Below are 62,598 nucleotides of genomic sequence, written 5' to 3'. Positions count from 1 at the left end.
TCTATATCTAAAAAACAGTCATATTAAATGCTCTCAATGGGACTCAGGCGCTTCCTCCCGACTTTCCTGACATGTTCTGCGCGTAGACAGAGCCAGCCCACAGCACTCAACTACCGTAGCGCCTTGACTTAGCATTGTGGGCCCGCACACTCAATGAAACTAACACATCATTTACAACAAATTCATGGACTTTAGCTAATTTTGTGGAAGGCATTACATTTTAGTTAGTTTTTTGTTTTTATTTGTTATTCCATTAAAGCAAACGTTTTCCACTTCTAGTTTTCGTTATTTCATTTGTTTTCTTTAATAATAATAACCTTGCTCTGCACACTGGATTAAACATGCTCAACATGATCAACATTTTACTGCGTGTGTTTCACTATCTTATTGAATCAATACTCCCTCCTTATGGTTTACGACATTATGTTTATGCACTCTGTCTCTAAATGTTTGAAGAATTTTCAAGTTTGGGGTCAAATTTTCGAGAATTTGACCATAAGTGAAAGTTGTGGCGTTATCACCCCCTTTGGGGCGTACCTTTCCCAGTTTAGATGATATTCCTCCTCATTCTCTATTCTTTGCAAGTACCCTTTTTCGGTGGCGAGAAAACGTGGTGTGGTCAAGTGGGGCGTAAAACAAAAGCTCAGGACAGAACAGTCACCAGTCATGTACTTCATTCAAAATCAGCATATATTGAATTTCATATAACATCCCGAGGTAATGGTACAATAATTAAAACTCTCAAAGCTAACACAATATTTTACTTATATTACATTTTCTTGGCAGTACCACCCCTGTCGGTTCTATCTTACTTTTAAATTACTGACTATTTCAAGAAAGCACCCGAAAGGCGGGGACCAGTGTTTATTATTACATATCTCTCTTTTGAGTTTGGCGAGTCTATCATTCCCCTGTTATTCATAGACCTCCGTGGAGGATTTTATTTTATTTTCTTTTATTTTTTTTACAACCGTTAATTGAATTTTTACAGTGTCCTGCTATGGTTAACAATGACATGTTCAGTCATGAATGAAAACGGACCTTTTCTTCACTTTAGCATTTAACATCCCCAACAATATAATGTGATACATTAATCAAAACACAGCTACTAAAACACAATTTTCCTAATGTAAACCTCAGTAACTCAAAATTAGCAACCAAAGGGTTAAGTCTGTGTTTCATAACTTCTGTGAAGCTACAGCCTCCCCCTTTAGTCTCTGTCAACCTTCTGTTCTCGCAGAAAACAAAACAAAGCAGGACAAAACATCCACCCTTCTTTTACAGAGTGGGTGAATTGTTTGTGGGCATCTACTAATCCTAAAGTCAGTACCGTTTTTGTCTCAATTTCAAGTCAATTAAAACTTTTAGTCGTCAGTCCATCACAGTCCAGTCACATGCATACATCCACACACATTCATACCAGATATTGCTGCTAATGGAGCTCCACGCGCAAACTACTCGAAGCTCCCTCACCAGCAAGATGACGTCATCATTTTAAAGGAAACAGTTCCTTATTTATTGCTTTTTCTTGGACTGGATTGACTCGCTGCAGTCCTTTTAGGCTCAGGACTTCTCATCCGACCAGTGTCCCATATAAGTGAATTTCTCCCCCGCCCATTATAATCATGGAGAAAAATACTTTCGACTGTTTTCAGTAAGAATATTTCATCGCACTTTAAAGTTCAATTTCTCAGGCCTGGATTAAGGAGCCGATTTGCTAAATCGGAACTCACAAAATACCAAGTATCGCCACCGGTGGATCCACACCTGTCAGTGTTCTTATCTCAGTGCACTGTAACAAAACGCAAAAAACAACCATGACCAACAGAGGGGCAGCCGTGCCACTGTCCCAGAAAGAGATGAGGGCCCACTCAGCAGCCGCGGAGCAGAAGCCAGGGGGGTTGCAGTGACGCGCCCGTGAGCTCCGCCGGCAGCCAGCTGTGCCTGAGTGACCGAGCCCCAGGACGAGAGGCCAGGGGCACCCCACCTCCGAAGTGGCCCGAGCGAGCCCCAGGCTCCAGGCCCCGATAAGCGGCCACCAAGGAGTGAGCCGGTGTGTACCTGGACGCCCATCCCCAGACACAAAGAACCACCAACGCACCGATGTCTGAGGGAGTCCGCCACTGGCTGGGGAAGTGGTGGTGGGGGGAGATAGGCCTCCAAACCTTGGAGGGCCTGAGCAGTCCTTGTTCCTTGACCACTGGAGACTTTTGAAGTATTTTGCTTATTGTGTTTTTGTTTTTGGAAAGACTTCAGTTAACATTCTGTTTCCTAGGGTTTGGGTCTATATCCTGCCTGCGAGATAGCTGGTGCATGACACAAACATATACAGAATTATCTCAAAATTATTCTTTTACAACAGCTGAATCTAACCACACAGTCAGGAGTTAAAAAGGATTTAAAAACCCTATTCAAGTTGACAAAAGACCAAGGTTATTGGAACAAGCTAAACAAAACATTTCATTTACATGAGGCAAAGGTGAAGTTTTCCTGCCTCCACATCAGACAAACAAATCTGTTTTCAGAAACAAAACAATGTAATTTTTCACATTGTGACATCCTACTTGGAGAAGAAATGAAGAGGTCAAGAGAATCGACTGAAAGAGGAAAATTCATTATGTTATGTGAGAGAGATAGAAAGCTGTATCGTTTTTCCCCAACTGGCTGTTTGTTTTCCTTTAAACATTATTTATTAATTCAAATCATATGTTGAAAATTTGCCTTTTAATACCTTGAACTGGCCTGTAGCATTGTGGGCCACAGGAGTGTCCCAGAAATGCACAGAATTGTATTATTTTTTCACTATATGCTGTAATGTTGCAGTTGTTTCCCCAGTATTACTATATTAGTTATTACAAACTACTAAATAAATGGAAGAGGCAGAATTATAGGTAATGCGCACCAGCCAGTCTCTCCTGGCATTGTCCCCTCAAACTTCCACTCCACCTCTCCCCCTGCAGCTAAACCACAACCACACCATGCAACTATATGGCCTTTATTCTTTTTTGCATTCTTGCTTTGCTTATCCCTTGGGCGTTCCTCGTCAAAAAAGTTACCCTTTTGGGTAACTTTGGATTTTTGATTTTCAATATATCAGTCATTTTAAAGACTAGTTGCATGAAACTGACTTATGATGTGCATTTTAGGATTATTTTTAAAATTCATTGATCCCCTCTATGGTGTGGTGTATAGTAAAGAAGATTCACACAAGTGTTACCGTCTGCGCTCCTCGTACCCTTTTGGGTCCCATTGACGCCCTTTATAATCACATATTTTCGATATACTGTAATCCTGACATGTGATAATTTTTTTCTCGTGAATACCTAATGGATCTAAGCCTCAGCCTTCAAAATAAAGGAAAAATAGGTTTTGGATCCAATGAGCACAATATTAGGTACAGCACCACCATAGACATTTTCAGTGTTTTTGAATGCAGGACATGGTTATCTTATTATGCAAAATACATGACAATAAAACAGCTGACCACCATAAAATAGTCTCGATGTAGTGGAACTGATATAAGAGAGTGGTGTGAATGTGATTGAGAATATATTTATATTTTATATATATATTTATAATATATATTATGGGTTCCCCCCCCCCCACAAAAATATAAAAAATAAACAGGGGTCTTTATGACAATAAAGCCATAAAAACCTAAAAAATATTTAAAAACTTATGAAAAACTTTATATCAGTGGATAGGTCTGAAGTTGTTTAAAAGATCTGATGTGGAAAAAAAAATGAAAAATTAATTCATATATGATATTGCTATATCACCTTTTGGATGGGGACCCTTTTGGGTCCCGAGGGATACCAATGGATGTATAATGCAAAAACTCTTATTGCTCCAAAAATAATAATGCAGCCAAATCAATTCTGTTATGAATTCTTTACCCATCCAAGGCTCTAATAACCTCATGCCAAGTAGTTCCATTTGCAACTCATTTTTTGAAAATATTGCGTATTATGGTTTTTTACCCCCCAAAGAAAATAAACAGAGGTCTTTATGACAATAAAGCCATAAAAACCTAAAAAATATTAAGAAAATTATGAAAAACTTTATATCAGTGGATAGGTCTGAAGTTGTTTAAAAGATCTGATGTGAAAAAAAATGAAAAAACAATTCATAAAATTCATTGCTATATCACCTTTTGGATGGGGACCATTTTGGGTCCCGAGGGATACCAATGGATGTATAATGCAAAAACTCTTATTGCTCCAAAAATAATAATGCATCCAAATCAATTCTGTTCTGAATTCTTTACCTATCCAAGGCTCTAATAACCTCATGCCAAGTAGTTCCATTTGCAACTCATTTTTTGAAAATATTGCATATTATGGTTTTTTACCCCTCAAAAAACAGGGGTTTTTTTGACAATAAAGCCATAAAAACCTAAAAAATATTAAAAAACTTATGAAAAACTTTATATCAGTGGATAGGTCTGAAGTTGTTTAAAAGATCTGATGTGAAAAAAAATGAAAAAAAAAATCATAAAATTCATTGCTATATCACCTTTTGGATGGGGACCATTTTGGGTCCCGAGGAACATAAAAGGGTGTAAATTTGAAAAACTCTTATTGCTCCAAAAATAAAAATGCATCCAAATCAATTCTGTTCTGAATTCTTTACCTATCCAAGGCTCTAATAACCTCATGCCAAGTAGTTCCATTTGCAACTCATTTTTTGAAAATATTGCATATTATGGTTTTTTACCCCCCAAAAAACAGGGGTTTTATGACAATAAAGCCATAAAAACCTAAAAAAATATTTAAAAACTTATGAAAAACTTTATATCAGTGGATAGGTCTGAAGTTGTTTAAAAGATCTGATGTGAAAAAAAATGAAAAAAAAATTCATAAAATTCATTGCTATATCACCTTTTGAATGGGGACCATTTTGGGTCCCGAGGAACGTAAAAGGGTGTAAATTTGAAAAACTCTTATTGCTCCAAAAATAAAAATGCATCAAAATCAATTCTGTTCTGAATTCTTTACCTATCCAAGGCTCTAATAACCTCATGCCAAGTAGTTCCATTTGCAACTCATTTTTTGAAAATATTGCATATTATGGTTTTTTACCCCCCAAAAAACAGGGGGTTTTATGACAATAAAGCCATAAAAACCTAAAAAATATTAAAAAACTTATGAAAAACTTTATATCAGTGGATAGGTCTGAAGTTGTTTAAAAGATCTGATGTGAAAAAAAATGAAAAAAAAATTCATAAAATTCATTGCTATATCACCTTTTGGATGGGGACCATTTTGGGTCCCGAGGAACATAAAAGGGTGTAAATTTGAAAAACTCTTATTGCTCCAAAAATAAAAATGCATCAAAATCAATTCTGTTCTGAATTCTTTACCTATCCAAGGCTCTAATAACCTCATGCCAAGTAGTTCCATTTGCAACTCATTTTTTGAAAATATTGCATATTATGGTTTTTTACCCCCCAAAAAACAGGGGTTTTTATGACAATAAAGCCATAAAAACCTAAAAAATATTAAAAAACTTATGAAAAACTTTATATCAGTGGATAGGTCTGAAGTTGTTTAAAAGATCTGATGTGAAAAAAAAAGAAAAAAAAATTCATAAAATCCATTGCTATATCACCTTTTGGATGGGGACCATTTTGGGTCCCGAGGAACCTAAAAGGGTGTAAATTTTGAAGGGTGCCCAAGGGACTGTCATTATTAAGTGTATATGTTTATACCCTGAGTATTTTAAGCATTAAAAACAAGTTTTACGATTCCTGTCAAAGTTTCTTTTATTGCGCTGGTGTTGCCCCCCAACGTCAACTTTTTTGTTTTCGTTGTGACAATAGTTTAACATCATGGTACAGAGAAAAAGACCTCATTGGCTCCCACCTGATGTGGCACTAAGGCAAAACTGACTTTCGCCACTAAGTGGCAGTAACAGCTAAGGCAGATGGCAAAGTGATCTCTTAGAAAAGTAACACAGGGCAGTCACAGTAATGGAAGTCCACAGTAACACAGACCTGCTATGTTTCTCTGTTTTTAAGTGAGAGTGGTATACAACCACTATACACAGTATTTTAAAGTTGATGCTTTTTAAAGTAGCATGTTTGGAGTTTAATTCCTCCAAGATTTTTTTGATAATTAAATCACTATGGAGGAGTTTTTGTTCAGTCTTCATTGCGGAAACTGTTCATTCAGCCCCATTGGACAGTTTTTCAGTATGAACTCCCTTTTTAAGATCATGCCAAAGCATCTTAATATGATATAAGTACAAACTTTGAGTAAGCTACTCCAAAACCTTTATTTTATTTATTTATTAATTTTTTAGCCATTTAGTGGTGGAATGACTGTTTATTTCTTGGATCATAACATACATATCTGTAAGACCTTTGAGCATAATTTCACCCCATTACATCCCTCACCACAATCTTCCCTCTAACTCGTAAACACATGTACCTTCACTCTACAGATTGCCTGCAAACAGTAAGGCATTCTCAAATCTTATGGAAAAACATCTGGAAATGATCTCAAAATATTTTTGTTTACTTTGAATTAACATCGATATTATTTCTCTCTATATTGTTTACTTAGTGGAATAAATAGTAGTTCTAAACGAAAGAAAAAAATGACTTTTTACCATTCTGACAAAACAGAAATGAAACTACACATCTACAACGACACATCAAGAAAGAAAGCACAAATAAATTCGAAAAATAATCAACCTACACTAACCACAGTAACAATAATAATAATAATAATAATGGATTGGATTTATATAGCGCTTTTCAAGACACCCAAAGCGCTTTACAATGCCACTATTCATTCACTCTCACATTCACACATACACAGTAGATAGAGGGTAATGAATTTTATAATGTAAACTCAGGAGCAAATAAAATGTAGTCTCTCCTCACAGTCGTGTGCCTTCCAAGCACCCTTGCTTCCAACTGTCACCTGTAAGGCACCACACGTCATCTTGGCATGTGGACATGATGGTTTTCCCTCTTCATCCCAGGCCTCATAGTCCATCTCCTGCCCATCCATCCACAGCCAGTCACCAGCCAGGAAACGCAATCCAATCCACACGTGTTCAGTGGTGTTTTGTTTGCTCAGCTCTTTCTGGATCAGCAGCCTCTCAGTCTCAGACGCCACACTGGCCAGGTCATTGTGGTGCTCTCTGCAGTACTCCAGAGCTTCCTCCCAAGTCTTTTTCTCAGTCACCACTGCTGGACTGTAGCAGAAGAAGGTTATTATACGCCATGGGCCTCCATCGTACCACTTGCTTTTCCACAGAAAGCCATAGTCTTCTCTATGATCATAGTCATTAGGTTCATTTATTGCCCAGAAACACATAGTTGGTGCTCCACCTCCTGACCACAGCCATTCTCTTCTGTCTGAAGAATTTCTTACCAGTCCTATCCAGATAATTTCATTGACACTGCTGGCGAGCTGCTTAAGTTCATTATTATCCCTCTCATTACTGACAGGAGCCAGGTCTGTGTAATGCTGCTGACAGTAAATCTGAGCTCGACGCCAATCCATTTTCTGGTCAATGTAAACGTACTTGGAAAAAGTGCCAGATAAACTGAGCAGGAGCAGAATGAAGGTAAAGATCTGATCCATTGTTAAGTATCTTTAGCGAGTCCCTCAGAGCAATGAGGATCCAAAAGGTTTTGGAAAATATATGCTTGAGCTCTGAGTTTTGCCTGTCAAAAAGTATTTGCAAATTAGGGCAGCCATGTTATTCTCGGAAAATGGTTCAACAGCAGCAGGAACACACACCTATTGGTCACTTGTATTTGTTCAATTAGCTGATGAATCATCAAACCAATTTATGCTATTTAATTAATTAAGTGTGTTAAAAGCCGAATGAAATTTTAATTTCATGCATGGAGCTTGGAAATTTAGGAACTTTCAAAATATTTTTTTAAACTTCTAAAAGCCAATAACAGTTTTGACACTACTATATGACAGAAGGCTGCAACCACAAATATGCATAACATGGACTTGAGGTTTGTCTCAAAGGAGTTTAAGGAACTCATCACTGTGAACAAAAACTACACTCAGAATGTGATTAATATCTCATCTATAAAAGCAGTTGAAAACAAAATTTTAGTCCAGTTAATTTCAAAATTAATATTATCAATCAAGTTTTCAATTTCTGAGCTGACCAATAACCGTGCTGTTTCAACTGCTTATCAACAGGTCAATCTAAAGTCCAGGTTTCAATTCCATGTTCTAATCCAGATAGTAAAACTGAGTTTTTCTTTTTCACTGACTGTATTTAGTTTCTGTGCCAGCTTACTGCTAGTATTCATTCTGAATGTTTCGCAACCTGTTAATTCTAAGACTGAGTTTTCTGGCTCAGAGCTAGCTGTTGAAAATACAGAAGTGGTTGCTGAGCTGGCCTTTGTATTTTGAACTGGAGAAGATGGCTCCTAGGGGCCATGTCCTAGGTCAGTGCATGGCCCCCCCAGATACTGTTTGCGTTCTCTGGCAGGCTACTTTAGTCCCTCTCTGCCTAAGCCCATGAGTCCAGAGACTGTGGTGTCAGTGTCGCCAGAGCTCGGGCCAGTGGGTTTTGTTGCCTATGGGTCTCCACCTTTCTACAGGCCATCTGCCAAGCCTCTGGATGGGTTCTGCCTTTCCTCCAAAGTCATCTTTGTTGTCAGCCTCTTGAGGGTCTCCATCTTCGGCAGCCATCAGTAGGTCTTTGTCACCGCTGTCTGTCTCCAACTAGGCCTCCTGAGGTATCCTGCGACCTCCAGTGACATCTTGCTTCTGCCATTCTACCTGTGGGTCTTTGGCGCCATTGCCAACCTCCCAGACGGCCTCTTGCGGTTCTCTGTCTCCATCTGTGATATTCATGTTGGTCTAGGGAGTTGTTCCACCTCCGCCACTATCCTCCCAGTTGCCCTTTTCTTCTGTTGGTCTTCAGGTCAGTTCCCAGAACTGTTCCAATGCTTGTTCCTTGGCAGGGTAGACCACCAGAGACTTTTGAAGTCTACTGCTTACTGTGTCTTTGTTTTTGTATTTTGGAAAGACTGCTTTCCAGATGGCCACTACATGACACACACACACACACACACACACACACACACACACACACACACATATATAAATATATCAAAAAAGTACATAATAAAACATTCACATCTTTCTTATTAAGTATTACATGAGCTTATCAAAACATGAAGTTGAAAGCTTATGTATAAGCACTCTAATTTATATTAGTTATTGTTGAGCTGTTTACTGCTGTGCTGTTAGTTACTGTAAGTAAACTGCCAAATTATTCAACTTCTTTTACAACAGCTGAATCTAACCACACAGTCAGGAGTCCTACATTTAAAAACCCTAATCAAGTTGACAAAAGACCAAGGTTATTGGAACAAGCTAAACAAAACATTTAATTTGCATAAGGAAAAAGTGAAGTTTTATTGGCTCCATATCGGACAAACAAATCAGTGTTCATAAACAAGGCAAGGACATTTTTTATAGTGTCACATCCTACTTGGGGAAAAAAAATGAAGAGGTCAAGAGAACCGACTGAAAGAGAACTGAAAACAGTCATCATAATATATAAGAGCGATAGAACAATTTTTCTTTTTTTAATTCAGCATCTTGCAAATTTACCTTTTAATACCTTGAGTTGGCCTTTTTTTAAATTTGATTTTATTGATTAGCATTCAAATATCTCAGTGAAGACAGAACAAAGATCTACCACAAAGCAAGAAAGCATGAGACAAGGCTAATCAAAAGGTATTGGCTAAGCATTTGCTTATTACGCCAACCCTTTTAACAAAAGATCTTTTTGCATGCAGCTCCTGTACACAGGGCTCGAAGCAAATAATAAAACAAAGCAAAAACAAAACAAACAAACAAACAAGAAAAAAAACTTTCCACCTTAGATAAGTAACTACATCAAAGCAAAATAATCAAGAGTTTGTTTGTTTTTTGGTTTTTTTTGCTCTTTTCATTCTTGATATATATATATTTTTCTAATACTCTATTTTTAAACATATTTTTAAACAAGGAAAATGAACTACACCTTTTTAAATCACTGTCATAACTATTCCACAGGGTAACTCCTCTAACAGAAACACATCTCTGCTTTATAATTGTCCTTATCTTGTTTTTTTTAAAGAAATCTGTTCCCCTTAAGTCATATTGACTCTCTCTGACTTTGAACAGAACTGAACTTTGAGTACTGGGGCAAAGCAAGTTATTTTGTGCTTTATACATTATCTGTGCCATTTTATATTCAACTAAATCATAAAATTTCAGGGTATTCAGATTAATAAACAAAATGTTAGTTGGTTTTATATAGTTTGATTAGTTTATAATTCTTATAGCTCTTTTTTGTAACTTGAAAATAGGAAGAGTGTTTGTTTTACACTGTAAAAAAAATCCGTAAAAATACAGTACAATCTACTGTATAAACATGAAGGAATTTTCCGTATTAGTCATTTACAGGTATTTTTCTGTATTTCTCAACTACTGCAATGCATTGTGGGAAAAAGAACCCGAAAAGGAGGGAAAAGTGAGCGCAAGAGCAGCCATTAGGCTTCTTTCAGGCTTCATCTGGATTTTGGACTCTGAAGTTGGAGAAACTGCCTTCAAATTTCTGTGGTAAGTATTAAAACTCATGTTTCCTTTTATTAAAATAATGTTTTTCAAAAGACTCCGCATTTTTATTTAGAAAGAATTGTTAATGTATTTGTTAACTGGTTTCGGCTGTCTCCAGACAAGTCAGGAATATTTTGCTGACTCATTTTTTTAAAATAATTGTTATTTAGGTTTAACATGACTTAAGCTTTATTTTAGTTAATGTTAAAATAATTTTTACTGTGATACCACCAGTTTTGCCCTTCAGTGGCTGAACCAGTTTTCATAAATATTATAGTTAGCTCTCTGTGTCTCTCTGGGTATTACACAGCTGTGACTGCTAACTAGCTAATTAGCGAAAGTCAGCGATGTGGATAACTGGGAAAAGTGAGAACTTCATGGTCCTAGAAATTATTCTAGGACTCTCATAAGTACTGTATCAATACCTGTGTTTTACAGTTGGCTCTACTGTACACTTTAAAGGGTTTCAGGCAAAGTTACACTAACCCTAGTTTAACCCTCAGACCTTCCCGGCTGACGCTAGCAAATGCTAATGTAGCATTAGCTTTTGCTGATGATACTTTAGCAGCCCTCTGATTTGGGCTGCTAAAGTAAATACTTTTAGCTAGCTGACCAGCATAGATTATTTCGGTGGTTAACAGACTGTAGTGGTAATATTATTGAAAGTATAGTTTCACCTCAGCACATTTACAATTATGTCTATTTTGTAGCACATAGAAATGTTTAGTTAATATTTACAGACAGACACATTTTCCCTGTAACTGTTTTTACTCCAACATTTGTTGAAAATGTAATTTATGAAATGTTGAGCAGCATTTCTAGTATGTGGAATATTTTTGTCACCCCACTGTGCGAATGTGATTAAATACTAATAATTATTACAAAAAAAATTCAATAATAAATCAATAATAACTATTTCTTGATTGAACTATAATGTAAGCGCAGGGCTGGTGTGCAGGGGCTTTATATGCCTTGTCTATATCAAGCTTTTAGCTAAATATAAGCAGAGATATTTGTATCTTTCTTAAAAATCCAGATCCTTACAGATTATTTGAGAAATGGATCAACAGCTATCACTACTTGAAGCACTCTAAGTCCTGCAGTGGAAAAATATCCCTTATTTCACCTTTGATCACACACTTGAGCAATGAAAGACTTCACCAAGTGAAAAAAAAGATGAAGATACAAGCTGGTGATGATCCAGAGCAGCTGGTCTCAGGAAATGAAGAAAAACCCTGATCACCTTCTCTACAAACACAAGGTGAGTTTAATGTTGCAGTTGATTTCGTTTTTCAAGGTATGTATGTTACTTTAATTATAAACTGCTTTTGTTGCAACAGAATGGTGTTATGTGTATGCAACTCTACGTGAATTATAATCCTTTGTAGGGCTGTGTGATATGACCAAAATCTCACATCCCAATGTAAGACATATCTCTCCTGATAACGATATATATCACAAAATAGTGCATTTTCTGTAAATTCTGTGATTCTCGGGCAACTCGACTTATGTGAAGTGTTTTCAGTTGGGCGTTGTGTACCTGGAGTCGAGTGTTTTGACCGATGCATGAAACTATACATTTTTAGACATGAGTTTAAACGGCCGCCATTTTCTTTCTGAGTATTTATTTCACGGCGTGCTGCGGGGAAAACCCTGTTCTAACGTTTGAGTCTAAGGATTATTTTGAGCACCTGACGGCTCTTTTTTGCTTTTCATTCGTAAACTCTCTTGAAACTCTTTCATGTGATTCTTGTGTAGGTGGTTAAAGAGGTTTGTCGTGTTTGAGTGGTGGTGGGGACCAGTTTTTGGTATAATTTGCACAGTACAGCTTTCTGGGGCATGTCAGACTTTTCATAACCAAACCATGTCCATGCTACAGAGGTAGCCCGTCGTTTAACAATAAGGTCCTCGATTTCTTTTGACTGGTCCTTCTGATGGAGCTAGCTGGTTCTGCCTCATCCTCGCTGGTCATGCTGGTATTCTCTGTGCCTTCATCTGCGTGGTGACTGTAAGCGCCATTTATAGTCACTTCATGTTTTTATTTGAGGTCATTTGTTTGATGCATATTCTGAAATTTGATGTTTGGGAATAATGTACATCATTTGAGCTTTATTGTGAAAGGTTTATGTGGAAAATAAACAAGTGGACGGCGGAGCCACGCAATGGTTTTACCGTCATTGTTGGTAACGAAAGTACGCGTAAAAACAGTCACTTGTCCGTCCATAGTGTGGTTATTTTAAGTATAAGAGAAAGAGAGAACTTTAAGAAATTAATATAGCCACTACAGTGACCATCAAAATCATGAAAAATGTATTGCCGTAAACAGTTTATTTTGCAACACCACAAAACAAACAATAGTGTATAATATGAAACGATAGACATTTTTATATCGTCATCTGATATATATCGTCATATCGCACAGCCCTAATCCTTTTTTTTGCTTATGTTGTTTATGTTCTAGGTAAAAAATATATATATAAAAATACAAACTTTTTAAAAATGTCTTGTTGTTTCTCTTTTTTTCCTCAGAATAAATTGCGACTAGTCTCAATGGCTGACATGGAGGCGCAACACAGCGACACGTTAACCCCGACTGCTGCAGTTCCTGTATGAACTGAGCAACTCTGAAAATCCAAGGAAAAGCTGAGTGTATTTTATTTAAAGCTCAGATGGACCTTGATGGACTAACATGCAGGCTGCATTCAGGACTTTGTCACACTGGTATATGAAGAGTGGTAACAAGACTTTGTAGTAATTTGTCTTACTATTGTCTTATTTGTTGTGATTTAGGGTGTGAGCGCACAAGCAGAGGTTTTTGTTTGTAACCGTAACCTTGTTTTCAGAGCCTTGTCTAACATTTAATGGTCATGAAATATGTCAGACTTTTTCCTCTACTTAAACAGCTAAGAGCATTTGAACACCGTGGAGAAAAAAGGTGTGCATTAAGGATTTTGAACTATGATGTTTAAGTGTTGTCACTGCTGAGGATTCGTGGGCACAGATCCTTATTCACTACGCTGCTGTTTACAGTTTAACTTTTCATCAGAACAAGCACTTCTAATTGTACTTTGCTCCTCACTGACAAAACAAGTCCAGTAAATACACTTTTATCTTTAAGTTTGGGACAGTAATCTGTCTTAATTTATTTTGTGTTTTAGTTATCATATGGGGAAAAGTCCTGTGGTTATCCATCCGTCCTGTTCGAATAAACCCTAAGTTCAGGAACATCTTCTTTAGATCTGTTCAGTTTTATTCATGTGGCACCACTTAAAATAGTCAACAAATTTTGACTCAAGTATGTTATATTGTAAGGTAAAGACCCCAAAGAGTTAATCTCAGACAAATGTTCACACAAATGTGAATTACATTCACTTCATTAATGAAATGAATGTAATTCAGTAATCAAAGGTATTTGGCTATAACTGACTACATGTGTATACTGTATCATAAGTGGACAGACATGGATGTAAACCACACCTTAACCATTTGGCTGAGGCAAAACTACCACAAGGCAGTGATTCTAACTAAAAGGTACTCTGGATATTATTAAATGTGAACATATCGTTAAATATGACATTTTTTGTTTGTCAGGTGTCCTGTTTGAAGAAAACACTTGGTAACCACTTGAATGAATGCACATTTAGATGAGGGCAACCTGATTTCAAGGAAATAAAAATGCTCAAATTTGAAAGCTTGTGAGTTATTTTGTTCATGTATCAGCTGTTTAGTAGTTTTATGACAAGATGGATGCTGTCATTATATTTTAGTATAGTTTTAGAGTTGAGGAGAATAAAAGAATATTTAACATTAATTGTACCAATGTTGTTGTATACGAAGCACAAATTAATTTAAGTTTTAATTTATGAATTTTTGAGTACATTGCGTACTAGGTTGTAATTGCATAGAAATGTACGTTTAAGGATATAAAGAACTATATTTAATGAGTTACAGTGAAAAGAAGTGCTTGGAAATAGTAATATAAACAGAAATTTCAATTTTTCTATTAACGGAAAATATCAGTTAATGATACAGAAAATATACTGTGAATAAACGGAATTTTCCGTTTTATAGCTGAAGGAAATGTCTGTAAATAGTACAGAGAGTATACTGTAAATCTACAGAATTTTCCGTTTTATCATTTACAGAAAAGTCCGTCAAACTTCCGTAAAAAAACAGAAAATGTACTGGCAGAAAATTACCAGGACATTTTCCGTTTTTCTACGGAATTTTTTTTTACAGTGTATATGCATTACCCCATATCTCCAGACAGTAAGTCATATATGGAAGCAACAGAGTACAATAAAGTGTGTATAATGATTTTTTGTTCAGGACATGCTTTGTTTTATAGAGAATAGCAATGGTTTTTGACATTTTTGTTTTCACATGGTTTATATGAGACTTCCAACTCAGCTTATCATCAATTATCACTCCAAGAAATTTATTTTCGTGCACTCTTTCAATTTCAATTCCATTAACCCTTATTTTAGATACATTTTTCATTTGTCTAGTGCCAAAAATAATCAATTTTGTTTTCTTTATATTTAATGATAACTTATTTACATCAAACCAGTTTTTTAATATATTTAACTCCTTTTCCGCTGTAGTCAGAAGTTGTTCTAGGTTTTTACCTGAGCAATACAGAGTGGTATCATCAGCAAACAATACACATTTTAACAGTTTGGAAATGCTACATATGTCATTTATATATCATATAAATAATTTAGGGCCCAGCACAGAGCCCTGAGGAACACCACAAGTTACCTTCAACTGCTTAGATTTTACATTATTGAATTCGACATATTGATATCTGTCATCCAGGTAACTTTTCATCCACTTGTATGCTAACCCTCTTATACCATATCTCTCTAGTTTATTCATTAATATAGAATGATCAATTATATAAAACACCTTTTTTAAGTCTATAAAAACACCAACAGTATATTCCTTATTATCTATAGCATTAGATATCCCTTCTACAAGTTCCATCACTGCCATCGAAGTGGACCTTTTCACTCTAAAGCCATATTGGTTATCACTTAGGAGATTATGCTTCTCAATATATTTATCAAGTCTATTATCAAATAACTTTTCTAAAATTTTTGAGAACTGTGGGAGTAGTGATATTGGCCTATAATTGGTAAACTGACATCTCTCTCCGTTTTTATGGATTGGAATAACTTTTGCTATTTTCATTTGTGAGGGAAACACACCAGTTTGAAAGGACAGATTACAAATGTGTGCGAAAGGTTGCACTATATATTCTATAATACTTTTAACTAATATCATGTCAATACCAAAACAGTCAGTGGACTTTTTATTTTTATATGTCTTCACAATGTTAATTATTTCTCTATGAGTTACAGCACCAATAAACATGGAGGACACATTCTGTTTATTTAGGTCGTTATTATTTCTTGACTCTGGAATTTCTTTTGCTAAGTTAAAGCCAACATTTACAAAGAAATCATTAAATTCATTTGCAATGTCTTTAGTTTTATCAAGCACAATATCTTTATCTTTTTTAAAATAATCTGGATAATTCTTATTTTTTGAGCCCTTTTTGATTATACTATTTAATATCCTCCATGTTTCTTGTGTGTTACTTCTACTTTACTCCAATAATTTGTGGTAATATTCTTTCTTACTTGTTCTTATAATATTTACTAATCTATTTTTATATAACTTGTACTTTATTTCAGTATCTTTTGTCCTCTGTTTTATGAATCTCTTATATAGATTATTTTTCTTAGTTTTCACATGCATCTTCTATCCCCTTTGTGATCCATGGCTTATTTGATCTGTGATGCTTTCTAGTGATTTTCATTAAAGGACAATGTTTTTCATATAGTGAAATTACAGTTGATAAGAATGCATCATATACACTATTTGAATCTTCATTTGCAAAAGCCTCATTCCAATTGTGTTCCTTTAAGTCCACCTGGAGGGCAGCAATGGCTCTTGTTGTTCTATGTCGTATCATATTAAATATTTGATTCTTTTGTTTAGTTTTAATCCCAAAATAATTTTGAAAAATTGCAAAAACAGGAAGATGATCGCTTATATCAGTTATAAGAAGTCCACCTACTATTTCATGGTCAATTTTATTTGTGAATATATTATCTATCAATGTAGCTGTATCAATTGTTATTCTACTTGGTTTTATAATTACAGGGAAAAGGGAGTTACTATACATTGTATTTATGAAATCTGTTGTATAGCAAATCTATATTAAAATCACCACAAATTATTTGCACTTTTTTATCATTTAGGTTGCTAAACATAGCAGCAAGTTTTTCATTGAATGTCTCAAGGCATGAACCTGGTGTCCTATAGATGCAACTTATAATTATATTGTTAGCTTTTTCAACATGGATTTCAACAGTAACACATTCCAATACGTTATCTATGGTGCTTGACATACATTCAATCAGACTACATTTCAAAACTTTATCTACATATAAAGCAACACCGCCTCCTGAGGCATGACGGGCACTGTGATCTCAAACTTCCACTCCACCTCTCCCCCAGCAGCTAAACCACAACCACACCCTGCCACCACATGGCCTTTATTCTTTTTTGCATTCTTTCTTTGCTTATATTGTCATTATTATGTAGTTTTGTGTGGAACTGATATCAGCAAAGATCATAGAAATGTCTCTCTGTATTGTGACTGAAGCCTTGTCAGCAGAGGAATCTTGTAAACATCAAATATTCTCAGCTCATTTCATTCTGTGTTTCTTAACAATATTTGATACTCTCCAGTCACAATCAGGGGCGGAGCGTGGGGGTGGCTTACTGGGCTTAAGCCCGGGTTGTTTTGTCAGAAGCCCGGGGTCTTTGGAGTGTAATTTTTTCATAGTTAGATGCCTGGCTGACAACTGTATAAAACAAAAAGTACACACAATATTCGAAGCACATAGTGCACACTGTGGGAATTTAGGACTGTGCGTGAATCCCCCCTGATATTGGTATGATCCGAGCTCAGGCACTAAGCGACTGAGCGAGGGGGTGGGGCAGCTGCCGCCTGTGAGTGCGCTGTTGGAGAAACGGAGCCAGCCATACTAAGGAGAGCTTAAGTTTGACCAGGTACCAAAGCAAATCATTCATACCGTACAAATAATGTAAATATGACGGTGAATCACGAAAGATTGATATCAAACTGATCACTTGACCAATATTACCTTACTTGCTCTTCAAGTGAATCAACAAATGGCGAAATGAAAAGCCGAACAAATGCTATTTTTTTAGAGAGTCTTAGCTTACGTGTGTTTATTTCATATTTTCAGTTCTTACCCTCCCCGACTAAATCGGTTTCAGTTATGTACTGAAATATAAGAATGGACATTAGAGGCTTCTTTCAAAGAAAAAACTCAGGTAAATGTTATTTTATATATTATGCTTTGTATGTTGTTCAGTATATTTCTATGCAAAACAAGAGGGATTTCAGTACACAGCAGGATATTCACATTTGTAACCAGATATTTACATACACTTTAGGGAGAAAACATAAAACATTTTTACTGTACAACATCAATTTAGAGTAAACTTTTGTTTTAGATAAATATTGAAATATCTTTTGAATTAGTTAAATGTCAGAATAAAGAGAGACAGAGCTGTCTATTTTTTATCACTTTGATCAAATTTAGGAGTACATGTACACTAAGTTTATTGTTAATTAATAAGAAAACTCCAGACAATTCCATCCTGAGCTGAAGAAGCTTCTGATAGGTTAGTAGAGTCCATGTGAGTAAACTGGTGGCACAGCTGTGGATGCATATAAGGCAAAACACAGAGCCTGTTTCTGTGACATGGGAAAATCAAGAGACATCAACCAAAACACCAGAAAAAGAACTGTGGAGCTCCATAAGTGTGGCTCAGTTTTGAATACAATTTGGTGCCATTTGCAATTAAGAAATACAGATAGTTTCTCTCTTTACTCTTAAAGTTAACAAATATGTTTTTTATATTTATCAATCAAAAAAAAATAAACATTTAGTCTGATTTGATGTTACAATTAAAAAAGTGTTTGTGTTTTGATCTGAAGAGTGTGTAAATATCTGGTTTCAACTGTATATTTGATGATTGTCAGCACAAAGATGGAGAGAGAGGAACAGAGAGGGAGATGGAGAATGAGGACAGAACAGAGGGTCTGGTTGAATTGGGGTTTAGTCCTCGTGTCTTGATACAGCCCCGATTTTGTTCTGCCTTGCTGCTTAATTAAAAACCTAGTTTAAGGTGTCCTGCACATGTGATATATATTTTTCCCTATATGAAGTCATTCTTTTTTGAACAAAACTCAAAGCAGAGCCTATTAATCTTTCAGTCATTTCTAACCCCCCCCCCCCAAAAAAAAAAAAAAAAATCCCACATGCATACTACCCTTTAGGGCTAAGCCTCGGGTGTTTCAAATGTCTGGCTCCGCCTCTGGTCACAATTAACATTATTTTGACATCCCTGAAAAAACCTAAGTGTTATTATCAAGTACCACAGCTTTCATGCTTCTCAGTCATCTTCTCAGTTTTTTCAGTCATTCCAGTGCACCACATCCATTTATTATTTCATGACTGAGCAGCAGTGGCTTTAACGATTTTATTCTGTGCTGCCCTCTAGTGGGGTTTTTTGTGGTTAAAAACTGCTGCTCAACCAAAAATACATTATCTTTACAAATGTGGCACCATTTAAGAGGAAACAAACAGGGTTTCCAACAGTATAACATTTACTGCCAAGAGGCATTGTTACAGCAACAAAAATTAATCGACAAACACACAAATTTCCTTACTTTTGGTGCTAAGTTTAATGGTAGTTAAATAATTGAAAGTATTAACTTGTTTTCTCTGACTCACATAAAAGAGTCAGAATTTAAATCTTAGACATCCTAAACATTGTTTTTCCTTGTCATATAAACATAATTATCTCAAAGTTGTACATAGAAAAAAATAATACTATGAACATTCTGCCCACGTAATTATTAACTATTATACCATCTTGTCAAGTAGAATAATGTGAAAGCTTAATGTAAGTACCTTAAATAAAGTTAGTTTAAATTAGTTGCTAGTAGCTAAATGTCTTTATCTGAGAGACTATTTTCCACTCTCTCCCTCGGTGGATGTTTCCTACTGGTGTAAAACCACTAGAAAACAACTTCTCTTAGTGAGAGACTATCTCTCCACACCGTTACATATTCCATATGTAAGGCAAGGCAAGGCAAATTTATTTGTATAGCACAATTCAACAACAAGGTGATTCAAAGTGCTTTACAGAGACATTAGAAACAAAAACAAATAAAAAGCATGATTTAAAATTGATTAAAACAAGCAAACAAACAAACTAACTAAACACACACATTTCACACCTGTTCGCGCAATCTGAACCCTTATCGTAAGGGGAGCTACCAGTCCTTCTGTGGACGAGCTACTTTCTATTTTAAATTCCCTGAATTTAAAATACTCTCTAGACCCAGTCTAGACCCAGCTGGGGAGCTACCCAGAGCTCTAAACCCACTTAACAAACAAACAAACAAACAAAACAGTATATAAAATCAAAACAGATAAAATCAGAACAGTAGATAAAATCAGTAGTTAATGTAAGTTTTGAAATTTAAGCTTAACAAACAAACAAAACAGTATATAAAATCAAAACAGATAAAATCAGAAATAGATAAGATCAGTAGTTAGTGTAAGTTTTGAAATTTAAGCTTAAAAGTGTGGATTTGTATGGAGTTAAATCAGGGCCATAATGTTTGTGTAGTTAAAAGAAAAATTTGAAATCGAAAATATGTAAACTGAAAGAAAAAGTCACATTTTTAGAGTGAACTTTGAAAAAGAAAGAGTTGGATTTAAAATAAAATCAAACGTTTTGAATATTTGTATTAACTGAAAACCCAATGGTTCTTTTATCTATAATTTCTCTGAGTAAACTTTATTTAAAAAATTTTCAGTAATCTTCTTTTCATTATTATTATTTTTAAAAAATCTATTCAGTCTCAGATTACATTTTTTCAGATTCAGATCTTTTAAATTAATGTACAAAAAAAATTCTTCAGGTTCGGATTTTTCCTCTCAGCTTCAATTTTTTTTTTTCACTTTCAGATCTCTATTTTTCAGTTACAGACTTTTGGCCCTGTTTTGGCCTGGTGGGCGTGGCTACACAGAGAGGGGCGGGGAATCATGAGTGACAGCAGACCGCTGCAGGCTCAAGATGGTCCATTTTTTCATGTTGCCTTCAGGAAACCTGGGAATGAACATAATTTATCAAACACCTCCTGCACTGTATTATTTGATAATGTTTAGAAAACATGTCATGCATAACTGCTAAAACTCAGTTACTAAAGCTCTTTCAAGCAGTAATGTGTACAAATTAAACCGTAACTGATCAATTATGAGACGTTTTCCCAGCCACTACGTGAGAAGTGGTCATTTCCCATGCTCTCAAAGTAGCGCACATTGTATCTGGTGGGGGCTGCTGTTAACTTGTCCCTCAGTGAACGATGGCGTCGTCTTCCAACAACACTGCTGGCGCGAACAATCAGGTGAGTGTTTAAGTTTGGAACAATTACATTGCAGTCTGTGAATACTACGAATTTAAGAAGTGGCTATTGTTACGGTTAATTTTTCGGCTATTCTGTTTTTTTTTATTTTATAACGTTTTTTGCTGAAATGCTAGCTCAACAGAAACGCCTTGCTATCATTTTCAGCTGAAACTTACGTCCTAGTTGATCTGTAAGCTTGGAGAACAACAAAGTTAGTGAAGTAACGTAAAATTCTTTGTGTTTAATTTAGGAGCAGCTAAAAAGAGAGATGCTTCAGCGACTACTGCATAAAGTTTCCCAGGTCATGCACAGACAACCCCTCGATGTGGACTATTTGCAGTTTGTTATCGACCATGAGATGGTCCTTTTAAGATCTTTGTCCGATCAGGTTGAGATCCCTCAAAGTATTATAAATGCTCTGATAGACTGTCAACTGTGCTCAGTATGGAGGACGTCAATGAACAAACCCCCTCTCAGATGTCAGTGTCAGAAGGAAAGCTGGGACGTCCAAATTACAATGTATCGCCTGTACAGCTCCAGATACTGACAGAAATGTACTTATCAATCACCCAAATTGCAAAACTTCTTGGAATATCTGTGAGGACAGTGAAACGTCGTTTGCATGAATATGGCATTTCCATAAAGCAGTGCTACAGTACAACAAGTGATGAAGAGCTGGACAATTTAGTAAGATCTATAAAGACAAGAACACCTCATGTTGGATACAGGATGATGAAAGGGATGCTTCAAGCCATGGGCCACCATGTACAGTGGAAGAGAGTGTACTCGTCGATGCACCGTGTGGACTCTGCTGGTATTTTCTCAAGAATGACAAGGCTGGGATTTGTGGTCCGAAGGACATATTCAGTGCAAGGTCCTCTTTACTTGATGCATATAGACACATACCATAAACTAATAAGGTAGGATGAAGTCTGACAATACTGCTAAATACTGAATTATGTTTTATACCTGTTAATGCCCTAGTTGTTTTTTTTTTGTTTTTTTTTGTTCTTTTTACAGATTTGGCCTGGTGATATTCGGAGGGATAGATGGGTACTCAAGAAAGGTGATTTTTCACTTTCAAAATTGAGCTGAATGAGATGTTAATTGAAAAGTGAAATACTTGTGTTTTGGTCTACCATAAAACTTACCATATACTGTAATATAGAGATCCTTCTGTAGAACAAAATGTTCCTAATCTGTTTATGTTTGTCAGTATTTTGTGACTATAAATGCTTGGTAAACTAATTCTTCAAGTTGCTAAAAGGATTTTATTTTATTTTTTTAACCCTTTGCATTTGGGTGAATAGTTGATTACAAGTACTGCTACATCTCATGGCAGCTTGCTACCTTGGGAATTATGTAGCCTGCTTTTTTTCCCTTGTACTTATAAATATAAAATAAATGTACCAAGCTACAATACCTGATAAACATGTTTCTATCTTTAATTATAGTAACTTGACTTGACCAAGTTTCCACTTAATGATATTTACATCTCTAGATTATGTACCTGGGTGCTGCTGCCAACAACAGAGCATCAACTGCACTTGCTTTCTTCTTGGGGGCTGTACAAAAGTATGGCTTTCCATTGAGGTAAAATCTACACAAAATTAATTTTCACAATGATTGTACAAATGTGTAAATATGATACCCCCCCCCCTTGATTAGCAGTGTAATTATTTTGACATGCAATATGTAAACTGTAGCCTATATGATCAGTTGTTTATAAATCCCCATACACTTATTTAAATGGTTCAAACATTTAGAATTCTTGAAAGGTGTGCTTATACAGAGCTGCACACTGTTGAATGGCCAAAACAATAAACTTCTAATAACCAGTCTAAAGTAAAATTATATTAAAAACACAAAGGCTGCAATAAATTTTAAGAGTGACATGTTTTTTTTTTTTTTAGATTTAAAACAAATTGTACTGTCGATGTTTAATTTTGTTTCAGAGTTCGAGGGGATCAAGGGGTGGAAAATGTTGGAATAGCAAGATGCATGTTCACCATCCGGGGCTGTGGAAGAGGAAGCTTTCTGTCAGGCAAGAGTGTTCACAACCAAAGGTATGTGTAGTATTTGTATAAATGTCCCATGGAAATAAGAAAAATGTTCTTATATATTTTTCAATTCAGTGAATTTCTGGGTAAAATTCTGAAAACGTTGCCATATTTTGATGTTGAACAGAATAGAGCGCTTGTGGCGAGATGTGTGGATGGCTGTTTCAAGCGTGCACTATGAAACCCTTCACAACCTCGAGGATGAAGGCCTTCTGGATCCAACTGATGGTGTCCACATGTTTTGTGCCCAACATACATTTCTTCCACGTCTGCAGAGGGATCTGGATGTCTTTAGACAGGGTTGGGATAACCACCCTCTAAGGACAGAGAGGAATCTGTCCCCACAACAACTGTGGACACTGGGACTCCACCAGAATCCAGTTGATACTCCAGACACAGTGGAGGTACTAAAACAAATCTAAATTATACAATCCCTCTTTAATCAAGTTTCAAAAAGTGCACTTGGAGATGTTGAAAAAAAACACGGTGTGCTGTCACTGCAGACTATCAGCTTTAAGTTGAGGGTATTTGCATCCAAATCGGTTAAAAGTTGTAGGAGTTACAACAGTCTGCATGTGTACCCCCCCACTTGTTAAGTTACCAAAAGTAATGAGACAGAACATTAATCATAACTGAAACTGGATCGCAGAGACTTCAGCAGATGTTGGGCTTCATACCTGCTGATGCTCTGTCAGGCCTCTACTGCAACTGTCTTCACTTCCAGCTATTATTGAGGCATTTGCCCTTCAATTTTGTCTTCAGCAATGAAACACTGCTCCGTCAGATTCAGGTCAAGTGATTGACGTGGCCACTGCATAACATTCCACTTCTTTTAACTATTTGTTTTTTTTTCTGCAGAATGCTTTAAGTGATTGTCCATCTGGACCATCAAGTGCTGCCTCATGAGTTTTGAAGCATTTGGCTGAATATGAGCAGATATATTGCCCAAAACACTTCAAAATGTATCCTGCTGTTTTTGTCAGGAGTTGCTTCACTAAATACAAGAATATCACATCCCTGGCCATGAAACATCAGAGAAGCCAATTGTTCCATTACTTTTGGTCCCTTAAGTGGAAGGCACATATGAAAACAGTTCAAATACCTCTGCAGTTATAGCCAATCGTGTTAGTTTCATTTCAAATCCATTGCGTGGCATATAGAGCCAAAAGTAGAATTCCCATGTTCCAATATTTATGGAGCTGACTGTTTGTCTTGAATTTCCCAACACTGTTTTTGAATTGTCATTTGAAATATCTTTTTTTTTTTTTTTTTTTTAAATCATCACAGGAAATCGAGGATGCGTACTTGGATGTCAACTCTATTGGTGAGCTGGATTGGAGCAATCCTGGAGTAATTCTTCCATCTGTTGAATGTCCTCTATCTGAGGAGGACATGGCAAGACTAAGAGACACTGTCAATGTAACAAGGCCCTCTCAGTCACATGGCCGAGACATTTATTTGGATGTACTTAACTTTGTACTAACTCACCGTTCCTAGGCGGCAACATTTTTATTTTGAATTTTCAACCCAGAGAAGGTTCATGAATAGCTCAGACTTTTATTTGATGTGATATACATGTAAAATGAACCTGCCAGGAAATTTTTATGTGAACACTCAAACATCACATTACAAACTTTTTTTTTTTTTTTTTTTGTCTCTGGCACATTTTTCAACAGTAAACCTGTATGTTTTTGTGTGCTTCATGCCACTCATTAAAGAACTCTGGCTGTCAATCTCCAACTTTGAAATGTGCTTCCTGAACATTAAATGGAAGGAGCAGCATTTTGAGTTACACCTCAAAACTATTGATAGACAATGCCATGCTTTACACATTGTTAAATTCCTGGCCAAGATGAAAAGCCTCCAGCAGAACCATTCTGAATTGACTATAGGACTTCATATGTTTCACAGGCAGGACAATGGTCTTAGCACAGGATGACACAACAGGATAGCAGATGCTGTGATTTCCAAAGTCCGCTTCACAATTGTGATTAAATTTTACCACCACAGCAAAGTCCTTCTTTTCTGAGGGGAGGAGAAAAACATGGCCTTGACCAGTGATCCATTGCAGAAACCTGGCAGGTGTGGTAGATCTTGGGCCATCTTCGTCAGCTACATGTTCTTGACCTTCTGTTAGGATAAGAGTGAATTTTAAGACGTTTTGAAGAACCCTGGCCTTTTGGACAAAAAAATATCTAAATATTTGAATTTGATACAAGTGTAACTTTTGTCACAAAAACTTTAGAATATAATTTTGGAATGTGACAACTATAAACTAGACAAAAATAACCATTTACCTTCTGACTCATAAAGCAAGTCCTGAATGAAGTTAACCAGGTCCAGCTCAACCTGATGCTTGGAGGTTCCCTTCTCACTCAGCTGAGGGTGAATGGACGCCATGACAAACTCTGCACTAACCTATGATGATATTAGAAAGCAAAGCAACCCAACGGCTTGATTACTTCAGGGCTGCAGTATTCGGGCCCTAGAACTTTTCCACAGTTTGTCACATTATAGCCACAAACATGAATATATTTTATTGGAATTCAACATAAAAGACCAATAAAAAGTGGTAAACAATTGAGAATTGTAACAGAATTCATCCATGATTCCAAACATTTTTTTTTACAAATAAATAACTGAAAAGTGTGGTGTGTGTAATTATTCAGCCCCCTCAGTCAATACTTTTTAGAAACACCTTTTGCTGCAATTACAGCTCCCAGTCTTTTAGGGTATTTTTCTACCAGCTTTGCACATCTACAGACTGACATTCTTGTTCATTCTTCTTTGCCAAACAGCTCCAGCTCAGTCAGATTAGATAGACAGCGTTGGTGAACAGCAGTTTTCAGATCTTGCCACAGATTCTGGATTAGATTTAGATCTGGACATTGACTGGGCCGTTCTAACACATGGAAATGTTTTGTTTTTCTATTGTTGCCCTGGCTTTACTGTATGTTTAGCAATCATCAGGAAATGTCTATGGGCAACTGACTACACTGAGACCAAAGGGGGCTGAATAATTACACACACCACACTTTTCAGTTATTTATTTGTAATAAATATTTGGCATCATGTATGATTTTTGTTCCACTTCTCTAATGTACACCACTTTGTGTAGGTGTTTCATTTAGAGTTCAAATAAAATAGATTCATATTTGTGTCTGTAATGTAACAAAATGTGTAAATGTATGTAATACATACATGTAAAACTGAAAATACGTTTGTACTCACTTTCACATCTCCCCCAAGGACGAAGAGAGGCTGGCAGATTTCTGGGTATTGCTTAATCAGCAGGTGGAGGCCATACAGCTGCAAACCCTCCTTGAGTTGTTCCAACATTGGCTGCAATCTAAGCACAGCATGGAGTGTAATGGCTCTGTGGGTACAAAAAAGAGATTAAACAACATCTTCAGATGCTATTTTTCTTACATTCATATAGAAAAACGAAAACATGTCACAGCATACCGGACAATCGGTTCCTTGTTTTGAACCGAGATGGCTCCAGTGAATCCACAGTTTAAAATCTCATCAGTAAGGCCCTGAAGTGACTGCTCAGTTGAAGATTCCACCTAAAAGTAATTTAACAGATGAAATTATATAGCTGCAATGTGTACTAAGGCAATATTTTTACTAGTTATACAGCACCTGGTCAACCAGTAACCGCAACTGTGAATCTGCCACTGTATTTTTATCCAGCTGTGTTGGGTTGATCTGCCCATTGCAGAGGTAACTGTAAGCCACTGGCTGAAAAATGTAGGGGCAGGACCTCCTTGTGCCAAACTGACGGCCAGAATCTCACCAACAGTCCTACTTATACAAACAGCATGAGTGTATTGCTTATAGTATAAAACATGACAGTTTTCCCTTTCTTTAAAATAAACATGCCTGAAGAGTCCACTGTCAAAGTCAGTAAGGGAATAGCGTGGACTTTTTTGGTGTGGTGGTCCTTCAAAGAAACGAGTCTCGATTCCGGCGACCATTTCTATTGAGAGAAGAAAGTTATGAATTATCCGATGTAAAACATTCATTTAGAGCTGGGTGAAATAAGATTTTTTTCATATCACAGTATTTTTTTCATTTGAGGCAATACTGATATATATATATATATATCATAATGTGTCTCACTGATTTTGAAGGCTTAACACGACAGATGTACTGAAGGAACATCATACATCTGTTCCAGATATGTAAAAATTCCATTCAAAATGAAAATATTGATTCAAAAAAGATGCCCTGCGATGGACTGGCGACCCATCCAGGTTGTACCCCGCCTCTCGCCCTGTGACTGCTGGAGATAGGCACCAGCACTCCCCGCGACCCCACAAGGGATAAGCGGCCAAGAAAATGGATGGATGGATGGATGGATGATTCAAAAAAGAAATCATAGTATACAGAAAGGTGTACTTGAGACAATAATATTGACACCTTTTATCAACACCAAACCAGTAAGCTCATAACACAACATAGTCACATCACAGCCATGCTATGGTTAAAAAAAAAGACTATTTTCCCTGTGTTACCGGTGTTTTGGTTTTCGACCTTGGTTTTCTCATTTTTGGTTTCGGCCAAGAACTTTCATATCAGTCCATCCCAAATTATAAACATGATTGATGTATAGTTTAGTAAAGGAGAAATATAGTCATATTTACAACACAACTGGAGCAGAGTTCACTTAGAAGATAAAATATATATTACAGAAGTATAAAATTTAGGGATTGGTCATTTCTTCAACATAAATAATACGAATGGAAAAGTAATTGATCTCTTTAAGTTCACCTGTGAGAAATTCTTTTCGAAGGGCACCAGTGTCGATTCCTGCTTCCCCAAAGAAGGACACCTTCAACATGGCAGTGGGTGAATTTTTTTTTGACGTTGCCACTGCAAAAGGCCTCTCTCCAGAATGTTTGTTCTTGAAATAAGGATGCTGAACTGCTTCTCCACATCAACTCTTTGACAAATCGCATCCAACACATCGTCGACACTAAAAAAAATCCATAAATGAAAGAATAAACACTCTTTATTCAGTTCAGAGTATTAATAGTCATCTGTGTGTGTGATGTTTTTTTACCTTTTCATATGGTCCTCTTCTACTATGTTCTCCTCAATTTCATCCACGTCTATTACATTTTTGCTTCTAATAAAAATAAAGAAAAAGTTGGTGTGTCAATGGGAAATTCTCAAGATGTTATATCCTATATGTAATTTTAAAAGCCCTGCTTTTTCAACTACCTTTCTCCACATGTGCTTGCATGGATTTCAAGGAAATAAGGTGCAAATTTCAAGTTACAGATAGGACACTGAAGTTTCTAAAACAGAAATGAGAGTTAAAATATTGAATAGAGTTCCATTGTAGTTATGTTAATGGTCTATACTCATTTCTATTAAGATATTACTTCTTCATCCAATTCCTCTGTGTCGGTGCGCTCTTCAGAAGGCTGCACGGACACTATTTGGACCTCGGTTTGACATGCCTATCATAATTAATAGACATATAACATTGCTGATTAAGATAAAAAAAAGTGGTATCGGCCTCGATACCAGATTTTCTAAAGTACTCGTTAAAACTCCCCCGATACCATGGTTTGAGAAATGTCTATGTTTGAGCGTCGTGTGAGGGGTTAATCACGTTTTTTTTCTCTAAATAATTAGTTATTCTATAATATGTTACATACAACATGCTTTAGTTTTCATTTTAAATAAATGTTCTTAATTCCATAATAGTCCCTTGTTTTTCTGTAAAATCATATGACTATGTGACTGTAACTTGTAAATTTAAATCATGTTTTTATTAAGTACTCGGTATCGGCATCAGCGTGTACTGAAATGCAAGTACTCGTACCCGTACTCGTTTTCCAAAAAAGTGGTATCGGTGCATCCCTAGTTAAAGATAAATAAGTATGCATCAGCATGATAGTGTATAATGCTAGCACAAACAAAAATCTGGGAGACACTCAAGAATGTTTGCTTCCACTTAATTAATTCTTGTTTTTAATGGCCTTTCATTTTCTATGTGATGACCAGTGAATCACCAGTGCTGTTTTCACATGCTCTAAAGTAATAATTGCAAATAACATGTTGACACATCATCAAAAAAATTAATTATATTAACAATAAATGTAAGTATATAGGGCTTGGCATTACGCTTTGAATTCTGGTATGTGGGAGCCATGTTAATTGTGTAAGAAATGTAAATAAACCATAGAAACAAACAGTACATCAGAGAAACAGCCAATTTAGAAGAGGGAAGGTAAAAACAACATATTAAAATTCCCAAAAGTATGCTGCATATGAATACGTGAATGAGGGAAGCCTGGAATTTGTATGTGGACAAAAATCTGCATTATGTACAGGTTGGATCTATATGAAACAGCCAATAATGAGCACATAGACAGAAGAAAAACTTCTTGCCACCGCAGTTTGCTCTCTCTCTCTCTGTTACGTAATAAATTGTAAACTCCTTTAGTAGTGCCTTTATTACTTAATTATTTTTATTATTATTATTATTATCATTTATTGTTATTTATTTAAACATGACACATAGTTTAGGGAAGATTTTGCAGTTGTGTCATTTCAACTGGAATCATTCAGCTGCACATTACTTGGTGGAAAAAAGGCCTTCTGAAAAAGATCTCTTACTTCTTGCTTTAGAACATGATACTATTATTGCTTTTTATCTATAACTCATGCATATGTATATTGTAGGAAAACCGTGAAAATTTGACACGTTTTTCCCTCGTGATAATTTGTAGCATCGCAAAGGCGTACATTATTGAGTAATAACAAATCAAATGATTGATTTGATTAGATTTAAGCATCAAGACCGAGAATGACCAGCACACTGTTTGAAGAAACAAGGATTCCTCCTGAGGAGCAGGCTAAAGTGGCTGGGGAGAGGGTAGTCTGGGTCTATTTACTGAAGCTGCTGGCCCCGCCAGCGGAGCCCGGAACCAGATAATGGATGGATGAGAGTCTTGCAACATTGCCGTAGCACAGGTGATGAAGACTGCATCCCAAGCCCGATTAGTTATGGAGTCTTTTAAAATGTTTTCCATATTTTTGGGGAAGGATCAAATTGTTAATATTACTTTACCTTTCGAAGTAAGTTTCAGCCGAAAATAATAGCGAGGCGTTTCTGTTGAGCTAGCATTTCAGCAAAAAACGTTATAAAATAAAATAAAAAAAAACAGAATAGCCGAAAAATTAACCGTAACAATAGCCACTTCTTAAATTCGTAGTATTCACAGACTGCAGTGTAATTGTTCCAAACTTAAACACTCACCTGATTGTTCGCGCCAGCAGTGTTGTTGGAAGACGACGCCATCGTTCACTGAGGGACAAGTTAACAGCAGCCCCCACCAGATACAATGTGCGCTACTTTGAGAGCATGGAAAATGACCACTTCTCACGTAGTGGCTGGGAAAACGTCTCATAATTGATTAGTTACGGTTTAATTTGTACACATTACTGCTTGAAAGAGCTTTAGTAACTGAGTTTTAGCAGTTATGCATGACATGTTTTCTAAACATTATCAAATAATACAGTGCAGGAGGTGTTTGATAAATTATGTTCATTCCCAGGTTTCCTGAAGGCAACATGAAAAAATGGACCATCTTGAGCCTGCAGCGGTCTGCTGTCACTCATGATTCCCCGCCCCTCTCTGTGTAGCCACGCCCACCAGGCCAAAACAGGGCCAAAAGTCTGTAACTGAAAAATAGAGATCTGAAAGTGAAAAAAAAAAAAAAAATTGAAGCTGAGAGAAAAATCCGAACCTGAAGAATTTTTTTTGTACATTAATTTAAAAGATCTGAATCTGAAAAAATGTAATCTGAGACTGAATAGATTTTTTAAAAATAATAATAATGAAAAGAAGATTACTGAAAATTTTTAAATAAAGTTTACTCAGAGAAATTATAGATAAAAGAACCATTGGGTTTTCAGTTAATACAAATATTCAAAACGTTTGATTTTGTTTTAAATCCAACTCTTTCTTTTTCAAAGTTCACTCTAAAAATGTGACTTTTTCTTTCAGTTTACATATTTTCGATTTCAAATTTTTCTTTTAACTACACAAACATTATGGCCCTGATTTAACTCCATAGGAAATCCCATCACTAAAACGAATCACTCACTCACTCAACCCCTCCCTCCTGGCTCACAGCTTCTTCTTCTTGTTCTTCTTGGTTGGCAACCAAAGTTAAGGAGCATTACCGCCTCTGGCTCACAGCTCAGTGGACATTTAGATGAGAAAATATAGGCTGTGTCCCAATTCAGGGTCTGCATGCTTGAAGTACGCACACTACGCGTACGGTGCGTACTATAAGTACGAGAAGTGGGGAAGTGAGAGGTTTGTGAAATGGGAAGTTTTAGCCTTCATTGCGCTGTTCAGGTTGCCTAGCAACCATGATACTAACCACGAGAAACGTTAGATACAGCATTGTGTGACATAAATGAGGGAGAAAAAATGTTTCGTTGGTCATTCATTTTTGTCATGACATCACTTTAGTTGAATATCTGAGGCTGAGACCATGGGACTGTAAAACATGATTGTTGGGCTTCATTTCTGTACTGAACAGTCATTTCAAGATTAGTTAGTAAATAACAATTAGCTAACGTTGTTCATGAAACTAAAATCATCTCACTGTGGTAATGTAAATATAATATGGCCAATATTATATGTATTGTCAGATTATTATGATATATATATATATATATATACATATATATATATTAGGGGTGCAACAATACACAAAATTCACGGTTCGGTTCGATACTTTGGTGTCACGGTTCGATATTTTTTCGATACAAAAAAAATGTTCATGCCTTTTTAATTTGTCATTTATTAAATTTTCACGGCACATTCTGCACCAAATCTCTGTGCGTTCATCATTTGTTTGAAGCCAGCTCACCTCCTGCAACTACTTTTCCGAGAATACATGCTTCTTTTGTGTTTCGGACACCTTCTAACATTTCTTTGGAGGTGGAGGAACATCACAGTAATTGCTTAAAGGAGCTTGCTTCTTCGACATCTTTAAGAGTTCTAAACAAATTTCTGTCCTCCTCCTGAAAATCTTATGTACGCAAACACGCGTTGCAACTTCTTATCTTGTGCGCCTTTTTTATTTTGACAGCGAATGCACACCTGCGGACCACTTATGTGCAGCCCTGGTTATTTAGCTCGTCATATTGCAGCCACAAATTCTTTTGTCCATGAAACCATAAAGCTGCACTTTCTTTTTGCCTTATAGTCTGATTTGTCATAAGTTTTCCATTTTGTGGTAAGCTTTTCTTTGGCTGTCACTTCTTCACCCTGACCTGTCTTATTTGGCTCAGCAGAACTAAAATATATATCCTGCTGCTTTTACACACGCACTCACATAACGCTCAGCGATTCCCTGCCCGATCAACCTCTCACATGTTTAAGCTTGCTGTGGGAGATTTCACTCGTCATGTTTGCATAGTAAGCTACCGATTGATAAGACGATGTCAGAGGAATTGGTGCGCAAATTATTGTCACTCACCAATCAGTGCTGTCACTCTCTATACACAGTTCGCGCGATTGCAAAGTGAAAGCAAAAAACAAGCGCAAATTCAAAACGCGATTTCAATATGTCACATATTGACAGTGGCTCACCGATGCCAATGACATAATTACCCAGCTACATTTCCGAAAGAATGCAAACGCATTGACATATATTTTTCCTTCCTACGATAGCCCGACAGGCAGGGCAGAGATAGATTTTGGTAGCCCGACTGGAAAAATCGCTAGCCCCGGGACGTCGGGCTAGCGATTTTGCGAGCCCTGTATCTGATTGAGAAAAAGAGAGTTTATTACAGAGAAATGGCTCTTTCCAAAATAAAAGCTATACTATACGCTTCTTCTGGGCTATATTCTCAGCAGCATATTAAACATATCAGGTCCCCATAAGGAGAATCATGTGCTAACGGCTGTCTAAATGACTCGGGTAAAGTTTGTAGCATGCGTGCTTGTTGTTTTTGTCTGCTTCCACTTGTCTTTGCACTAGGATGATGTCGGCGTAAATGTGCAGTCATATTCGTTGTGTTCCCACTAGTGTTGTCAGCGTTAATCTCGTTGAAATGACGTTAACGCCACAACACGGCAAATCTCCGTTAACGAGCTACCACAGATCGCCCCGTGCGTGGGGCTGGACGGCCAACACGTTAACGAGCTAACTGCGCTAACACACTAGTTCCCACCAATGTAATTGAGCATTGCGTGGCACATCAACATACTGTTTTACTTTAGTCCATGACAGGCTTACATTCAGGGTCATACGTCACATGAAAACCAAAATAGTTCCAAACGCCAGATCTGAATGAGGGTGGGGGAGGTTCAATTTGCCATGTTGCAAGGAGAGCTTAACTTCTGTCTCGCTAGCTTGCCCTGCGCTCAGTGAATCTGCGTTCGACTACTCCGCCTAGGCTGCACTGTCGAGCGCAGATCCACTGAGCGCGCAACACAGACAGCATGGTCAGAAGGAAAGTTGATAAAATAAATTAAAAATTTTGTATTGTTCGATACATATGCGTACCAAACCGAAAGCACTGTATCAAACGATTCAATATCGATACGAGTATTGTTGCACCCCTAATAAAAAAAAAAAAAAATATATATATATATATATATATATATATATATATATATATATATATATATATATACACACATAACAGCAGTGAGCTTGACCTCTGGGTCAAAGATTCAAGTTGCAGTTATTTATATTTCCTATCACCTTAAATCTTCATTCAAAGACAGGTACCTTTGACAGTGTATACACAGATGTATTATACATTGGAGACAAATATTGTTCGTTTGACATGTTGACATAGGCTACGTTCACACTGCAGGTCTTAATGCTCAATTTTTTGATCAAATCCGATGACCCGATTTTTTTGTCTGCTCGTTCACACTACAAATAAAATGCGACAGCAAACGCGCTCTAGTGTGAACGCTCAAAGCGGCCCACATGCGCAAAAGAAAATGTCATACACAACGCGCTCTGTTTAGACCCAGAGCAAACAATATTGTTTGACTGATGGCCCTTAATATAAAGACTTCAGACTTTACGTTTCCCAATTTTTGCTTTAAGTTATTTTGTTATTTACATAATAATGTAAATAACCTAATAATTGTCCTTATTGCTGTTTTAGAGAGGAGCGGTGCTTCAATCAGAATCAGAATCAGAATCAGAATACTTTATTGATCCCTGGGGGAAATTATTTTTTGTTACAGTGCTCCATTATAAACCAACATTAAGACAAGACAGACAATACGTTAACTAAGAATAGTACAATATATACATATATATACATACATACATAAGTCACTCATAAATAAATAGCTGGAAAAGAAACATGTGTAGTTGTAGCAGTAACCAGTGTGTCAAGTGGATGCGTTGTACAGGGAGATGGCCACAGGCAGGAAAGATTTCCTGTGTCGTTCAGTGGTGCTTTTCGGTAATCTCAGTCTCTCACTGAACGTGCTCCTGTGACTGACCAGCATGTCATGGAGTGGGTGGGAGGTGTTATCCAACATTGTCTTTATCTTGGACAGCATCCGCCTCTCCGACACCACCTTGAGGGAGTCCAGCTCCATCCCCACAACATTGCTGGCCTTACGGATTAGTTTATTGAGTCTGTTGGCATCTGCGACCCTCAGCCTGCTCCCCCAGCATGCAACAGCATAGAGGGTCGCACTGGCCACAACAGACTCATAGAAAATTCTGAGCATTTTCTGGCATATGTTGAAGGACCTCAGTCGCCTCAAAAAATAGAGACGACTCTGGCCCTTCCTGTAAAGTGCTGTGGTGTTTTTAGCCCAGTCCAGTTTATTGTCAATGTGTACTCCAAGGTATTTATAGTCCTCCACAATGTCAACACTGACCCCCTGGATTGAAACAGGGGTCAAGTGTTTCCTGGTCTTCCTGAAGTCCACGATCAGTTCCTTGGTCTTTGCCACGTTGAGCTGCAGATGATTCTGCTCACACCACATGACAAAGGAGTCGACCACAGCCCGGTACTCTGTCTCATCATCCCTGCTGATGTATCCAACCACCGCAGAGTCATCAGAAAACTTCTGAAGATGGCAGGTCTCTGTGCAGTGGCTGAAGTCTGTGGTGTAGAGGGTGAAGGATTCAAAGGATAGTTGCAGATTTCTGTCAGAATCTGCAGATTATACAGTACAAATAAAATGTTCACGTTTCTCCAAAGCTTTCTTCCCAGCAGTTTCACCGGATGGCCAGGAAGCGTTCGCGATGTCTTATCGGGCGCTTCTCCGGCGCTGATAATTGGTGTCTGTCTTGTGTCAGTGACGCAAAAGACGGATTTAATGCGACTTGACCATTCACACAGCAGTCGCTTTCTGAAACATCGGATATGTATCGGATTCAGTACCACATACGAAAGTGACCCAGATTTGAAAATATCGGATTTGTGCCGTTCACACTGTCATACCATGATCGGATATGGGTCGCATGGGGTCAAAAAATCGGATTTGATGCGCTTTCGCCTGCAGTGTGAACGTAGCCATTATTACATTTGGCTTAATGCTTACATATATGTGTAAAAAGAAAATGCAAGAGCTTTGAAAACTGTGTCTGATAAAATGAAGAGTAGACTGATATATTAAATATTCCTTTATTGGGTGAGAAAATTAGACCATGTCATAACTGCTTTAAGTCATACAGAATAGATATCAGAGCCTTAAACAGGCTGACTTCTGCTAAATGGGTCAAACTGGGCAGAAAGTATACAAACACATAACATCCTTATAGAATATGATGTAACACTATAGATCAACTTACCTCAGAATATATAAAGCATATAAACAATTCCAGCAATATGATGCAACAAACACAGCAGTGCTACTAATCCAAAATACTCAAAGCTTCATAGAACTGAAACAAACATTTATTTTTAGGTCCATTCTGCTGCTGATACATACTTTGGGTTTCTGAATATTAAACTTGTTTCTGCCTTTCATAGTGTTTAACTTGAAAGCCCTGAGTACTTTCTCCCACACTGAAAACATTATTTGAACATTACCTAATAAGACTGATTCAGGACAGACAATTAGTTATTTTAAACATTTCTAGCAGTCCTTCACAAACAGGGAACAGCCGAGTGGGGGAAAAACGGTTAGACATGAACAGGTTGGTGGTGTACCTGGGGCTTCTGTTTAAGACTATGCTTCCTCCGCTGGCAAAAGCGTCTGTGTCCTTCTGCTGAGCAGCCTCTGAGCTGGGCTGGTCTCCAGGCCTTATGATGGTGTGTTGCGATGGTCCAGAATCTCAAGATCCAGGTCCTGCCCCGCCATTTTTACTCTGAGGGTAACCTGGTGAAGATGTTTTGTGCTGGAAATTCCACAGTCGACTAAATCTCACAAACTCACTGGACATATACTGTGGTCCATTTTCTGAAACAATAATGTCCGGGATGCCCTGTCTGGCAAAGTGAGCCTTTAACTTTCTAATCACTGTGGTGGACTTAGTGTCCGGGAGATAGTCGAATTCCCAGAAGTTTGAATAGTAGTCCACTGTGATAAGGTAGTCCTTGTTGTGGAATATAAACAGGTCTGTGCCCACCTTAGCCCATGGTCTAGTCGGGATCTCATGTGGGACCAAAGTCTCTTTCTGCTGTCTGTAGTCAACTGACCTGCAGATGTCACACTTAGTCACATAAGTCTTAATTTGTTCGTTCATGTCTGGCCAATACACACACTCTCTGGCTCTCTTTAGACAACCTTCTACGCCTAGGTGTGTCGAGTGTAGTCTACCTATGATCTCCTACCTCTTGGTATTCAGGACAACAACACGCTCACCTCTAAACACAAGTCCATCCTGACTACTTAGTTCATCCTGGAATGAGAAGTATGATTTGATGTCACTGTCAATGTCTCTTTTGTCAGTCAGCCAACCTCTGTGCATTGTATCAATGAGGATCCTTAGTGCTTTGCCCTCTTGTATAGCAGTCCTTATCCTGTTTAGTATGTCAGGTGAGATGGGTGCATGAGTGACCATGTTAATGCTCTCTATTTCCTCCTCTATGGAGCCCTGCGGTGAGCACTCTGGAAGATATGCCCTACTCAACGTGTCTGCTAATAACATGTCTTTCCCTGACACATACACCACATCTAAGTCGTATTTCTGAATGTGCATAAGCATCCTTTGCAACCGTTTGGGTGCACTCAACAACAGTTTTCTTACAATGGTCTCTAAGGGTTTGTGATCACTCTATACTACCACTTTACGACCATATGTGTACTGATGAAACTTCTCCATACTGAAAACTACAGCCAAAAGCTCTTTTTCGATCTGGGCATAACCTTGCTCTGTACGTGTAAGTGCTCTACTCGCAAAAGCCACAGGCTTATCCTTCTGCATGAGCGCTGCACCTAACCCTTTGTCAGAAGCGTCACATCGTACTGTCAGCTCTTCCTTTGGGCAGTAATACTTCAGGACTGGAGCCTGTGCTATAGTCTGTTTCAGTCTCTGGAATGCGTCCTCATGTCGAGTCGTCCATTTCCACTCACTGTCTTTGTGTGTCAGTTGTCTCAGTATGTCACAGTGGTCGGACAGATGTGGACAAAACCTGCTAAGTAGTTCACTATACCTAACAGTCTCTGTACTGCCTTCACGTAGGTCTGGGCATTTACTCTATAGCCCTAACCTTCTCTGGGTCTATTTTCAGACCATTGCATGTCAGCTATTGCCCAATGTACATAGTCTAGTGATGGTAAATTCGATTCTTTTTACTAAATCGAGTTTCAACGAGTCACTCACCAAAGTGAATCGAGTTTTTTGAGTCATTTGAGTCACTGAGTCAGTTGACCAGAGAGTGCAAAAAATGTACATTTTCACTCAAACTTAATTTGTTTCTCTTTTCATGTAAATCCTACTGCTAAGATGAGTGATTGAAAAAGAAAAACAACTATTTTTATAGAGCAAAAAAGAGCAAAAAAAAAAAAAAAAAGATTTCTAAAGGGAACATCTATTTTATTTATTTATTTTTTATTTTATTTTATTATTATTTTCCTCAAATGTGTCAAATATATGGCTGTATCCCAATTCGGGGTCTGCAGCCTTAAAGGCCGCATTTTAAGGCCGATTACGTCACAGCGACGCGACGAAGGCTGCTCGAAATGCGGCCCTCAAATGCGTCCTTCATTTCCTTGAATTTTAAGTATGTGGCGGTGTAGAATTCATGGCCCAACATATCCCAGACTTCATAGCGCGGCGGTGGGTGTGGATAATTTTGCAGAAAAAAACGGTGGAAGCGGAGCGGCTGAAGAGTAAACTTTTAAAAGTAAGTATGAATATTATGTAAGCCTTTACTTTAAAATATACACCGTTCAATATTTGACCTTAATCTTACAGAGAATGTGATGATTTTATGGATAATTAAAGTCAGTCATATATCCACAAACAGAACAAGCTGAAAGTCAGTGATGCCGCTCGGCTTGCAGTCCTGAATATCACAGCACAAGCAGGATTCGCTGCACTGTTAATGTTAGCTATGTTATATTGCTGCCTCTGTTCGGTGGTGTCGAGCCAAACAGACTTTAACGTGAACGAGCTGACGGTTCACTTGTTAAGCTGAAAGAAAGATGCTTTAATCACAGGAGTCGCACATGTGTCCACTGCACCATCTGGGAACTCTTCTTGTTTAGCACTCGTAATAACAAACACTAAATCCTCGTTCTGAGACTGTCACCTGTCTGTCTGTCCTGCACTGTCTCTGTTTTTCTTTCTCTCTGATTGTGTAACAAAAGTATGAACATGTATTTATAAGTTACACTTGTGTTTGAATCCTGCAGCTTATCACACATTTGATTTCCATGTGTGACAACTGCTAACCAGATTCTTACTCTGGATGGCATTACCTTGGCCTCCACTGTGAGGAACCTTGGAGTCATTTTTGAACATTTTTGTCTCAGAGTGATGCTGAAAAACTAGTTCATGCATTTATTACTTAGGCTACTTGGACTACTGGACTACTGTAATTCATTATTATCAGGATGTCCTAAAAACTCCCTGAAAAGCCTTCAGTTAATCCAAAATGCTGCAGCAAGAGTACTGACAGGGACTAGAAAGAGAGAGCATATTTCTCCTGTTTTGGCTTCCCTTCATTGGCTTCCTGTTAAATCCAGAATTGAATTCAAAATCCTGCTCCTCACATACAAGGTCTTAAATGATCAGACCCCATCTTATCTTAATGACCTTGTAGTACCATATCACCCTATTAGAGCACTTCGCTCTCGCACTGCAGGCCTACTTGTTGTTCCTAGAGTATTTAAAAGTAGAATGGGAGGGAGAGCCTTCAGTTTTCAGGCCCCTCTTCTGTGGAACCAGCTTCCAGTTTGGATTCGGGAGACAGACACTATCTCTACTTTTAAGATTAGGCTTAAAACTTTCCTTTTTGCTAAAGCATATAGTTAGGGCTGGACCAGGTGACCCTGAATCCTCCCTTAGTTATGCTGCAATAGACATAGGCTGCCGGGGGATTCCCATGATGCATTGAGTTTTTCCTTTCTAGTCACCTTTCTCACTCACTATGTGTTAATCGACCTCTCTGCATTGAATCATATCTGTTATTAACCTCTGTCTCTCTTCCACAGCATGTCTTTATCCTGTCTTCCTTCTCTCACCCCAACCGGTCGCAGCAGATGGCCGCCCCTCCCTGAGCCTGGTTCTGCCGGAGGTTTCTTCCTGTTAAAAGGGAGTTTTTCCTTCCCAAAGTGCCAAAGTGCTTGCTCATAGGGGGTCATATGATTGTTGGGTTTTTCTCTGTATCTATGAAGCGCCTTGAGGCGACTTTTGTTGTGATTTGGCGCTATATAAATAAAATTGAATTGAATTGAATTGAAATTGAACCAGGACGAGCCTGCTAAGGACAAAAGTCATTCCAGCCCTGCGGGAGTTGTAGATGAAACAGAAGCGCCAAAAAGTGTGCTATGATCGATCAGCAAGAGACATGGACTCTTTGAAGCTAGGGAACAGTGTCAGAGTTCAGCCTTTTGACCGCCATTCCACTTGGAGCAGGGGAGTGATGATTGGGACTGTTGACCCGAGGTCCTATGAGGTGCAGTTGGACTCTGGAAGTGTCCTGAGGAGGAATCGGACGCACCTGAGACATGCAGGCATGATAGATCAAGAAAACGCCATGACAGACACTGGGGTGCTGAGCAGCTCAGTGACAGCTCAGTCAGAAACTCGTGAGCAGCAGATCAAGACTGACGAGGTTTCAGGGGGTGTCAGGACAAGGTCAGGCCGAAACGTGGTTCAGCCACTTGGGTACAAGGACTATGTTACATAATGAGGACTTGACAGCCTGTATTGTTTGAGGGGAAGAGTTGTGTATTCTGTGGAAATTGATGTTCACTATAGTTTGCAGAAATGTACGTTTGAATAGTGAAATGCTTTTGTATTCTTTGAGTGTTTCATATTGTTTTGTCCCTCAGTAAGAAGAAGGACAAATCAAAACAAAAAACAAGGACTTCTGTTGTTTTAAAATAAAAAAAATAAATAAAAAAAAGAGAAGGGATGTAATAATGTGAATTATTGTTTGCAGGACGATTCGTTCCACAATGGATTGTGTTGCTGCACAGACGTTTTAGAGTGTGACACAAGTAAGGAGTGTTGGGCCAGATCGTTAGGCTGTATGTTATTGTTTACATGGCAGAGGGCCAATCTGAGTCGCATGTCTTGTTAATAAACCTTACCCCTGTTGGGTAGGAAACAGATATTCTGGAGTCTGTCGTGAATGAGACCAGAATATAACATCCGCCTCCTGATAGTCAACCTCCACCGGCCCAGGACTCACAGAGGCGGGGCAATGGGAGGGACACTGGGGGAGGGGCCAGCAGTGAATCAGCAAACGGGTGTGGGAGAGGACCCAGCCCACGGCCTGCCTATCTGGTCTCCACTCCAGTGGCAGCTGCGTTAACCCGAGCTGCGTGAGTGGCGAGATAGTCTTGATATGCTAGAGAACACACAATTCAGGAAGAAGACAAATTTATTTGTTTTACATAATGAAATTATCTTTCCTCGAAAACAAATGCAATGTTAATAGAAGAAACTGGAAGAGGACTGAAGAGAAATAGCTCCATGTGTTGTGTGAGAATATTTAATTTGTAATTTCCATCAGCTTTTTCCTTCTTCTTTAACCATACTAGACATTTGTCTTTTGATACATTGGATTGCCTTTCTTAATTTTTGCAATGTTGCATGTCCCGTGCTAACGTTATTAAGTAGCTTTGTGTGGAACTGATATCCTTTAAATCTCTCCTTCTGTTTGTATTTTATACATCACGCTCCTCCAGGTTTGACCAAGACTTAGAAAGCAAACACAGGTAGATGTAAAGTGGAAGGTTATTGGGAGTGAAACCACCAAACAAATATTTTAGTTTGCATACAGCAAAGTGTAACCATTGCTTTCTTCTCATTAGAGAACCAAATGAAGTCATCATTTATACTGTCACACCATTAACATGATGGAAAACAACACATGAATGGCAAATTGAAAGACCATTAAAAACCATAAAAAGACCATTAAAGAATAATATAGCTTCAAACTGTTCCCATAATTTAATTTTAAACACACAGGGGAAATTAATATACCTGTACTGTAAACACAATTATAGATTGTAAGAGTAATATTTTTAAAGGTATTTTCACTTGTCTGCCTTTCCATCTCCTTTTCTTCCTATTCTGTTTTTAATGTATTTTCTTTTGTGTGTCTATGACAAAATGTGAGGACTGTATATACAGGGAGTGCAGAATTATTAGGCAAGTTGTATTTTTGAGGAATAATTTTATTATTGAACAACAACCATGTTCTCAATGAACCCAAAAAACTCATTAATATCAAAGCTGAATGTTTTTGGAAGTAGTTTTTAGTTTGTTTTTAGTTTTAGCTATTTTAGGGGGATATCTGTGTGTGCAGGTGACTATTACTGTGCATAATTATTAGGCAACTTAACAAAAAACAAATATATATCCATTTCAATTATTTATTTTTACCAGTGAAACCAATATAACATCTCCACATTCACAAATATACATTTCTGACATTCAAAAACAAAACAAAAACAAATCAGCGACCAATATAGCCACCTTTCTTTGCAAGGACACTCAAAAGCCTGCCATCCATGGATTCTGTCAGTGTTTTGATCTGTTCACCATCAACATTGCGTGCAGCAGCAACCACAGCCTCCCAGACACTGTTCAGAGAGGTGTACTGTTTTCCCTCCTTGTAAATCTCACATTTGATGATGGACCACAGGTTCTCAATGGGGTTCAGATCAGGTGAACAAGGAGGCCATGTCATTAGTTTTTCTTCTTTTATACCCTTTCTTGCCAGCCACGCTGTGGAGTACTTGGACGCGTGTGATGGAGCATTGTCCTGCATGAAAATCATGTTTTTCTTGAAGGATGCAGACTTCTTCCTGTACCACTGCTTGAAGAAGGTGTCTTCCAGAAACTGGCAGTAGGACTGGGAGTTGAGCTTGACTCCATCCTCAACCCGAAAAGGCCCCACAAGCTCATCTTTGATGATACCAGCCCAAACCAGTACTCCACCTCCACCTTGCTGGCGTCTGAGTCGGACTGGAGCTCTCTGCCCTTTACCAATCCAGCCACGGGCCCATCCATCTGGCCCATCAAGACTCACTCTCATTTCATCAGTCCATAAAACCTTAGAAAAATCAGTCTTGAGATATTTCTTGGCCCAGTCTTGACGTTTCAGCTTGTGTGTCTTGTTCAGTGGTGGTCGTCTTTCAGCCTTTCTTACCTTGGCCATGTGTCTGAGTATTGCACACCTTGTGCTTTTGGGCACTCCAGTGATGTAGTGATGTTGCAGCTCTGAAATATGGCCAAACTGGTGGCAAGTGGCATGTTGGCAGCTGCACGCTTGACTTTTCTCAGTTCATGGGCAGTTATTTTGCGCCTTGGTTTTTCCACACGCTTCTTGCAACCCTGTTGACTATTTTGAATGAAACGCTTGATTGTTCGATGATCACGCTTCAGAAGCTTTGCAATTTTGAGACTGCTGCATCCCTCTGCAAGATATCTCACTATTTTTGACTTTTCTGAGCCTGTCAAGTCCTTCTTTTGACCCATTTTGCCAAAGGAAAGGACGTTGCCTAATAATTATGCACACCTGATATAGGGTGTTGATGTCATTAGACCACACCCCTTCTCATTACAGAGATGCACATCACCTAATATGCTTAATAGGTAGTAGGCTTTCGAGCCTATACAGCTTGGAGTAAGACAACATGCATGAAGAGGATGATGTGGACAAAATACTCATTTGCCTAATAATTCTGCACTCCCTGTAATTGTTTTTAATTGAATTTTTATCCTTTTGTTACGATCATAACATTTATCAAAACATGTTCTACATTTTCCTATTACATAGATTTACTATTTACAGTGAGGTTTATAAAGTAGGATAGTTTAAAAAAAAGAATTCAGTCCAAGCCCTGTCAAGCCCAGCAGTTTCTGAAACCTCACATGTGGCATTTGCACTGTTACTTAACCACCTGCCTGAATACAAAATGAGGAATTAGTTTTGGATGTGCCCTGCCATACACAACATGCAGAGACTTGGTCAGTTACTGGGTACTGCAAACCAAACAATTTTGTTGCACTACGTACTAGTATTAGCTGGATACTTTCATTCCTTATTGACTTTCCTATTCGGATGCTGCAGAAGGTTTGGAAACATTGCTCAAAATGTTGGTTCAAAACATCCACTTCACCTGACCCCAAATAATTGAAGTTTTGGTGTGTTTCTCCCCGGGATAACTTTTTTCACTCCAGTTTAGAGATGGCTCACCTGCTGCTTCTAGGTTTGATTTACAGTATGTGGGAGAAAACTGACACAGCAAACTCCCAAAAAGGTTTTAAAAAAGCATCAGCTGCAGCAACCATAGCACAGGACCATATTATACATTCACTATATTCACTCCTTTATATACTGACAAAAAATACATAAACAAAAATACAATTGCAGTCACGCTAAGGAAGCCGACCCAGCCCCAAAAGTCACTACCCTGGAAAAATGAAAATCTGTAGCTTAAGTTTTTGTCTGTAAATGGTCTAATTGCTTCTGAAAATCCACTAAATTAAAAGTCCACAGGCCTCATGTGAAAGAGTGCACAACTGTATGACATGGTTTGATAAACGATGCCATGACTGTATACAATGTTATGAAAAGTTAAATGAAAGTATTTGCCCCATCCTAATTTCTAACCCTAACCCATTCATCATACTTACATGTCATCAAAAACATTTAATATTAGACAAAAACAACCTGAAAATATTATCAAAATCCATTTTTTTAAATGATGAGTTCTTTTATTAAGAGAAAAGAAGCATTTCAAATCCTACTTGGCCCTGAGTGAAACAAGAAATGTGGTTGTACCAGTTAGTAGATTTATTGTTGTTGTGCACATGCATCAAAGACCAAAGAATTGATTGTGGATTTTAGGAGGACCAGGAAACCAGTGACCCCTGTTTCAATCCAGGTGGTCGAATTGGACATTGTGGAGGACTATGAATACCTTTAAATACACAAAGACAATAAATTGAACTTGGTTAAAGACACCACTGCACTTTACAGGAAGGGCCAGAGTGGTCTCTGTTTTCTGAGGCGGCTGAGGTCCTTCAACATCTGTCAGACAACGCTCAGGACTTTCTGAGTCTGTTGTGGCCGGTGCCGTCCTCTATGCTGTTGCATGCTGGGGCAGCAGGTTGAAGGTCACAGATCCCAACAGACTCACTAAACTGATCTGCAAGCCCAGTAATGTTGTGTGGATGGAGATGGACTCCCTTAAGGTGGTGTCAGAGAAGCAGATGTTGTCCAAAATAAGGACAATGCTGGACAATACCTCCCATCTACTCCATGACATTCCAGCTATTCACAGGAGCACATTCAGTGCATTACATTACAAATGCACACAGAAAATCATTCCTGCCTGCGGCTATAAAATTCCTCCATCTAGTTTTCAGTACACACTGCAGTAGTTGCACACAATTAGTATCTGCACATCCTCTATAGTTACAATAACAAAATAATACAGCCTTACACTTTACAGTACAATTTTAATTGTATATATTAATTTTTCTTATATGTTTAAAATGTATTATATTATATTTTTACATGTTTCTTCCCACAGCCAAAGACATTCAGTGAGTGGGGTTAGGTTAAATGGTTAAACCTAAATTGCCCAAAGGTGTGAATGTGAATGCAAATTGTTGACTGTTTCTATGTGTTAGCCCTATGACAGACTGGGGACCTGTCCAGGGTGTTTCGCCCTGTGTAGCTCGGATAGGGTCCAGCGCCCACCTCATTTAAATGAGCTTTTTGTATATATTAGAGCTGTTTCTTATATTTAGTAACTTTGCAATAAGTTGTGTTGTTTTATTTAGTTTAGTCAGTTACTGTTCTTATTGTCTTGAAGTAACGGAAACCACATATTTTCCTCAGGGATTAATAAAGTATTTTGATATCACTTTTGACAGCAAGAAACAAAATCAAGCATTTGAATAACTGGCAATGAGTCTTTCACATCACTGTAGAGGAATTCTGACCCATTCTTCTTTACAGAATTGTTTTAATTCATCCACATTGAAGAGGTTTTGTACATGAATGGCCTGTTTAAGGCCAAACCATCTCAGTCTGGTTTAAGTGACTTCTAAGTCACAAAACCTTCATTTCTTTATTTCTTTATTTAGCCATTCAAAGGTGCAAAAACTAGAGAGAAATCTTAAAAAAAAAGACTGTAAGTCTGAACCTTTATATTTGTTTTCCTGAAAAGAAAAGAAACATCATTGGTTAAATGTGCTGTTTGAAAATTACTGGCAGGTGACTTTGGCATTCTCCCACAATAAAAATTAGATAATTAAGCATTAAGCATAAAAATACAAATAAACAAATGAGATAAATAATCTACTACTATCTAATATCCAAAGTAAATAGAAGGAAATTCAAATGAATAGTACAAAGCTCAGTAACAAATAAAATGTAGTCTCTCCTCACAGTCATGAGCGTCCCAAACAGCCTTGTTCCCTCCTGTCACCTGTAAGGCTCCACACTTTATCTTAGCATGTGGACATGATGGTTTTCCTTCTTCACCCCAGGCCTCATAGTCCATCTCCTGCCCATCCACCCACAGCCAGTCCCCAGCCAGAAAGCGCAATCCAGTCCAGACATGTTCAGTGGTGTTATGTTTGCTCAGCTCTTTCTGGATGAGCAGCATCTCAGTTTCAGATGCCACACTGGCCAGGTCATCATGGTGCTCCCTGCAGTACTCCAGAGCTTCCTCCCAAGTCTTTTCCTGCTTCACCACTGCTGGACTGTAGCAGAAGAAGGTTATTTTATATAATAGGCTTGCATCATACCACTTGCTTTCCCACATACAGCCATAGTCTTCATGACCCAGAAGATAGTCATCAGGCTGACCTGGTTCCCACAAATACCAGGTTGGTGCTCCACCTCCTGACCACAGCCATTCTTTTCGGTTTGAGGAATTTCTTACCAGTCCTATCCAGATAAAGTCATTGACATTGCTGGAGAGCTGCTGAAGTTTGTCATTATCCCTCTCATTACTGACAGGGGCCAGGTCTGTGTAATGCTGCTGACAGTACTTCTGAGCTTCAAGCCAATCCATTTTCTGGTCAATGTAAACGTACTTGGAAAAAGTTGCAGACAAGCTAAGCAGTAGCAGGATGAAGATGAAGATTTGATCCATAGTTGATTTACTCCAAAAAGTTCATCAGAGTGGTGGGGATCGAAACAGTTTGGAAAATGTATGCTGGAGATGTGAGTTTTACCTTTCAAAACCTATTTGCATGACAGGACTGCCCTTTCATTGTCAGTACCTGTTAGTATTCAGGAACACACACCTTATGCTCACTTGTTCAAGTAGCTGATAACTCACCAAAAACTCAAAAGAGACCAATTTTGATATCTCAAACACATCAAAACTTGAATGAAATTTCTATTTCATATACGGAACTTGAAAATGTATGAACATTTATTATCACAATTTTCAAAAAGCAGAAGATTAGAGGACAGTTAAAGACACTGACTAATATTAATATTAACATATATTTGAATCCGGTTCTCCAAATCCAACAATTTTCATTTTGAACTTAACTTATTGCTCTCAATCCTAGAGCTATAAATTATTTCCTCCAACATCATTATATATAGTGGGGCAAAAAAGTATTTAGTCAGCCACCGATTGTGCAAGTTCCCCCACTTAAAATGATGACAGAGGTCAGTAATTTGCACCAGAGGTACACTTCAACTGTGAGAGACAGAATGTGAAAAAAAAATCCATGAATTCACATGGTAGGATTTGTAAAGAATTTATTCGTAAATTAGGGTGGAAAATAAGTATTTGGTCACCTCAAATAAGGAAAATCTCTGGCTCTCACAGACCTGTAACGTCTTCTGTAAGAAGCTTTTCTGTCCCCCACTCGTTACCTGTATGAATGGCACCTGTTTGAACTCATCATCTGTATAAAAGACACCTGTCCACAGCCTCAAACAGTCAGACTCCAAACGCCGCCATGGCCAAGACCAAAGAGCTTTCGAAGGACACCAGGAAAAGTATTGTAGACCTGCACCAGACTGGGAAGAGTGAATCTACAATAGGCAAGCAGCTTGGTGTGAAAAAATCAACTGTGGGAGCAATCATCAGAAAATGGAAGACATACAAGACCACTGATAATCTCCCTCGATCTGGGGCTCCACGCAAGATCTCATCCCGTGGGGTCAAAATGATCATGAGAACGGTGAGCAAAGATCCCAGAACCACACGGGGGGACCTGGTGAATGACCTGCAGAGAGCTGGGACCAAAGTAACAAAGCTCACCATCAGTAACACACTACAACGGCAGGGAATCAAATCCCGCAGTGCCAGACGTGTTCCGCTGCTGAAGCCAGTGCATGTCCAGGCCCGTCTGAAGTTTGCCAGAGAGCACATGGATGATACAGCAGAGGATTGGGAGAATGTCATGTGGTCAGATGAAACCAAAGTAGAACTTTTTGGTATAAACTCAACTCGTCGTGTTTGGAGGAAGAAGAATACTGAGTTGCATCCCAAGAACACCATACCTACTGTGAAGCATGGGGGTGGAAACATCATGCTATGGGGCTGTTTTTCTGCCAAGGGGACAGGACGACTGATCCGTGTTAAGGACAGAATGAATGGGGCCATGTATCGTGAGATTTTGAGCCAAAACCTCCTTCCATCAGTGAGAACTTTGAAGATGAAACGAGGCTGAGTCTTCCAACATGACAATGATCCAAAACACACCGCCCGGGCAACAAAGGAGTGGCTCCGTAAGAAGCATTTGAAAGTCCTGGAGTGGCCTAGCCAGTCTCCAGACCTCAACCCCATAGAAAATCTGTGGCGGGAGTTGAAAGTCCGTGTTGCTCGGCGACAGCCCCAAAACATCACTGCTCTCGAGAAGATCTACATGGAGGAATGGGCCAAAATACCAGCTACTGTGTGTGCAAACCTGGTAAAGACCTATAGTAAACGTTTGACCTCTGTTATTGCCAACAAAGGTTATGTTACAAAGTATTGAGTTGTATTTTTGTTATTGACCAAATATTTATTTTCCACCCTGATTTACGAATAAATTCTTTACAAATCCTACCATGTGGATTCATGGATTTTTTTTCACATTCTGTCTCTCACAGTTGAAGTGTACCTCTGGTGCAAATTACTGACCTCTGTCATCATTTTAGGTGGGGGAACTTGCACAATCGGTGGCTGACTAAATACTTTTTTGCCCCACTGTAGTAGTGGGCGACTGATATAGCTTTACAGCTGGGCCACTACTGCTTCTCTGGGCTACCTTTACAGAAGTGCTGCTGCTTTGCCTTTTTATGTTCTTTGTGCTTTGTCTTTTTTTTTTTGCCAACTATCTTCTTTTGTTTAGGTTTTCTTCTGCCCATTTCAGTAACTGGCAGGGAATTAATTAGCTTGAGTCACTTTTTGTCTTATGCACAACTAACTTGTTTGAATGTTTGATCTTTGCACATTCCTCTGGCATTTTTAGGTTTAGGTTTTTAGATTAGCGTTTAAGCGCTGGGAAGTTATCTGCTCAGAAGAGAAAATGTAATTTGTTTTGTGTTTGTACATTTGGTTTCTCAACGTTTTATTTGTAAATTCTCAGTTTTTGTGTTACACCACTTTTAGGAGGCCCTTTTTCTAGCTGCAGATAACCAGTGTGTTTCTGCAGTAGTGCTAACCACAGAGGGTGTGTATTTGATTTTTGTTTTGGATACATTAATAATTCGTTTTCTTTTACTCGGAAGCTGAAGAGCTAAAGTGGAGGTGACTGGGCGTTGTCCAGTTTCCCTTATGTGAGGAGAAAACTCTTAGGAGGCAAGAAACACAGACTCAAAGATTTTACATGTACATGGGCGATGCCCCGACACGATCCGATCTGCTCTGCACCAACGTGTGCACTGTGTGTGTGTTAGAGAGGAATCGCGCGGGGCGTCAGTACTTCCTTTATTTTATACTCAAACAACAATAGGCGTGGCATGTATAGAATTCAATAACAACTCCTTAAAAGGAAAAACCATTAGCTTATCTGTTGAAACAGGAGGTAGCTGTTTAGCTGTCACAGCACTTATTTTCTGCACACAATGTCTCACTTCCCTTTCCTGCAGTTGTACAACTCATAAGCTCTTCTTCCTTTAAATGAAGCTACAAATAAACATAACACAAAACTCAAAATCTCCCAACACCTTACAATTGTAAAAGGTTTTAAGCTCCCACTTGCCACGCCAGCATTCTAGTGTGTGTGTGTATGACATCATTGCTTCCTCACTCTTTTCCACATTATTTCCACCCCTTTGTGTTGCCACATATTCATGACATATTTATTAACCGTACATACTAACATTCAGAAGGTGAAAGCTTACATATTAAAACTTTTGAGTTTAAAGTAACTGCTGTTAGGCAGCTAAAAGTGTTTAGGTGTGTTGAAGAAAGACCCTATGCCAAGTTAATAACTTTGACTCACAATAACTGTATCTTATCAAACAAATGAGGCTCACAGGGTGCTAAATTTGGCAGTTTTCTTTCAGAAGTCCCAGACTTAGAAACACTTTGAACCCATACTGTGGAAAGCCGAGCTTTCCAACACCCGAGCACCACACCACCATAGTGGCATAAAGTGAAAAAAAAACAAGCATATTGGGCCAAGCTAAACAAATTTTTAATTTCCATAAGGCAAAACTGAAATGTTGCTGGCTTCACATCAGACAAACAAATCACTGTATTCAGGAACAAGACAAAGTCATTTTACATATTGTTATGTTTTCCTAATGGAAAAAACAAATGCAGAAGTCAGGAAAAGTATTTCAAAGAGGACTGAAGTCCTACACTGAACTGGCCTTTGCTCTCTTTTGCATTCTTTCATTGTTTGTGCTGTGATTATTGTGTAATTTTGTTTGGAACTGCTATCAGCAAAAGTACTAGAAACTGTCTGTGTCAGATTTGTCCAACACTTGTCCTTCAGAATTGGAGCTGAGATTTGTCAGCAGGTTCACTGGCAGTTCCAGGCCAGGCAGGTGACACAACTGATAACAACGATCATGCCTTCCTTATTTCAGTAGAGTGCCAGAAAAGAGGAATAAACCTCACCAGCATCTCATCCACTGCCTGCATCTTGGGTCCTTCTTCCAACTCCACACGGCTCGCCTCGGCAGCCGTGACAGTACGAACCGGCCACAATGGACCCAGCAGCATCCAACCCGCCCGAGGAGCTCCGGGAGGATATTATTTATTCTGTGGACCGTTTAATTAATTTATGGCTGGGGCATGAGGAGAAGGGATTCCGCCAAGCCATAACTACTCGATTGGAGCGACTGGTTTCCGGTCTCCCCTGGCTGTTCAGCTCACTCCACCACAACGAGCTGCACCTTCACCCCCCTACCGCTTGTCTGCTCAGCCCACCGGAGGATATGCAGTCCGAACTGCCGGATGTGGAGTTACCCGGCCTGTCGGAGCGTTCTCCGGGGAGGAAGCAACGTTCGCGTCGTAGGCGCCTCACCCCACAGCCGGGTGGTCGGACTTCAGAAATGCCGGCTTTGGTGAGTGAAAAAGACGCTCTTTCTGTTTCACCAGACTTTGGGACTGTTAATTCTGGGGCTGTGTTTATTCAGTTAGCCGCCCGGCCTCAAGCTCAGTTAGCCGCCCGGCCTCAAGCTCAGTCGCCACCTCCACCACATTCAGCCTCAGAATCCACAGCTCAATTACAGTCACAGCCAGACTTTTTACAAACCATGTTACAATCCATAGCCCAGTCTGTAGCTCAGTTGGCAGAGGAATCATTAGCCCTATCATCAGTTCAGCCTCCTGTTCAGCAGCCACTAGCCCTGCGTCCTGTGTCACCAGCTCCTCTAGTACAACAAGCTGAATCTATGCTATCCGAAGGGAATTGTTTTTCATCCGCCCATTGTAAGCAGAGAGACAAACCAGTTAATAATGTAATCATCCCTCAACAGCTGACCAGTTCTGAGACTGTGATGCACTCCAGGGCCTCCCCAGAGGCTGGGTTTCAGCCCCCAGCAGACTCTGGACCCCTGGAGGTTAAGAAGCCAGCTGAGGACTGCACCCGGCTGTCGCTGCCTGAGCAGAGTCGATGCTCTGTGCAGCTGCAGCCTGCTATGTGTTTGCCAGAGGCCACCGTGCCTGCTGGTCCTGTTCTGTCCCTGCCAGAGGCCCGTGCGCCTGCTGGTCCTGTCCTGTGCCTGCCAGAGGCCCGTGTGCCTGCTGGTCCTGTCCTGTGCCTGCCAGAGGCCCGTGTGCCTGCTGGTTCTGTCCTGTGTGTTCCAGGGGCCCCTGTGCCCACTGGTCCTGAGACTGTTCTCGCTGGAGGGCCCGAGGAGCCCGTCCAGCCTCCTGCCTCGTCAGCTGGAGGGCCCGAGGAGCCCGTCCAGCCACCAGCTGCTCCACCAGCAGCCTCATCCACGCTTGCAGCAGCAGTTTCATCCACGCCGCCGCCTTCTGCAGCGCCTCCGTCTCCGGCTTCCACGCCGCCGCCAGCTGCGGCCTCTGAGTCTTCATCCTCGCCAGCTGCAGCCTCCGAGTCTTCATCCTCGCCAGCTGCAGCCTCCGCAGCTTCATCCTCATCCGCCTCGCCTGGTCCGGCCTCCGCAGCTTCATCCTCGCCTGGTCCAGCCTCCGCAGCTTCATCCTCATCCTCATCCGCCTCGCCTGGTCTGGCCTCCGCAGCTTCATCCTCGCCTGGTCCAGCCTCCGTGTCTTCATCCTCGTCTGGTCCGGCCTCCGTGTCTTCATCCTCGTCTGATCCAGCCTCCGTGTCTTCATCCTCGTCTGGTCCAGCTCCCGCATCGCCTGCAGTGGCCTCCTCTTCAGCTTCACCAGCTTCGTTTGGCCCAGCCTCTGCATCAGCTTTGTCTTCGCCTGGTCCAGCTTCAGCCTCGCCTGATTCAGCCTCCGCATTCGCTTCAGCGTCGCCTGGCCCAGCTTTGGCTTCAGCCTCTGCCTCGTCTGGTCCAACCTCCGCTTCGTCTGGTGCTGCAGGGGCCACGCAGCCTTCAGGTCCCCTACTACCACCTCCACATCGTGGGTCATCTGCCAGGCCGCTTGTTGGGCATCTTCACCACTGTGGACGCCCTCCTGAACGCCGCCACTGCCTTCCGCGTGGCCGGCCTCCGGACTTGCATTGCCGCCGCCATTGCCGTCCACACGGTCGGTCCCCAGAACTGTTTCTGCACCACTGCCTACTGCGTGGCCGGCCCCCGGACCTGCCCCGCTGCCATTCGCATGGTCGGCCTCCGGAACTGAACTGTTTTGGCCTCCTGCGCTGTCGGCCTCCGGGTCGGCCCCCTGAACTTGACCATCTGGGCCTTTTTGGACTCTGTCCCTCCGTCCTGGGCCCCCTCCGCCCGCCCTGGTCGGGTCATTTTCTGTTTTGTTTTGGTCGGTTTTTGTGTTTCTGCTGGGCTGTCTGGTGCCAGCCCTTGAGGGGGGGGGGTACTGTCATGGTCCTGGGTCAGTGACCCAGCGCTTTTAGTTTATTATCATTTTCTAGTTTATTATGATGATGATGATTATTATTGTTTGAGTTCTATGTGTTATATTCGGTCTGCCTTTGAGTCTGCGTCTGTGTCTCTGTCTGTCTATGGTGTCACCCCATCTGTTTGTGAAGCTGTCTGTTTAGATCTGTGTCTTGTTTGGTTCCCCGTGTCTGAGTTTCCTGTTTTATTGTGAAGGTCTCTGTCTGATGTGAGTGTGTTCTGTTTACATTTCCCCTGTCCCGTCAGCTCTGATTTCTCCCAGCTGTGTTGCCCTCCTGTCTCTCATCCCCTGATTACTGGTGTGTGTATTTAAGCCCTGTGTGTTCTCCTGCCTGTTGCCGGCTCGTCTGTGTCCTGCTGTGTCCCGGTCCTCGTCTGCGTCTCTCTGCGTCTCTCTGCGTCTCTCTGCGTCTCTCTGCGTCTCTCTGCGTCTCTCTGCGTCTCTCTGCGTCTCTCTGCGTCTCTCTGCGTCTCTCTGCGTCTCTCTGCGTCTCATCCCGTTGTCGTATGCTCCCAGGTCTGTTATTTTTTTAGTTCTCCCAGTTTAGGTGTCTTCAGTTATTTGTTATGCCCCACTGCTTGTTTGCCACTACACCTCTGTAAATAAACCTCACCAGCATCTCATCCACTGCCTGCATCTTGGGTCCTTCTTCCAACTCCACACGGCTCGCCTCGGCAGCCGTGACACTTATTTTCTGCACACAATGTCTCACTTCCCTTTCCTGCAGTTGTACAACTCATAAGCTCTTCTTCCTTTAAATGAAGCTACAAATAAACATAACACAAAACTCAAAATCTCCCAACACCTTATAATTGTAAAAGGTTTTAAGCTCCCACTTGCCACGCCAGCATTCTAGTGTGTGTGTGTATGACATCATTGCTTCCTCACTCTTTTCCACATTATTTCCACCCCTTTGTGTTGCCACATATTCATGACATATTTATTAACCGTACATACTAACATTCAGAAGGTGAAAGCTTACATATTAAAACTTTTGAGTTTAAAGTAACTGCTGTTAGGCAGCTAAAAGTGTTTAGGTGTGTTGAAGAAAGACCCTATGCCAAGTTAATAACTTTGACTCACAATAACTGTATCTTATCAAACAAATGAGGCTCACAGGGTGCTAAATTTGGCAGTTTTCTTTCAGAAGTCCCAGACTTAGAAACACTTTGAACCCATACTGTGGAAAGCCGAGCTTTCCAACACCCGAGCACCACACCACCATAGTGGCATAAAGTGAAGAAAAAAAACAAGCATATTGGGCCAAGCTAAACAAATTTTTAATTTCCATAAGGCAAAACTGAAATGTTGCTGGCTTCACATCAGACAAACAAATCACTGTATTCAGGAACAAGACAAAGTCATTTTACATATTGTTATGTTTTCCTAATGGAAAAAACAAATGCAGAAGTCAGGAAAAGTATTTCAAAGAGGACTGAAGGAATTTAATACACTGAACTGGCCTTTGCTCTCTTTTGCATTCTTTCATTGTTTGTGCTGTGATTATTGTGTAATTTTGTTTGGAACTGCTATCAGCAAAAGTACTAGAAACTGTCTGTGTCAGATTTGTCCAACACTTGTCCTTCAGAATTGGAGCTGAGATTTGTCAGCAGGTTCACTGGCAGTTCCAGGCCAGGCAGGTGACACAACTGATAACAACGATCATGCCTTCCTTATTTCAGTAGAGTGCCAGAAAAGAGGAATACGAGAGCGGAGCCTGAGCCGTGTGAAGGAGTAGTGAGCTGGAGAAAAGCAGAGACTGAAATTGCAGTCTGAAAAGACAAATGTAAGAAAAGCAATTTGTACTGAACCAAAGTCCATATGTGTATGTCGTGCTGGGTCCCTGAACTGAAAGGTAGGGGGTTGTGTGGTGAAGCCTCCTTGAATATGTCAAATCTTTTCGGCCAGTTGCTTCACCAAAAGGCAGATCACATGAAGCACCATACAGCGGCTCATTTGAAAGTACTAACCTCTGCTGGTCATTCTTTGTATAGCAGCCCTGTTGTACTAAAACATGTGGGTACATACTGGTGAATATGTAAAAATAATGATGTAGAATACCCTTATGAGAGCTGGAGCCTATCCCAGCTACCATAGGGCGAGAGGCAGGTTACATCCTGCATCTTGCATATGACATAGGGCTAACACATAGAGACACAGAACCATTCACACTCACATCTAAAAGGCAATTTAGAATCACTAGTTAACCCAACCCAACTAACTGCATGTCGTAGAACTGTGGGAGGAATCCAGAGAACCTGGAGAGAAACCTGGAACAAACTCCACACAGAAAGACCCCGGCCAGATGATGGAGGGGAACTCATGACCTTCTTGCAGTGTGAGACGTAACATCACTACTGAAAAGTGTTACAGTGATACACTTCAGTCACAATTAACATAATTTGAAAAGCCTTGTGGAAATGTAATTAAAGTTATCAGTTATAGCAGTTTTGATGCTTTTAAAATAATTCAAATGCACCACAGGTTTATAATTTCATGACTGAACAGCAAGTGGCTTTAATAGTTTTAGCCTGTGCTGCCCTCTAGTGTACAGGATGGCATAATGCCTTCAGTTTTTGCTTTCCTAGCTTTCAGTTGCTGATTCTAATGATGGCAAACACGGTAGGTTATTTTCAGCTCTTTAGCTAGCTCTGATGCCCATACCTGCATTAGAACATCACAGCAAGCTCATTTTTACTCACTCTTGCTGTGTGTGTGTGTGTGTGTGTGTGTCAGTGTATGTATTTTGATGCAGATTTGCCTTCTTGCATGTGTTGTACTATCATTATTGTGTAGTTTTGCATAGAACTCATATGACTGAAGATCCTTTAAATCCCTTTGTTTGTGTTCTTTAGCTCACTCTCCTCCAGGTTTGACTGAGACTCATCTTGTGCGAGTATTGGGACCGAAGCCTCATCAGTAGGGACGGGTACCGGTACCGGTTCTGACATAAACGGTAGTAACCAGACCGAAAAGCAGCGCACATTTCGGTGCTTTATTTCGGTGCTTTTTTTTTTCCTGAGCTGTGATACACTTTAGATTCTAGCCAATCATTTTACGTTTCCGAGGATAGTAGGCGGGGTCAGGTACGTACGTTCTTTTAGAGCAGAGCTACAGATTAAAAATGCCCAAGGCAAAGCGGTCAAAAGTCTGGCTGTACTTCACAGCAAAATATGCAAATTCAGCAGCCTGCAACAAGTGCTTTAAGCTGATACTGTGATACTGTCAAAGGAGGTAACACCTCAAATCCGATGAAACACCTGGCGACGCATAGCGGTTTTTTTTTTGTTTTTTTTTTAAAGCCGAGAAATGCGCCGTATTTGATAGCTTGCTGCGAGACCTCACACCGAGCACATCTACTGCGGGTGGGTTGCCTGTTATCGGACCCGGAGTTAGCAATATCCCCCAAAAACCCGAAGAATGGAGTCCTGGCCCCTAGCCCTGCCAGTGTAGCAGAAATGATGAGGATGATGATGGCAGCAGCAGCCGTTCTTCTCTGCGTGAGTAGCTTAATGTTGTTCGTGTGTAATTTACGTTGAGTAGGCTAACCACGTTATTACATTAATGCATGTAAGGTGAACTAGCAAACATCATCATAGCTACATGCGGCTGTCTTCTTGTTTGATGGCAGATACTCCCTTCACCCTGGCCAAAAAGGCTAAAATGACCAAAGAAAAAGTGGAAAACAGCTAAACATGAGAGGTTTTTGGACAAAGTTTGTGTTTTTTCCATTGTTTAAGCACTGCTTCCAGCCAAGAGTGATACCATATATGCCCCATAGCTGCAGAAAAGGCTAACATTGTTATCTTTTTACAAAAAAACAGCTGAACATGAGAGGTTTTTGGACCAATTTTGTGTTCTCCATTCTTTAAGCACCGGTTTGAGCACCGTTTAAGCACCGGCACAGTTTCAAAAGTACCGGTTTGGCACCAGTATCGGATAAAACCTACACGATACCCATCCCTACTCATCAGTAAAGTGGATCAGGTCAGTTATGAACACCATATATTTTTTATCTACATATACTTTTTGTCCATTAACATTATTAAAGATTCCCCAGTCATAGATGGAATCATTTGACAACTGTGAAGGAAGTTAATCATAGCTTTCAAATGTAGCAGCTTTAGGTTTTTCCAGATCCATTATTTTTTACTGTAGCTGACTGAGAACAGTGACTGATCAGACTTTAAGCACCGGATCCAAATAGCCAGGAGTCTACCATAGATGACAGGATCTAAGTTGCAGACTCTGCAAAGGTGCTCTGGAGAATATGTAGCACACAGTAGTAGGATGTAAGTGAGCTGGCATAGCACACACTAAGAAGCACAACCCAAATGGCTTCAAGAATGTGCAGGAATATCTATGCCACATATGGATTAGGACAACAGGTTGAGAAAAGAGTTAAAGTCCTGTGGGACTTCAAGTTCCAGACAGACAAGCATCTTCTGGCCAACAAAAAAGACGTAGTGGTGGCAGACAGGGAGAAGAGAACACTGCAAATGCGATGGTGAGTGTGTGATGGAGCTGAGATTTCTTGTTTAATCCCCATGGATGCTGTCACACTTAACCAAGCTGTGTTTCTAGTGTTGCCATAATGCGGCATTTCAGGAATACATTTTTCTGGTTTTAAAGATTACATTAAATTTGCACAAACGTTAATTTCCAGTATTTTATGAGGACATGATTTTAAGGGCTATTAAATCATGCAGGCAACACTTTTAAGCATCAAAATGAGAGTTATTACGTGCACATTTATACAATTCCTCACCTGTTTCATTTTTTTTGTTGGTTTTCAGTCTAATCAATTGCAGCCTCTTACATGTTGTTGAGACCTGTTAGACATTAAAGCATGTTATGGACATAGCTTTAATGTCTGCTTTTTCAGAAAATAAGGTTTTCATGTTATGTAAGTTCTGTAAGATGACTGTATGTCTGCATTCATGATTATAAATTTACCAAATAACACAGAAAAGAACACAGCAAATAGCAAAAATAAAACAATGAAAAAATATATTGTAAAAAGAAGCCAAATGCCTGACGAAATGTCTGTTTTCAGTAGAGCTCCATCACACTCACTCACTTTCTCTTCTCTCATCCAACATTTGTTAGCTTATATTGGATCCTAGTTTTGATCAGAATCAAAGATGATTCAGATGTAGTTTAGAGAAAAAAGTCTGACTTTTTTCTCCAAAATTTGGTTGTACACTTTTGTGACCTTGTGTCACGGCTCATGAGGCAAGCCGTATGGAATTATTAAGGAACCAAGATGCGGCAGCTCAGATGCAAGTGAGTTCATTCGTCAAATGTAGATACAAACAGAGATGGCTAGGCTGAGCATGAAACTAAGCAAACCTAAACTGGGAAAACTAACAGAATCAACCAGAAACAGAGATGCAGGGAGACACGGAGAGACAATTATCGATGACGGAGGAAGATACACAGATGAACCAGTAACGAGGACGAGGTAACACACACTATAAATACACACACCAGGAATCAGGGGATGGGAAACAGTAGGGGGACGAGGCAGGGGAAACGTAACCAGAACGCACTGACATCAGACAGGGACCTTCAAAGTAAAACAGGAACACATACACACAAAAACACAGTCTAAGAAACGCGGACTTGACACAGGAATACAGAGGCAGAAAAGACTAAACACTAAACTGAGGAAGAACAGAACCAAAACCCAAAGAAATAGAAAACCAGAACCAAAATACATCACAACAATAGAAAACACAAAACGCTGGGTCAAAAGACCCAGGATCATGACACCTTGTATCTGGAAGAGCAATTATAAATAAGCCTTACTTACTAAATGCTTGTAAATGTTAACAAAGAACTAAGCAAAAATTGTAAAATAAATTAAACAAAAGTGGACTTAATATTGGTCCAGTAGAGTAGAGTGTAGTCGGCATCGTTCGACTACACGATGTATGCCTGGGGATGTTACCGTAGTAGACAGAATTTTGCATCCAGTCATCGTGGCAGTGTCATGCAAAATGTTCTTTTGCTGGGTGGAATGATTGTACAGCGAAAATCTAAAAATTACAAAAACATGGGTGCACAAGTTTTCATTTATTTTGGATTTTCTGTAATCCACAAAGTGTCATGGGTACACATAAAGGGATCAAATATATAGTCTCACTCACTTAAAACTTTTAATAAGTGGTACACCTTGGTGCTCTCTCTCCTTTAAGTGTGTGGTTACCGCACTTTACATTTCAGAGGCAGGATCCTCTTGGTCGCCTCCCTCCGGCCTGGCACATATGATAATCAACAGTAATGTTTAGAAACTGGCTGGTTCAGCCACTACTACATGAAGTACCAGTGTTTCCTTTTTCTTTTCGTTTTTTTTTTTTTCAACAATACATTATTTTTACATTCTTTTTTAGGACAACTTGGTCCACACAGTTTGTCTTCATCATGCATCTACATTTGGGTCCTCATCACTCCACAACTCAGCTGTTCAATAAAGAAATTATGAATTACATCAATCTACCTTTATAAACATAAATGAACTAGATTATTTCGATTTAGATTGTTATTTATTTTAATTAAGATAAAAAAAATTAGTCTTTAACGGTCAGTGAGGTAACATTGAAGTGTCAGCTGCAATTACCCAACATCACTTGGACTATATGAACACATGCAAGAGATCAGTTAGCATATATCCATGCCAGAGGATGAGCCACAGGGAGGCAAAAGTTAGTCTATAGTCTGTAACTGCCCTGCAACTGTTTTTCCGGTAGAAGCACATCCAACATGCACCAGCAGCTTATGTAAACAATATATTCTAATGTGTTTTTTAGTAGAGCAGTAATGAACTGTTGTCAGATTTTTTTTATTTGAGAAAAAAAAAATACCAAGGAAGCCCAGTTTTACACTAGTGGTGTGCGACACTGCAGATATTGGTGTCGATCCAATACCAGGTAAATATAAGGCCAGTATTGCCAATACCAATACATAAGCTGATACTTAAAATCTATAAAGGCAGCTTATGTAGGGGAGAGCAGTGTATCATGATTTAGAACATGAGGCATCGTAACTTTGCAAATTCTGAACACATTTCAATAACCATGAAATCACTGTGATTCTACAATAATGAGCCAATTCAATAAAAACACCTCTTTTTTTCCTTTTTAGCTTTTTCTGCATTTTGAAACTAAGGGTTTTTGTTTTTTGAAAACCTGAACTGTAAATGTGCCATCTCTAAAGCACAACTTATGTTGTTTAAATGTGCTGTTGGTTACAAATAAAACAAACCTGACAAATTCAGACGTTTTTTATAGTGCATAGTTGATGTATAATCTTTTTCATTTCACAAAAACAAAGTTATGATACAATTCAGTGTGAAAAGAGTCTCAAAATGTGATCTGTGAATATCACATTTGTGCATTTAATGGCTTTTAAGTGAGTGAAAAGATTGTGAACAGTATCTTTAGAGATTTATCCAGACAGGAAAGCATAGCTAAAATGATTTGATTTATGAACTTGTGTATAGAACTGTGATTATTGAGTCAGATTTTTATATACAAATTTCTAAATAGTTTTGCTTCTGTTCAGATTGCCTGTATTTGTGTATGGATTGGAGCATGCATTTGTTACTAAATTTGCAAATTTATTAGTTAGTTTAGTTTACACTTATCGATCACATCATATGTGCTTTTAAACCTTTCAGAATAATTCCATTCCATCACAGTGGGGCATTCTCAAAATGTAACACGAGACTGCTTGTGTTGGGTCTGTCTAGCACAGGCCCACCGCTGGAACGGGACAATTTAAAAACACAGCAAAAGCATTGAACACCAAGTAGGCAAAGTTCTTCGTGTTACTCATGCATGAGGGAGACCTGCCTGGAGCCAAGTGTCGTTCCACCACTTGACCTCCGTCAGACTCTCAGCCAGGTTCCCCATAGCACTCCTTTTATTGTGGTTACATGAATATGCATAGGTTCATTAACATACGACGTCTACATACAAACAAAGAGTACCTTGCCTGTGTGTGTGTGTGTGTGTGTGGGGTCAGAGTGTGACCCCATAAATGACTTCCCTAAACCTGCTGGTCTGGAAGTCCAGCAGTTCATCTAAACAAAAGGCACTTAGCCTAAAACAGATATAGCCACGTTTATCCTACCATAAAACAATAAGACAAGGTACGACTTCTTCCCATGCTCCCAGGATGTAGGTGTGCACACAAAGTTTGCAGACTATTAAGGATCAAACCTCTACCAATCTAAGACTAATTATAAAACTCTGAGCATATATAAGTAGACATTTCTAAGCATAAATGACAATCAACAATACAAAACCTAACAGCTTGTCTATTATGAGTGTTTTTCTTTGTGTGCAAGAAAAGCTATAAAAGCTAGAATGATGAACAGGATCTGGAGATTATTTTCAATAACTTTTCTTATTTTTAAAACTTTTTACTCACTGAAACAAGAAATGAAGAAACACAATGTTTGTTAAATAATTGAAAGCTGACTTTGCCATTCCCACAAGATAGAAATGAAAGAAATACACATGAAGAAGATGTAGATGACAAATAACACAATTGTTTTGATTCAAAACTTTATCAATCACAGAAATGTATGATTAATGCAAATGAATTTTGCACAGTAAATAGGCTCAGTAGCAAATAAAATGTAGTCTCTCCTCACAGTCATGAGCGTCCCAAACAGCCTTGTTCCCTCCTGTCACCTGTAAGGCTCCACACTTTATCTTAGCATGTGGACATGATGGTTTTCCTTCTTCACCCCAGGCCTCATAGTCCATCTCCTGCCCGTCCACCCACAGCCAGTCCCCAGCCAGAAAGCGCAATCCAGTCCAGATGTGATCAGTGGTGTTATGTTTGCTCAACTCTTTCTGGATCAGCAGCATCTCAGTCTCAGACGCCACACTGGCCAGGTCATCGTGGTGCTCCCTGCAGTACTCCAGAGCTTCCTCCCAAGTCTTTTTCTCCTTCACCACAATGGCACCGTAACAGAAGAAGGTTTTTCGATCCTGTAGATTTTCATCATTCCACATTTTATTCCACACACAGCCACCATCTTCATTCCCGTTAAAGTCATTAGGTTCACCTGGTTTCCAGAAACACGTGGATGCCACTCCACCTCCTGACCACAGCCATTGCGTTCTGTTTGAGCAATTTCTCACGAGTCCTATCCAGATATAGTGATTGACATTGCTGGAGAGCTGCTGAAGTTTGTTGGCATCCTTGTCGTTACTGACAGGGGCCAGGTCTGTGTAGTGCTGCCGACAGTAAGTCTGAGCTTCAAGCCAATTCATTTGGTCATTAACGTGAATG

General features: G+C 39.2%; 4 protein-coding genes and 1 long non-coding RNA gene across 7 annotated transcripts; 2 read left to right on the top strand and 3 right to left on the bottom strand.

The window, feature by feature from the left end:
* Positions 1–3,214: 3,214 nt before the first annotated feature.
* LOC120746130 lies at positions 3,215–25,581 on the top strand. Its single transcript, XR_005698784.1, has 3 exons — positions 3,215–5,669; positions 7,712–7,715; positions 25,569–25,581. It is a non-coding gene; the product is annotated as an uncharacterized LOC120746130 (long non-coding RNA).
* On the bottom strand, positions 5,634–9,684 carry LOC120746123 (lymphocyte antigen 75-like). The gene has a single exon (XM_040051421.1). The coding sequence runs from the start codon at positions 7,596–7,598 to the stop codon at positions 6,858–6,860; it is 741 nt and encodes a 246-aa protein (XP_039907355.1). The 5' UTR covers positions 7,599–9,684; the 3' UTR covers positions 5,634–6,857.
* LOC120746117 lies at positions 20,640–25,980 on the top strand. The gene is made up of 7 exons (XM_040051412.1): positions 20,640–21,129; positions 21,380–22,049; positions 22,150–22,195; positions 22,631–22,722; positions 23,085–23,195; positions 23,317–23,593; positions 24,477–25,980. Exons 2-7 carry the CDS (start codon positions 21,574–21,576, stop codon positions 24,684–24,686), a joined length of 1,212 nt encoding a protein of 403 aa, XP_039907346.1. The 5' UTR covers positions 20,640–21,129; positions 21,380–21,573; the 3' UTR covers positions 24,687–25,980.
* Positions 24,613–31,734, bottom strand: LOC120746126. Of its 3 annotated transcripts, XR_005698782.1 has the most exons (9): positions 28,583–30,307; positions 28,419–28,495; positions 28,258–28,323; positions 27,966–28,170; positions 26,835–27,171; positions 26,655–26,758; positions 26,421–26,565; positions 25,487–25,607; positions 24,613–25,319 (listed from the first exon to the last, which is right to left on the bottom strand). XR_005698782.1 is itself a non-coding variant. In XM_040051423.1 (5 exons), exons 1-5 carry the CDS (start codon positions 30,508–30,510, stop codon positions 25,015–25,017), a joined length of 717 nt encoding a protein of 238 aa, XP_039907357.1. In that variant the 5' UTR covers positions 30,511–31,734; the 3' UTR covers positions 24,613–25,014. The 3 variants fall into 3 exon arrangements, 1 of the variants encoding a protein (XP_039907357.1); XR_005698781.1 differs by having other exon boundaries at positions 28,419–30,306; XM_040051423.1 differs by lacking the exons at positions 26,835–27,171; positions 27,966–28,170; positions 28,258–28,323; positions 28,419–28,495; positions 28,583–30,307 and adding an exon at positions 30,469–31,734.
* A 12,906-nt stretch (positions 31,735–44,640) lies between these two features.
* On the bottom strand, positions 44,641–47,018 carry LOC120746122 (macrophage mannose receptor 1-like). Its single transcript, XM_040051420.1, has one exon. The coding sequence runs from the start codon at positions 46,960–46,962 to the stop codon at positions 46,219–46,221; it is 744 nt and encodes a 247-aa protein (XP_039907354.1). The 5' UTR covers positions 46,963–47,018; the 3' UTR covers positions 44,641–46,218.
* Between the last annotated feature and the right edge of the window lie 15,580 nt (positions 47,019–62,598).

Source organism: Simochromis diagramma, unplaced genomic scaffold, assembly GCF_900408965.1.
Source record: "Simochromis diagramma unplaced genomic scaffold, fSimDia1.1 OVJJ01000107.1, whole genome shotgun sequence".
NCBI lineage: Eukaryota > Metazoa > Chordata > Actinopteri > Cichliformes > Cichlidae > Simochromis > Simochromis diagramma.
This window is presented reverse-complemented; position numbering and strand designations above follow the sequence as displayed.

Coding starts and splice junctions, on each gene's coding strand:
- LOC120746123 (XM_040051421.1), bottom strand. CDS start 7,598: ATGGATCAGATCTTTACCTTCATTCTGCTCCTGCTCAGTTTATCTGGC.
- LOC120746117 (XM_040051412.1), top strand. CDS start 21,574: ATGGAGGACGTCAATGAACAAACCCCCTCTCAGATGTCAGTGTCAGAA. Junction 22,050..22,149: donor ACATACCATAAACTAATAAG/GTAGGATGAAGT, acceptor TTCTTTTTACAG/ATTTGGCCTGGTGATATTCG. Junction 22,196..22,630: donor TAGATGGGTACTCAAGAAAG/GTGATTTTTCAC, acceptor TTACATCTCTAG/ATTATGTACCTGGGTGCTGC.
- LOC120746126 (XM_040051423.1), bottom strand. CDS start 30,510: ATGGCGTCGTCTTCCAACAACACTGCTGGCGCGAACAATCAG. Junction 26,759..30,468: donor CTGCTGGCGCGAACAATCAG/GTGAGTGTTTAA, acceptor AATTACTTTTAG/GTGGAATCTTCAACTGAGCA. Junction 25,320..25,486: donor CTTGCTTTATGAGTCAGAAG/GTAAATGGTTAT, acceptor TTATCCTAACAG/AAGGTCAAGAACATGTAGCT.
- LOC120746122 (XM_040051420.1), bottom strand. CDS start 46,962: ATGGATCAAATCTTCATCTTCATCCTGCTACTGCTTAGCTTGTCTGCA.